We start from the raw sequence: 69,986 nt of genomic DNA on the forward strand, positions 1-69,986 counted from the left end.
TCTAGACTGTTTTAAAATGTAGGTTTTATTATTATTCAGGGATGGCAGGGCCAATAGATCAGGAGACGACCCCTCACAGTTCCCAAGAGGTGGGGACATGACATACAGGCCACTGGGGGAAGCACCAAGGTCAGTCAGGAGGGGAAACGCGGGCAAGAGCCTTTCCCGTACTTTCTGGGGAGTAAACAGCTGAGGCAGGGCAAACAGGCTTCAGATCGGCTCGTTTGAATAACCTCGGCCGGCTCTGAGGCCTACGACTGTGCCGAGGTGTCTGGTACCTGCTCTGGGGTGATTAAGGCAGCTGGATGGTGGCCCAGAACCCTGAGGGACATGGTGGCTGGTTTGCTGTGAAAGGTGCAGAGTTGTTCGTATCTCTGGGAATGGGCTGGCCCTGGAGGGTTAGTCCCTTCAGGGTCAGCAAGGCCCTCCATGTCTTTTCATGGCTTGATAGCCCGTTTCTTTTTAGCACTGAATAGTATTCATTTTCATTCTTGTAAACTTCTCCCAGGCTGGAAACGCGCCCCCCCCCCCCCATCTTTTGGCCTTTGGGAGCCTTTGGCAGGTCCCCCATGAGGACCTCCAGTCACTGTTGAGGCTTGGCCATCCCCAACCCTTGCCCACCTTGACGTCCCACCAGGACCTGAGCCCAGGCGTTTCTGTGGGGAAGGTGCCTAGTGAAGTCTGGCTGGAGGAGGGAGGGGTGAGGGATGGAGGAAACAGAGGTTGGGCGGAGGTAGAGAGGGAAGCAGTTGCCAGATCTGGGGGGGTTGGGGGCTCAGGGGTGGCCTTGGGCATTTTGCAGGTGTTGGTCCTGCCCAGCTGTCCTTTGCCCTGATGATGTATGGGGAGCTGAGGGACCAGGCCAGAGTCCCTCACTCCCCAGTGGAGAGCTGGGTGTTTGGCAGTCACAGGGCAGGGAGGAGGGGTCAGAGAGGAACATTGGCCCCCTGGCCTGGGGGTGCAGGGCTGAGCGCAGCCAAAGGGCAAATGCAACGCCTTTGGGCCTGGTGAAGTGTAACCAAGTGAGGAAAGGTTTGCAGGGGCCCGGCCCCAGCTGTGCCTCGCAGGTCCCTGGGCTGTCAATTACCTGAAGGCAGGGCCCACAGGCCAGGCCTACCCCCAGGGGGATTCGACCTCTTGGTGCTGCAGGAGTTGCAGCCGGAGACGGCGTCCTCCTTGGATGGCTCTGTGCTGGCATCTGCTGCAGTGGGCCTGTGGCAACAGGGGAGCCCAAGGTCCGCCCCCCACCCCCGAGGTTGCTAGGCCACCCAATTTGTCCAGGCCAATGGCTTCTGTTCCGGTTCCACACATGCTTTCTTACTGAGTCACTGAGCCCTTCGGGGCATGCTCCAGTGAACCAGCTCCAGGGGAGACTCCTTCTCCTTGGTTGCAAGCCTCCCTGACCCCAGTGTGTGTTGGGGGCTTGCAGTGACTCTTCACCCCCTTCCCCTCACCACCCCCACCATTCCCAGGACCTGGTAGCTTTGGGTCCTTCTTCCCTGTGAGGGTCCTCGGCAGGCCTGAGCCCCTCACCGCTCTGCCCTCGTTCAGGGTCGGGGCATGGGGAGGGGGACAGGCGGGGAGAGGATGGAGATGGGACAGAGGAGGGGGGCGGGTCCCAGAAGCTGCAGGGTCTCCAGCTCCTCCCGTCAGGAGGTGGACGCCGCTTCCTCTTGTGAGCATGGGCCAGCCCTGCGGTTAGCGGTGGCCAACAGTCAGAGGTGACCTGTGAAACTTCCCAGCTGGGTGTTGACATGGACGCGGCTTCCTCTTGCACTCCTGAAACGTTCCCTCGTCGGGCCAGCTCCACACCATGAGATGCCAGGCTGCCCAGAGAGGTCCCGTGAAGGAAGACGGGGCCCCAGCGGAGTGCCCACTGACCACAAGCATCCACGGTGGACCATTCCACCCAGGCGAGCTTTGGGGCAACAGCGGACACATAGACACAGGTGCAGTAAAAGCACTACCCAGCTGATCCCAGCAGCCCACGTGATGTAAGTGGTGGCTGATCTAAGATACTTAAGTTTTGGGTATACAGGTGGTACCATTTTTTATCTGTTCAGCATCCCATCCTTTGGGGGAGCCAACCTGGCCCCCTCCAGGTGGTCCCCAGCCCCCCTCCTTCCCACCCTTTCCCCTCTGTTGCCGTCACAGGTTGGCCCTGCCCGTCTTCCAGAATCTCCCTCTGGGGCTGGAGGTGTTTGGAGCTTAATCATCTCCTGGGCTTGCCCTTAAAAACCCAGGTTTTCGCTTTCTAGCTGCTCGGCTGGCTTCTAGGTCACATGCCAACACTGGCCCCTCTCCCCCCTCCCTCCATACCATCTCAAGTTAGTTTCTCGTGTTTCCACTAAGGAACCACGAATGACACAAACGTTGGCAGGAGGGAGGAGATGGGAGGCCACTGTGCCCTGGGCCAGGGGCTTGGGGACAAGTTCTCACCTGAGAAGGGAGAGGTTCCCGAGGTCCCAGGGTCCGTGGCCCTGTCGCCGAGAGCTGAACTGCTGATCGTGTCCAGTGGGGGGTCTGCACGGCTGCCCCTGACAGCGGTGGGCCGTGGAGAGGGGCTCGCCGACCCCGCAGTTCTCACCCGGCTGCGGGATGATGCGCAGGGCTGGTTGGCCGGCTGCTCTGCTCAGAGACTCCGTGCCGGCGCCCCTGGGCTGAAATCCTGGAAAACTGAACTGGGGGCAGAGCCTGCAGGCGCTGCACGTGGCACTGGCTGAACTTGCAGCCACTGCAACAAGAGTGGGGCGTTCGCTGGAAAAGGCTGGAAGCGGTTGTTTGAAAGTCAACACCTGGGAGGCCTGGGAAGCCCCCAACCCAGAGGGAGCAGTTCCCGCGCTGGTGGACGGTCGGGAATTCCCACAGCCCTGCCTTGCTCCCAGAAGGCTCCGGGCAGCGATCCCGGGGGTAGCCTGGGGACAGAGAGCTTCCGCAGAGGGAAATGGAAGAAGTCGTGGGTTTCTGTCACCATTTGTGAGACAAGGACCTGCCCTCCGGACGATGAGTGTGCCCTGCAGGCTGGTCCACTGAATGCCCTCCGTCTGGGGGGGCAGAGAGCAGTTGGCCCCTCGTTAGAACTGGCCCTGGGCGCCCCCTCCACCTCACCCGCCCACTGGAACCTGGCTCTGCCACCCGGGAGTGCCAGTCTGCCTCTCTTCATCTGGGCCTGGGAGTCCTCAGGGCCCCCCAGGCCTGCCCACACCTGTTCCTCCTGGGCCTTTGCTGCTGAACCCCTGGGAGGGGTCAGCCTGGTGACTCTGGGGGTCCAGGGCTCTGTCCTGTCTGGGGCCAGTGGGCCAGGCAGCACGTGGGCCGGGGGGCAGGGCCGGTCCCTTGGGTGGCACGGCCCCTCCTCCCAGCCTTTACTCATTAGCCAGACTGTGTGGTGCCCCGGCCGGCTGGGCGAGGCTGGCTGCGCGGGTGCTCTGGCCTGCGGCGTGGCTGCTGCCCGGGCTCGGAATGGACGGCCCCCGGGACATGGTCCCCCCGGGCCGAGGGAGCCGCTGCCCTGCCCTCCGCAGGCTGGTCCCTGTCGGCTTCGGGGCCGAGGCGAGGACGCTCGTTGTCCTTTCTGGACCCCTGGTAAGGAGGCGGCGGTGGGTGGAGGGCCGCCACCCAGGCATGACGCGAGGGCCGGGCGGGGGCTGCTCACGACCTTGCCCAGAAACTGCCCATGATGACCGTGTCCAGGTGGCCCCAGGGGCTGCTGCCCAGAGCCTGGCAGGGCCTGACCCCCTCAGCAGCAGGCAGCCCCCCTCCTCCCCCCGCCCCCCCGTCAGAAGGGGCAGGCGTGTCCTTCTTCGGGAACCCACGGGAAGGCTGGGCTGAAAGCCAAGAGGGCGAGTGAGGTTCCCTGCTGCAGGAGAAAGGCAGCCTCTGCCTGTTTTATTTCCAAAGGGAAAATGGCTTAGATGCATTTTTTCCTGACCGTAAAGACAAATATGTGCTCGCTGTAAGAGTTTCAGTCAACACGAAAAGTTAGAAAACACTTGTTTCTAATCCCAGCCCCTGGACAGAGCCGTTCCTAAGGTTTTGGTGTCTTGAACCCCGCTCCTCTGTGCGTGGCCTGACGAGCTGGTGACGATAGCGTCGCCAGCGGTACCCTCTCCAGCCCCTGTGCTGGGTGCGGCTTGGCGGGGAGACCGGGGCTCAGGGGTTAACGCGGTTGCGCAGCGGGGGATGGGGTGGGACCCGGGCCTCCCATCACCCAGCCTGGCTGCTGCAGCAGCCTCGCATGCTCGCTCCCCCGCTCTGGGTGACTTGCCCTGTGGCCTCGAGGGGCTTTTGCGGGTCTTTGCTCCGCCTCGCAGGGCCTGGAGAGCCCCTCTGGTGGGGCCGGGCTGTGAGGGGTCGGCAGGACTGAGGGGCCCTTGACCGTGGCCGCCGTCCTCCAGTTCCTCTTCCAGATGCTGAACTTCATGACCTACGTCGTGAGCTCGGTGTTCTGCGGACACCTGGGCAAGGTGGAGCTGGCGGCAGTGACCCTCTCGGTGGCCGTGAGTACGGCCCGGGCCGCAGGGACCTTCCCCCCTGGGCTCCGGGGAGAAGAGACAGCCTAAGGGCACAGCCGGACCTCAGGGCCTCGCCCAAGGCACACCCCACGGCGCGGGCAGGGCCCGGCCAGGACGGGTCACGGGCTGCTGGGCACCCCCCCAGGCGCAGGGTCCCCCTCGGGCTCCGCCTGACAGACTGCGCTCTCCCGTGTGTGCCTCCAGTTCGTCAATGTCTGCGGAGTTTCCATTGGATTTGGCTTGTCCTCGGCCTGTGACACCTTAATGTCCCAGGTAGGTGGGCCTCCGAGAGCCTGGCGGGGCAGAGCCAGTCCTTCAGCTGCTGCAGAAACGGTGGGGCTGGGGGCCCACCTGAGGCCCCGTAATGTCCCCTGGATCTGGGAGCTCGTCAGGCCCTGGGCCGGGGCAGCTGTCCCTGGCACACCCACCCCCAAGGGCCTCGTGCTGCAGGGACCAGACCCTCCCCTTGAAAAGAGCTCGGGCAGCCGGGCGAGAGAGCCCTGGAGGGAAAGACAGTCCCCTGACCTCGAGTGCGAGGGCCCACGGACGGGGCCTCCAGCTCTCGGGGGCCCACAGCCCAGCGGGGCTCGGTTCCGGGGGTCCCGGGCTCACGGTGGGCCTGGCTGCCGCTCACCCCCAGGGAGACTTGGCAGGTGCTCTCGTGCCGGGGGGCGGGGGGCGGGGGGCGGGGGGCGATGCCTCCCCCATCGGGAGCTGTTGGCGAGCCAGGCACGACGGGCGGACGGAGGCTGGGGCTCAGCAAACAGCTGCTGCTGTCCCTCTGTGAGCAGGCCGAGCCCCCGCAGTGGCCGCCCCGGGTGCGATGGAGGGCTGCCCCACCCCGTCCTGCTGGGAGCCTGCGGTGCCCGCCCGCCCCCCAGCCCTGGCAGGGCCCCCGGGGCAGCGGGCAGGTGCGCGGGGCGTGGGCGCTGACCCGCTGTGTTTCAGAGCTTCGGCAGCCCCAACAGGAAGCACGTGGGAGTCATCCTGCAGCGCGGCGCGCTGATTCTGCTGCTCTGTTGCTTTCCCTGCTGGGCGCTCTTCCTCAACACCCAGCACATCCTGCTGCTCTGCAGGCAGGACCCGGCCGTGTCCAGGTACCCCGGGCGGGGGGACCCCTGGCGAAGCCCACCCCCGGGCCCCGCGCTTCTCTGGGCCCCGAGCCGTCGCGAGCGCGGCCCCTCTGGGACGTTGCGGGGTTGCCTTGGAGTTGCTCCCGCGCAGCCTGCTGCTCCAGCCGTGGCCAGCAGGAGGCAGACCAACGGCCAGTTTTAACTGAGGAGGAAAAGACAGGATTTGCGTGGTGTGTGTCCCAGCGTGTGGTTGGAGCCTCAGAGATGCTTTTTGAAGAAGTGAAGGGTGCACCACCCCAAATTCCAAACAGTGGAAACAGGACTGAGCCCGACTTCTGATGAATCACGTGCTTTGTTATTAATTTTAGATTTGGCCCCTCCTGGGAACAACACCTTGCTCATTTAATATTATGCGCATGGAATTTGGTTATTTCTTGATGTGATAGAACCTTTTTTCTCCCTTACAAACCACACGTTACCCTGAATTCAAGTTCCGCAGCCCTGAGACCCCGTGGTTGGGTCCTTGGGCCCCTCCTCCTGCGCCTTCTTAGCACGTGGTGGCAGCCCCCCCCCAACCACTGAGGTTCCACTTGACTTGGGGGTCTTGTCTCAGGGGTGAAGCTTGCTGAAGCCTCTCGTCACACCCGGGGGCGCAGGCTGCTCCGCTCAGAGCCCTGGTTCTCCCGCAGGCTGGCCCAGGAGTACGTGCATGTTTACATCCCAGCGCTCCCGGTAAGTCTTCTGCTGAACTTGGGGAGGTTGGGCCCACAGTCCCCGAGATTCTGGCTTTTTGCCTGTCTCCCCATCAGCTGGGGAGGCCATCGGCCCTCATGCTGGCGGCCGAAGGGGCCAGAGAAAAGTTCTCATTTTGGTTGGTGCAGATCGAACTTTTAAAAAGTAGCATGGGGACTTCCCTGGCAGTCCAGGGGTTAAGACCCCGCACTTCCATGGCAGGGGGCACAGGTTCAATCCCTTGTCGGGGACTGCAATACCACATGCCGCGCAGCAAGGTCAAAAAAAAAAAGAAAAGAAAAAAGTTATTACAATATTATTTTTTTAAAAATGTAGCACGACATGTTTTTCTGATTAGAAAACCATTGATGGGAGAAATTCTGGAAAGCCTGGGGAAGAAAAAATTCAAATCTGTAATCCTACCACTCAGAGAGAACACAGGTTAATCCTTCTCTCCAGGATTATTTCTCTTCGTGGGTATGTGTGTTCAAACATACAGACTCATGTGTAGTGTGAAACGGGGCCAATGTGTGTATGTTGTATTATAACCTGTTTTTTCCCTTTCAAATAAATATGTCATTAGTCTCTTGATAGCCTTCCACAATATCCATTTCAAAGGCGATGTGGTATTCCCTGGTGCCATAATTTATTAACCAATCCCTACATGTTAGGTATTTAGGTTGTTTGCAGTAGTCACTATTATAAACTAGATTGTGATAAACATTCTTATAGAAAAAATCTTTGTGAACATATGGAATGATTTCCTTAAGATGCGTTATTGGAATTAGAGTTGCTCTGTCAATGGCTTTTTTTTTTCCTTTTAATTAATTAATTTATTTTTTAAATTTTTGGCTGTGTTGGGTCTTCGTTTCTGTGCGAGGGCTTTCTCTAGTTGTGGCAAGCGGGGGCCACTCTTCATCGCGGTGCGCGGGCCTCTCACTGTCGTGGCCTCTGTTATTGCGGAGCACAGGCTCCAGATGTGCAGGCTCGGTAGTTGTGGCTCACGGGCCTAGTTGCGCCCCGGCATGTGGGATCTTCCCAGACCAGGGCTCGAACCCGTGTCCCCTGCATCGGCAGGTGGACTCTCAACCACTGCGCCACCAGGGAAGCCCGATACTTTTGACTTAGAGTTTTTAATGCATAGTAACAGTCCCATAAATCCCATCCTTTATGACGCCTGTCTTTGGGCTTAAAAACAATGAACCCATTGTAAATTGTAGAAGCATTTGCCTATATTTCCTCTGAACCCTTTCAATGGTTTCTGTCGTTAACATTTAAGACCGTAATCTAACAAACTTTTTCTAAGACTCATTGAATATTCTCTCTTTTCTCTGTTAATTTATTAAATACTAAATAAGCAGTCCATCCACTCCGATCAGTTTCTGAGATTCGAGACCTGCCCAGTGGTCTGTGTGTCCACCCCCAGCCCATTGCTACACTGTTTGATTTGCTGTGGTTCAGTTACCAGGTGGCAGTGCTGTTTCAGGGGAGTCCATCTTCTCATCTCCGGCACCCCCTATCCTCCTCTGCACACCAGCACTGGGGATAGAGCTCTTAAGGAGGGGGCTGGGAAGGGGGCGGGTCGGGGTGAATGCGTGTGGGGTGCCCACAGGGGATGCCAGGCCTGGCAGGGAGCCCCAGCCTCACCCTCCTCTTGTCTGGAAGGCCAGTGCCATGACCTCTTTGGGGCCTGGCCAGCTCCACATTTCTTCTGTATCATGGAAACCACCTGAAAAGTCTGGTTTTTCTCCTCCAAGCCTTTGGCTATTCAGACCAAGTGAAGGTATCTTGTCAAACAGGGCCACTGGGACTGTGTCAGGGGGAAACATCACGTTATCACTGTGGCAGCAACTTTTTTATCAAATAAACAAAGTCCCTCCTGTACAATGGTGCTGCAGAGTTTAACTACCAATAAAATAAGAATCATAATGACTCTTAACGTTTACATGATGCTTACCTTATTCTTGGAGCACTTAAATGTGCCAAATACTGTTTTGTAACCACTTTGCAATGTTAACTTTGTATATGAATGTATGTATAAATATTAGGGATTCACACGCATGTTATTGTGTGTGAGGAAACTGAGGCACAGAGAGGTTAAATAACTTGCCCAAGGCCACACAGCTCACAAGAGGCAGAGCCAGCGTCTGAGCCCAGCTCCTTGCTCTTGCTGACTGAGCGGTGCTGAAGAGAGGCGGAGGGCTGAGGGGAGGGTGCACAGGGGGTGCAGGCCCTGGGCCAGGCCTTGACAGAGGGCGGAAAGGACAGGGCGGTGCCCCCGACACACACACTGACGCACAGCCCCTCTCTGTCCTCGGCAGACGGGGAAAGGCCCACCACCCCCGTGGGGTCTCCCACCTGCTCTGCCGAGGCTGCTGCTGCCACACCCCTGGGTGCCCCCCCGCTCCCTCAGTCCAAGGCCTGCCCCCTCCAGGTCCTTGTCTCTGGCGGCTCGAGCCAGGCCCAGGGTGTCCCGACCTGTGGGTTTGGGCTCAGGAGCCCTGCGGCTCTCAGGCCACCTCCCTGCTGGTCCCAGGCCGGGGGCTGGAGCGCGGGTCAGCACACAGCCCATCTCTGGGGCCCCAGGGGTACCGTGGTGAGGCAGTTGCCCCACCTCATCTAAGAAGTGTCCGTTAGTGTCCGTCTGGTGGTGTTTTGGTAGTTGTTGCTTACTTCGCGTGTGTGTTTATTTTATACAGGCAAATTTTCTTTACAGCCTGCTGGCCAAATATCTGCAAAATCAGGTAGGGGCTCCTGGCCGGAGCTGCCCCCAGCCCCCACCCTGTTCCAGTGGGCGGGGTGCCCGGGGTCCCCTCTGCACTTTGCCCCATCCTGATCGCCACACGGGGGCCCTCGAGGAGCTGCGTGTCCCCAGCCTCCGCCCACCCCCCTCAGTCTCACCCTCACCTACTTCAGGGCATCATGTGGCCCCAGGTCCTCAGCGGCGTCGTGGGCAACTGCGTCAACGGGCTGGCCAACTACATCCTGGTTTCCGTGCTGGGCCTGGGGGTCAGGTGAGCACCGGGGCTGGGGGCCCAGCATCTGGGGGTCGTGGGGAACTGGGGGCTGCTGTTCCCTGGGGTTCTGGGGACCCGCTGCTAAGGAGACGGGGTGAGGAGCCGCTGCCCACCCCTGCCCGGCCTGCCCGAAGGGGCCTAGAGTGGGTCTCCCCTGGATGGGGCCCATCCCGGGATGGGGTGCCGGCAAAGCCAGGCCTGTGGCCCTCCCCGCCCGGGCCCGGACTCAGCCGTGGCCCCAGCCCTGCCATCTCTGCCATCCCTGCCATCCCTGCCATCCCTGCCATCTCTGCCATCCCTGCTCTGCCAGGGGCTCGGCCTGTGCCAACACGGTCTCCCAGTTCACGCAGGCCGTCTTCCTGCTGCTCTGCGTCGTGAAGAAAAAGCTGCACCTGGACACGTGGGCAGGTGCGAGGGCCGCCCTTCCTGGGGGCGGAGCGGGCAGGTGGCAGGCGGGGTCCCAGCTGCAGCCCGTTGCAGGAGGCCTGGCCCGGGCCTGCCCGCACGTCCCTCAGGGCCCCCTCCCCGGCCCCCCCACCCCCGCCCCGAGGCCCGGGCTTCCCCATCCAGTGTGCCAGGGGGCAGGGCCCTGCAGCGGACAGGCCCAGGGAGCGCTCTGCCGGCTCCCTGGTCTCGGGATGGAGGAGCAGCACGGGTGGTCGGCAGCGGCGGTACCCACGTTGTTCACGACAGCTCGTTAGACCCGGTTATTCACGTGGAGGAAGCTGGTGCAGAGAGGGTTTGTCATTGGCCCCAAAGGCCAGAGGTGGTACGTGGTGGAGCCTGGACCGAACCCGTTCCCAGGCCTCAGGTTTTGAGCTCTTAGCCCCTGAGACAGCGCCAGGGATACTGGCCAGGCATCCTCCTCCCCCCACGAGCCCCCTCCAGCCCCCACCAGCGCTGGGGCCGCTGGCTAGGCCCCCACAAGACGCCCAGGTGCCCGGGCCGAAGGCAGGGGGCGGAGTAGGGGGCGGGGCCGCAGGGTGGGCCGCGGCTCAGCTGGCGGGCCTCTGCTCCTAGGCTGGTCCAGCCAGTGCCTGCAGGGCTGGGGCCCCTTCTTCCGCCTGGCCGTGCCCAGCATGCTCATGACTTGCATTGAGTGGTGGGCCTACGAGATCGGGAGCTTCCTCATGGGTACGTGGACAGCAGGGTGCGGGGAGCCGCGTGGGCCGCCCGCCAGCTCAGGACCCCCTCTCCCGGATGGGCGGTCTCCCAGCCCGGCCCGTCTCCCCACCGGGCCGTGAGCTCCCGGCGCTGCCCGGCGTAGGCCTGGCACAGAGTGGACGCCCGGGCGTGGTCAGTCAGCGAGGGAGTGAGGTCCCGCTGATGCGTGAGCAGCTGTGGGCGTCGCCTGGCACATTGTGTGCTCATCAGCGGACTCGGTCCAAACAGCCAGGGCTGGGGTGGCCCTTAGAGACCTTCCAGTCCACCCCTGACCCAATCAGAGATGAGAACGTGGACCCCAAGAGTTAGGTGGTCCGGAGTCACCCGGCAGGGCTGAGAACTGAACTCTGCTTTCCTGCCCCTGGTCCAGTTCTTCCCTTCTTCATCACACCTCGTACACAGAGGAGAGACCCTGACCCTGTAACACCTGGGCAGGGGTCTCTTGGAGGGCTGGAGCCCAAGCGGGAGCGTCCTTTGCTGCATCTGCCCTTGGAAACAACTGGCCCCTTGGCCCCCGAGCGAGTGGCTTGCTGTCAGCCCAGGGCTGTGGGCTGGCCGGCCGGGCACTCACCATGTCCCCCGCCACCCCCAGGCCGGCTCAGCGTGCTCGACCTCTCTGCGCAGGCCATCATCTACGAGGTGGCCACTGTCGTCTACATGGTGAGGCTCAATGGGGACGCCTTCGCCATGCCCTGCCCCCAGCCCGGCCCCCTGACGGCCTGGGGGTGTCAGAGGAGGGGGAGGGGCTGTCCCTTCAAAGGCTGTCTCTGTCTCCCGAGGGACCCTCTGGACCTCCTGCACCCACCAGGCCCAGGCCCTGCCAGACACACGTGGCCCACGGCTGCTCTGCTGAATTCACGATGTTGCAATTGTTTTGAATTAATTGGCACCATTTAAAATAGGGAGATTTCACATCACAATCTAAATATTGGCATTGTTTTGAAAAATGGGACATGCCATTTAGCAGTGAGCCCACGTTCCTGCACACCCCAGCTGGTGGGCGCTGGGGAACAGTGGCCCTCGTGAGGGCATTTCCTCGCGTCCACCGTGGACCCTGCAGCTCCTTCTTCTCCCCCGGACACGTGGGTTGTCCCGTGTCACTCGTGTAGCATTTGCTGGCCTCTTGGGCCATGCAGTCTGTGACCCTAGCTTTAATCAAAAACCATCACACGCTAAACTAATTTATAAGGTGATTCTTGTTACGGATGGCTTCCGCTGAATCCTTTCTTCTCACAGGGAGCTTTTCTAACATAGTTAAGACCACATCCACCTCTTTTTTTTTTAAACGCGGGCCTTTCACTGTTGTGGCCTCTCCCGTTGCGGAGCACAGGCTCCGGATGCGCAGGCTCAGCGGCCATGGCTCACGGGCCCAGCCGCTCCGCGGCATGTGGGATCTTCCTGGACCGGGGCACGAACCCGTGTCCCCTGCATCAGCAGGGGGACTCTCAACCACTGCGCCACCAAGGAAGTCCCCACATCCACCTCTTTAACGTGCATTTACTCCTGAGTTTCCGGCAGCGCGTTGATTTCGGTTGCCTGTGATGTCTGACGACCCGGCCCGGTGGGTTTGGCCCTGGGTAGCCCAGCCCACCTCCCAGGTCTCGGCCTGTCGCCAGCAGCCTCGCGGGCCCCGCCCCCCGGGACACCTCCTGCCTCCCTCTCGGCCCCCGGGGCAGGAGGGGGGCTCTAACCACCACACCTTCTTTTCTCTGATCCCAGATTCCCATGGGGCTCAGCATTGCGGTCTGTTTCCGAGTGGGGACGGCCCTGGGAGCCGCAGACACCGTGCAAGCCAAGCGATCTGCCGTCTCAGGCACCCTCTGCACAGGTGGGTGGGGTCGGGACCTAGCGGGGGGAGGGCTTGGGAGCCAACAGTTCACCTTCCAAACCTGTCATACCTGCCACGTGGCCTAGAGCAGCCCCTCTGACCAGCAGCAAGCCTGCTGTGCCCCTTCCGCTCCTTCCCTGCCGCTGGGGTTCTGGGCTGTCAGTTTCCATCACTTAGTGCGACTCTGGGAAAACCGGTCCCTCTTCGAGCCTGCCCTGCCGGCATTTCCACGAGCTTGGGACCTGCCCATCCCAGCCCTCAGAGTGGCCCCATCTGTGTCCATCCTGCCTCTGCTTTCTGCAGCTGCCAGGCTCAGATCAGCTCCTCGTGCAGAGCAGTGGCTCTCAGGCTTCAGCCCTGGGGGTGGGGTAGGGGTGTGTGTGTGAAAACACAGAACCCCACCTGCCGGAGTTTCTGACTCCGTAGGTCGGAGGTGATGGTCTGAGAATGTGCCTCCTCTAACCAGCTACCAAAGACGCTGCTGCAGCCGGTGCAGGGACCCCACTTTGCGAACCACAGGAGGAAAGGCGTTTCACATGTGGTGCCCTCCTTGCCAGACCACAAACGAGGGTCTTAGTCCAAGTGAACGTGGGGTGGGGCTGGACGGGTGGAAGCTGGGCCGTGCCTTTGGTCTCTTACAGTTGGCACCTCGCTGGTCGTGGGCACCCTGTTGAGCCTCCTGAGGAGTAAACTGGGCCACATCTTTACCAATGACGAGTAGGTAATCCGTTCTCTCACTTCTGGGGATGCCAGGTGCTCCCCAGCTGGTCCCCAGAGACGCCCCCTCTACCGCTCACCTGTCGGTAGACAGGGCACCAACCAGGGGGCAAGCTGAAATTCGGGGGCTTCTCGGGGGGTTAAGACGTGTGTCCCCCAGACACAGGGAAACTCAGAGACAGGAGCATCAGTTACGTTGGCGTGGGGCAGGGGCAGAATAGAAGGGACGCGAAGGGCACTCCAAGGATGCGCTCGTGTCTTACCGCTCCCGTTCTCCTGCAGGGAAGTGGTCGCCTTGGTCAGCAAGGTCCTGCCGCTTTACGTCGTCTTCCACCTGTTTGAGGCAGTCTGTGTGAGTCCTGCTCTGACCCGCCCCCCCCCACGTTCACGCACCCTCCCGGTGCGAGGCCGGTCAGGGCTGTGAGCGTTAGCTCACCGATTCGCAGAGAGGGCTGACCGGAGAAGAAGTGCCCGAAGTGTCCGCTCGTGTTGTTTCTGTCACTCAAAACAATGAGCCCCCTTCTGCTGTGCAAGTCCAACACGCCAGAGACGCACGCAGATGAGTAGAATCCTGGACACTGGCCCCAGTGTAAACTCACGAATCCGTTCCTTCCTCGTTCCCCGGAGCGGGGGCCAGGAGCAGTCGCGCCAGTTGCCAGAGCAAAGGGACACTTCGGAGGAGTGGGTCGGCCCAGAGTACAGCGGGCCTGGCTTCCTGCTCCTGGGATCGCTAAAGGGCAGGTCCCGTTTAGTGCAGGTTTGAACTGTGTGAACTTTTAAAAGCGTGGCAGAAAGAAAGAAAGCACTGAAGTCTCATTTGATAAGCAGAATTTTGAAATTCTGGGTCTTCTACTTCACGTCTCGGGTCCCGTGAATCTTTCAGGAAGGCATCCCGAGCGTAAAACCCACATCTCTTCGTGGAGTGAGTGCTTAGCTAGCAGCACAGAACACTGGGGCGGACACCTGCGCGAGAATTATTATCAACTCTTATGGAAAATAAATAACCTTGGGGGAAACTATTTGTGGAGGATTTCTCCAAAAGCCCCAGTGCTCTCTGCCCAGTTCCCTGTTTGTCCCAGGACTGGCCTTTGAACTTAGCCGGGCAGATACCTGGCGCACGTTTCTGACCTCAGCAGGACCGCTTGCTCTGGGCTGGTCAAATCCATAGCTTTTACTGCAGAACGTTAAGAGAAACTGGCTTATGGGTTCTGTTATTGCTTTTGTCGTGGGCTGGTGTTAAGGACACTATTGTTACTTTTTCTCTAGCTCCAAGGTGAGGCCACGGCTGAGAGATTCCTCCTGCAATGTAAGGTCAGGGGGTGCTCTGGCTTCTAAATGTTCTGAAGGCAGCACCTCTCCGTTCAGTTTGCCCACCAGGGAACCTGAGGCAGACGTGCAGTTAGCAATTGCAAGGGACCTTAGAGCTTGTGTATCTGCATCTATCATCTTTCCCCCCCGGCTAGATCTATATCATTCTTTTTTTTCTTTTTAATTAATTTATTTATTTAATTAATTTTGGCTGCATTGGGTCTTCGTTGCTGTGCGGGGGCTTTCTCTAGTTGCGGCGAGCGGGGGCTGCTCTTTGTTAAAGTGCGTGGGCTTCTCATGGCAGTGGCTTCTCTTGTTGTGGAGCATGGGCTCTAGGTGCACGGGCTTCAGTAGTTGTGGTATGTAGGCTCAGTAGTTGTGGCACGTGGGCTCAGTAGTTGTGGCATGCAGGCTCTAGAGCGCAGGCTCAGTAGTTGTGGTGCACAGGCTTAGTTGCTCCATGGCATGTGGGATCTTCCCGGACCAGGGCTTGAACCCGTGTACCCTGTACTGGCAGGCGGATTCCTAACCACTGTGCCACCAGGGAAGACCCGATCTCTACCATTCTTAATTTATGTGTTCCATGGACCTAATCTTTATCTTATATTTTTTATAACTTTCTTGAGTTTTAATTTACATACTATAAATTCATGCATTTTAAGTACATAAGTCAGTCCTTTAAAATAAATTTATACTTGTGCAGCCAGCACTGCCATCCAGTTTTAGAATATTTTTATCACCCCCCCAAAATTCCTGGGGCCTGTTTTTTTTTCTTTTAATTAATTTATTTATTTTTGCTGTGTTGGGTCTTCGTTTCTGTGCGAGGGCTTTCTCTAGTTGCGGCAAGCGGGGGCCACTCTTCATCGCCTGCGCGGGCCTCTCACTATCGTGGCCTCTCTTGTTGCGGAGCACAGGCTCCAGATGCGCAGGCTCAGTAGTTGTGGCTCACGGGCCTAGTTGCTCCGTGGCATGTGGAATCCTCCCAGGCCAGGGCTCGAACCTGTGTCCCCTGCATTAGCAGGCAGGCTCTCAACCACTGTGCCACCAGGGAAGCCCCATGGGGCCTGTTTTGAAGTCACTCCCTGCTCCCATGGCCAGCCCTAGGCAATCCACTGACTTGCTTTCTGTCTGTGTGAACTTGCCTTTTCTGAATATTTCATAGACATGGAATCATATAGTATAATCATACAGTCTTTCGTGTCTGGTTTCGTTCACTTAGTGAAATGCTTTTGAGGTTTGTCCATGTTGTAGCATTTTTCAGGACTTCATTTCTTTTTTGTGGCCGAATGGTGGTCCATTGTGTGGCTGTAACATGCTTGGTCTACCCATTCATCAGGTGATGAACGTTTAGGTTGTTTTCAGCGTTGGCTGTTGTGACTAAGGCTGCTGGGAACACTCACGTACAAGTCATCATGTGAACGTATGTTTTTGCTCCTCTTGGTAGAGTCCTAGGATTTGAGTTGTTAGGTTGAAGCATAAGTTTATTTTTAACTTTCTAAGAAACCATTAATCTGTTTTCCAAAGCAGCTGTACCATTTTACATTCCCACCAGCAATATATGGGGATTCCAGTTCCTCCCCCTCCCTTGCCAGTTCTTGGTATTGTTTGTCTTAAAACTTTAAAAACAGATTTTAAGACCGGTTTTGGGTTTACAGAAAGATTGAGAAAATACAGCGAGTTCCCATAAACCCCTTCTCTCCTCCTTTCCCCTTTTATTTACATCCGGTATTAGTGCAGGACATTTATTTAGTTGAAAGAACATTGATACATTATAATTAATTAAGTCCATAGTTCTCCATAGGGTTCATTGCTGGCCTTGTACATTCTATGGATTTTGACAAAGGTATAATGACATGGACCCACCATTATAGAATCATACGAGATACAAACTACTATATATAAAATAGATAAACAACCAGGTCCTACTGTGTAGCACAGGGAACTGCATTCAACATCCTGTAATAAACCATAGTGGAAAAGAATATATATATCTATATATATATCTATATCTGAATCACTTTGCTGTACAGCAGAAACTAACACAACATTGTAAATCAACTATACCTCAATTAAAAAAAAAGAATCATGGGAGGTCCCTGGTGGCCTAGTGGTTAGGATTCGGCACTTTCGTTGCCGTGGCCCGGGTTCAATCCCTGGTCAGGTAGGGCCAAAAAAAAAAAGGAATCATATGCATAATTTCACTGCCATAAAAATCCTCTCTGCTCCCCCTGTTCATTCCTCCCCTTCTCCCGCTGTCCCCCTCCCTCACCCGCTGGCCGTCTCTGATCTTTTTATTGTCTCTGTAGTTTTGCCTTCTCCAGTGTCTTATAGTTGGAGTTAAACAGCACGCAGCCTCTTCAGGTTGGCTTCTTTCATTTAGTCATGTGCACGTAAGGGGCCTCCACCGGGTCTTTTCATGGCCTGACAGCTTGTTTCTTTTTAGCACTGATGCTTCACTGTCTGGACGGACCACATTAAAGGACATTGTGGTTGCTTCCAAGTTTGGCGAATTCTGAATAAAGCTGTGAACATTATTGTGCAGGTTTTTGTGTGGACATAGTTTTCAACTCTTTCTGCAAATCCCTGGCTGCATGATGGTTGGATAGCATGGTACTATTATGTTTAGCTCTGTAAGAAATTGCCCTACTGCCTTCCAAAGTGGCTGCACCATTTTGCACTCCCATCAGCGATCCGTGAGAATTCCTGTTGCTCTGCATCCTCGCCGGAATTTGGTGTTGTCAGTGTTTTGATCCTAGTCGTTCTAACGGGTGTGTAGCGGTGTCTCATTGCTGTTTTAACTTGTAACTTGCGACTGACGCGTAATGTGGAGCATCTTCTCATACGCTTATTTGCCATCAGTGTGTCTTCTTTGGTGAGGTGTCTGTTCAGAGCCCATTTTAAGATTGGCTTGTTTTCTCATTGTTGTGTTTTAAGAGCTTTTGTTTAGTTTGTTTTTAATTTCTATTTTTATTGGAGTATAGTCGATTTACAATGTTGTGTTAGTTTCAGGTGTACAGCAAAGTGATTCGGTTATACATGTATACATTGTAAAATGTATTCTTTTCCATTATGGTTTATCTCAGGATATTGAACATAGGTCCCTGTGCTATACAGTAGGACCTTGTTGTTTATCCATCCTATATATAATAGTTTGCATCTACCAACCTCAAACTCCCAGTCCATCCCTCCCACACATCCCTCCCCCAATAATTCTTAATATGTTCTACACATAAGTCCTTTATCAGGTATATGATTTGCAAGCCCAGTCTGTGGCTTGACTTTAATTTTCTTATTTATTTATTTATTTATTTTAAAAAAAAACCTATTTTTATTTTTGGCTGCATTGGGTCTTCGTTGCTGTGTGCGGGCTTTCTCTAGTTGCGGCGAGCGGGGGCTACTCTTCATTGTGGTGTGCGGGCTTCTCATTGCAGTGGCTTCTCTTGTTGTGGAGCACGGGATCTAGGTGCACAGGCTTCAGTAGTTATGGCGTGTGGGCTCAGTAGTTGTGGCACACGGGCTTAGTGGCTCCGTGGCATGTGGGGTCTTCCCGGACCAGGGCTTGAACCCGCGTCCCCTGCATTGGCAGGCGGATTCTTTTTTTTTTTTCTCTTTTCTGTACGCGGGCCTCTCACTGTTGTGGCCTCTCCCGTTGCGGAGCACAGGCTCCGGATGCGCAGGCTCAGCGGCCATGGCTCACAGGCCCAACTGCTCCGCGGCATGTGGGATCTTCCCGGACCGGGGCACGAACCCGTGTCCCCGGCATCGGCAGGCGGACTCTCAACCACTGCGCCACCAGGGAAGCCCGGCAGGCAGATTCTTAACCACTGCGCCACCAGGGAAGCCCCCTCATTTTCTTATCTTTTGAGCTGCAAAAGTTTGCACTTTTAATATAGTCCAGTTTCTCATTTTCTTTTCTTTTATGGCTCACGCTTTTGCTGTCATATATAAGAAATCTTTGCCTAACCCAAGGTCACAAAGATTTTCTCCTATGAATTCTTCTAGACATTTTATAGTTTTAGGTCCTACACTTATGTTTATGATTCATTTTGAGCCCATTTTTGTGTTTGGTACGAGGTAAGGGTCTAAGTTTATTTGTGTGTGTGTGGGTATTCAAGAGTCCCAACACCATTCTTGGTGTGTGAAAGGCTATTCCCTCCCCAGTGAATTATCTTGGCACTTTGGTCAAAAATCAATTGGTTGTAAATGTAGTGATTTATTTAGATTCATAATTCTGTTTCATTAATTTATATGCCCATCCTGTGCCAATACTACACTGTCTTAATTACTGTAGCTTTATAGTGAGCTTTGAAATAAGTTAGTATAAATCTTCCAACCTTGTTCTGTCTTTTTAATTGCTTTTGTTCTTCTAGATCCTTTGCATTTCCATATGTATGTTAGAACCAGCGTGTTAATTTCTACTAAAAAGCCTGCTGGGATTTTGAAAGGAATTGTATTGACTCTGCAGAGCAACTTTGGGAGAATTGTCATCTTAACAGTATTGTTAAAATGGACATGGAATGTCTCTCCGACTAGTTAGATTTTCTTTAATTTACCTCAGCAATGTGCTGTAGTCTTCAGTGGTCAAAACCTTGCACTACTTTTGTTAAATTTATCCCCAAATATTTTGTTCTTTTTGATGGTATTATGAATGGAACTCTTAATTTCATTTTTAGGTTGTTCATGGCTAGTTTATAGAAAGATAATTGATCTTTGTTTATTGATCTTTTATCCTGTGACCTTGTTAAACTCATTCTAGTGGTTTTTGGTGTGTGGAGTCCTTAAGGTTTTCTCCGTATAGGATCATGTCATCTGTGAATAAGGAGTTTTACTTCTCCCTTTCCGTCTGGCTAAACCTCCAGTACGATGTTGAGTGGAAGTGGCAAGAGCATACACCTGTGCCTTGTTCTCGATGTTAAAGGGAAAGTATTCAGCCTTTCAGCATTAAATATGTTATCTGTAAAATTTTTATACATGCCCCTTATTGAGGCTGAAGAAGAGCCCTTCTCCTAGTTTGAAACATTTTCTCATGAATGCGTGCTGGATTTTGTAGAATGCTTTTCCTGTATCTACTGAGATAATCACATGGTTTTGTCCTTTATTACTATGGTGTAATTACATTAATTGATTTTCAGATGTTTTACCTTGCATTCCTGGGATAAAACCCTCCTGACCATGGCGTGTGTCTTTTCTAATATATATCACTGAATTTGGTTTCCTAGTATTTTGTTAAAGATTTTGCGTCTACATTCATGAGAGATATTGGTCTGTGCTTTTTATCTTTTCCTTTGTGATATCTTGATCTGGCTTTGGTATCAGCATACCATTGGCCTCCTGGAATGATTTTGAAAGTGTTCTCTCCGCATACCTATACATTTTGAGTTTGTGAAGGATTGGCATTATTTCTTCTTTAAACATGTGATAGAATTCACCAGTGAAGCCATCTGGGCTTTTGTCTGGCTTTTGTCAGAAGATTTTTAACTAATTTCATTTATTTACTTGTTATAGATCTATTCACTTTCTATTTCTTTTTTAAAAAATTTATTTATTTTATTAATTTATTTTTGGCTGCGTTGGGTCTTTGTTGCTGTGTGCAAGCTTTCTCTAGTTGTGGCGAGCGGGGGCTACTCTTCGTTGCGGTGCGCAGGCTTCTCATGGCAGTGGCTTCCCTTGTTGCAGAGCACGGGCTCTAGGCGCGCGGGCTTCAGTAGTTGTGGCACGTGGGCTCAGTAGTTGTGGCTGGCGGGCTCTAGAGCGCAGGCTCAGTAGTTGTGGCGCACGGGCTTAGTCGCTCCGCGGCATGTGGGATCTTCCCGGACCAGGGCTCGAACCCGTGTCCCCTGCATCGGCAGGCGGATTCTCAACCACTGCGCCACCAGCGAAGTCCCTCAGTTTCTGTCTCTTGTTGCGTTTGTTTTAATAATGTGTGTCTTTCCAGGAATTTATTCACTTCAAGCAAATTGTCTGAATCTTTAGCATGAAGTTGCTCGTAATATTCCCTTACAGTCCTTTTCTTTAGGGAAAGTAGTAATGTCTCTCCTTTCATTCCTAATTTTGGTCATTTGTGTCTTCACTTTCCTGTTTTCTTGGTCTTATTTTCCCAAGGTCACATCCTTAGTAAGTGTTCGTCAGTTTTGTGGATCCTATCAAAGAACTAGAATTTTGGTTTCATTGATTTTTCTCTGCTGTTTTCTGTTGACTGTTCCAGTGAATTCCACTTTAATTCTTATGATGTTCATCCTTCTGCTTTATTCAGGCATAGTTTGCTTTTCTTTACTGGTTTCCTAGGGTGGAATATTAGGCTACTGATTTGAGACCTTTCTTTTCTAATATGGGCATTTTAAAGCTGTACATTTCCCTCTAAGTATTGCTTTAACTGCATCTCATAAATTTTGATATATTGTATTTTTTTCATTCAAAATATTCTAAAATTTCTCTTGTGATTTATTTTTTGACCCGTGGGTTGAGAAGTGTGTTGTTTAATTTCCAAATATTTGGGGGTATTTCCAAAATTCTTTCCGGTAGACATCTCTAATTTAATTCTGTTGTGGTCAAAGAACATCTTTTGTATCAATCCAGTCTTTCTAAACATATTGCGAGTGCCAAGTCATAACCACTAGACCTCCAGGGATCTAGATGTACTGAGGCCTGCTTGGTGATGTACCATAGGTCCATCCCAGAGAGCAGCCTTTCCCCAAGGCCTGCTGTTTTGTTTAGTCTTGCCTGTGATCCTGTCTCTTCCACAAACTGCAGCTGCTGTCTCTGCTCAGTTTTGGATTTTGTTTTTCTTGTTTTTAAGCTTAGCTTCCTAGGGGTCACCCCTATGTCTGCATAGCTCAGTGTTCAGCCAGTTACTGTTTGGAGGGGACGCTCAGGCACCTCTGACCGCTGGTAGGGCTTCCGTTCTCTGCTGAAGGAGCCGAGTATGGGCCGGGGCCCACGCACAGTTCAGGCTGTTTCCGAGTCTGCCCCAGCTTTTACTTTCTTCTGGGTCCTCCTGTGTCTCTTCTGTGCCTGTGCACGGGCTCCACTGTCCAGGATGTGTGGGAGGCTTGGGCCTGCTACAGCCTCTGCTACACGCATGCTCAGCCTCTGGTCCACTTGAGACGGAGAACTTACCAAGCATCCCCTGCCCCAGCTGTTTCGTCTCATTGGAGCTCTCTGTAAAATCACTTGTCCACCGGTCCACCGCTTCTCCCTGACAGGCCCACAGCCTCAGGCTAGTGGGCCCACTGAAACCATCTCTGTAATTCGCAATGCTCTAAAGGGCTTCTCAGCCTTGGCACTACTGACATTCTGGGACAGATAATTCTTTGTTGTAGGGGGGCTGTCCTGGGCACCGTAGGATGTTTAGCAGCAACCCTGTCCTCAGCCCGCTAGATGCCAGTGCACCCCCCACCCCGAGTTGTGACAACCAAAACCAGCTCCAGACATTGCCACATGTCCCCTGGAGGGCAGAACCACCCCCCAGATGGAGAAATACTGGTCCAGAGCACATCAGTCGTAATTTGGCAGAAGTCTTTTTTTAACCAGAAAGGATCATCTTTTATGTCATGATATATATTAACGAGAAACATGTGTGACATATTTTAAAGTTGAAGAGGCACACATCTCCTACGCCCAGCGCATTTACCTCCGCTCACATGTGGGAAAGCAAACCACACAATACTCCCCATCCCTCAGCTTAACAAAAGTAACCGAACATCTGTTGATCAATAGTGCTGACGGAGCATGCGCGGAGCCTGTAGTTCTTTAGCTCATTAGGTCTGGGATCGAGCTGGGAGGATGAGACAAGTGAAGAGGTGGTGCTTTCTGTAGACACGTCTCACGGGAGCGTCATCATGGGGGCAGCAGCGGGAAAGGCTGCCTCTTCGTACAGAACAAGACACCTTCCCCTGCCGGCAGGAAGGCAGGATAATGCCCCAAAGACACCCACATTGTGACCCCCCGGACCTGTGGGCGTCACGTGGCGAAAGGGGTCTTTGCAGATGTGATTAAGCGGAGGGTCTTGAGGTGGGGAGACTGTCCTGGATTATCCAGGTGGCCCAGTGTTTTCAGAGGTCCTTAGAAGTGAGAGAGGGGGAAGCAGAGGTCAGAGCGACGCCTGCTCCGGACGCGCAGGCTCAGCGGCCACGGCTCACGGGCGCAGCCGCTCTGGAGCATGTGGGATCCTCCCGGGCCGGGGCACGAACCCGTGTCCCCTGCATCGGCAGGTGGACTCTCAACCACTGCGCCACCAGGGAAGCCCGCGTGTTTTGTTTTAAGCCACCGTTTGTGGTAACTTGGTGCAGCAGGAGACCTCCACACAGTCCGTATGAAGCGAGTTCAGTTTCCCAAGCCGGTGGGTAGTCCGTCACCAACTTCACCTTCCCTCTCCAGGGAGGCAGTCTAGGTGTCGACCGGGGCTCTGGAGTTGTGTCCGAAATGCAGCGGCTTCTGTGTGACCCCGCGCAGGTCCCCGCTGGGAAGGAAGGGGAACAAGGGCCCATCCTGGTCCCGTGCTGTGGACTTAAACGAGGCCACGCCCCGTAGATTCCTGCGGAAGCCCCCGCTGCTGAGACCCCCGTCAGCCTCAGCGTCACCAACCCCGGCCCCCTCTGCCTCCCCGCAGTGTCTCTACGGTGGGGTCCTGAGAGGGACCGGCAGGCAGGCCTTCGGGGCCGTCGTGAACGCCGTCACGTACTACGTCATCGGCCTCCCGCTGGGCGTCGTGCTGACCTTCGTGGTTGGGCTGGGGATCACGGGTACGTGGAGTGGGGGGAGGCGGGGCGCCCTGGGCGTCATCAGACGCTCCCACCGTCCCGTGTCCTGCAGGCCTCTGGCTGGGCATGCTGGCCTGTGTCTGCCTGGCCGCCGCGGCCTTCGTCACCTACACCGCCTGCATGGACTGGAAGCGGGCTGCGGAGGAGGTGAGTGCCGCCCCCCAAAACGCCAGCGGCGCGCCTCAACGTCTCCCGTCATGGAGACGGTGCGGTGTCAGCGGCGCCCCTTCCGGGTACCACCCCAGACCCACAAAGGAAACCTCAGCAGCCCGACTGCCAAAGGCCAGACTAAAGCCAACGGCTCAAACTCGTCTGAACATGGGTGAGCCCCGAGGGTGCTGGGACCTTGGAAGAGGCGATGGCAGCACCCTGTCACCGTCCTCTCGGAAGAACTGAAAGCTCAGAGGCATTAAAGCCACAGCTTAGGCTGCAGGCTGAGCGTGGAGGGGGTGCTCTCGGACCGAACCCCCGCAGAGTGGGGGTTTGCCTTCGTGGGTGGATCCAGGCCTCCTGACGTCTGAGAGAACGGATTAACACAGCCCTGAAACACCACCCCTGTGAAGTCCCCCAGAAGGGTGAACACGGGCAGACCTCGCTGCACTGCGCTTTGTAGGTGCTGTGGTTTCTGCAAGTTGAAGGTCTGGAGCGAGCCCGCATTGAGCCCGTCTATCGGCGCCATTTTCCCAGCAGCGTTTCTCACTTCATGTGTCTCACGTTTTGCTAATTCTCATCATCTGTCAGACCTTCTCATTATTATCTCCTTTATGGGGAGGTGTGATCGCTGAGCTCTGATGTCATTATTGCAAAAAGCTGATGACCTGCTGAAGGCTCAGGTGATGCTTAGCATTTTTTAGCAAAGAGGCACTTTTTTTTTTTTTTTTTTTGGTGGTACACGGGCCTCTTACTGTTGTGGCCTCTCCCGTTGCGGAGCACAGGCTCCGGACGCGCAGGCTCAGCAGCCATGGCTCACGGGCCCAGCCGCTCCTCAGCATGTGGGATCTTCCCGGACCGGGGCACGAACCCGTGTCCCCTGCATCGGCAGGTGGACTCTCAACCACTGTGCCACCAGGGAAGCCCCAAAGAGGCACTTTTTAACTGCGGCAGGGACGAGGCTTTTTTAGACATGATGGGATTGTGTGCTTAACAGACTCCAGTATCGTGCAAACATCACTTCTATATGCACCGGGAAACCAGAAAACCCCTGTGAGTGGCTCTGTTGTGACATTCCCTTTATTGCAGTGGTCTGGAGCCTCCGAGGTGTGCCTGTGTGTGACCACGTCCTGCTCGGCCTACAGGGCACAGCTGAGGCCGGGGTGGACCGCAGGCCGACCGGACAACTCCGTCTCCTTCAGGTGCAGAAACGTGTGGGGCTGCCGCCCCAGGCCGCTGAGAGCACAGCCCCCAGCCTCAGACCCGGGCCTGAGAGAGTGGTCGTATCTTCAGGTAACGCTGCCCCACGTGTGCGGGTGACTGGGAACCGCGCGAGCCCCAGCTGCCTTTCTCCCTCAGCGTGACAGTGACCTCCGTCCTAACGCCAGGAGGGTGACACTAACGTCCGCTATCTAAGAGGCCCCGGGAAGCAGGCCCCGTCCCTCCCCAGCCTGGGGGGCAGTGAGCCTCGGTTCCGTTCAGATGAGGGAGTGGGTTGAGCGCTTAGGTCTCTTCCCCGTCATCCTGCAAATGCAAAGGCAGGGGATGAGGTCAGAGCACGGGCCGTTGGACCCTAGAGCATGTTGTCAGCACTCACCTCCAGCCCAGGTGGGAGGCCTGCAGGCGTGGGTTGGGCAGGTCAGCCTGGCTCGACTCAGCAGCGTGCGGGCGCTTCCTGCCGACCCCCCGAACCCCACCAGGCGGCCGCTCTGCTGCCCTGGGGCGGGTGCTGGTTATCACGGCCCAAAGCCCTGGTTATCCCAGTGCCTGTGCGTCGTCTTGCGGTGGGGAACCAGCTGCAGACTATGGGTTTCACTTGTCACGAGGGAACGTGCAAGGGCAGCTCGACTAAGCGTTTCATACGTGCCCTGAGGTCACTGGTGAAGGTTAGGCATCACACAGGCTCAGACAGGCACGCGCGTCTGATCTCATCTCACCTTGGCGACAGCCTTTCCTGCACATCCCACGTAGTTCTCTTCTCTGGTCGTGCCGTAGAGAAAAGGCGGGCGTCTCCTGCTGTGAGGGACAGGCGTTGATCGTGCACCTCCAAGCCACCCCCCACCCCACCCCCATGCTAAGCTGGCCCCCGTTTGCCTCTGCAGTGGCTGCGGGCAGCTACCCTGGCGTGACCCTGACAATGTACTCAAGGCCCGAGGCCCATCTGGACCTCTTCGGGACTCCAGAAGCAGCCCAACCCCTGCCAGCTCCCCCTGGCAGACTGTCGGCCAAACAGCTGGCCATCCGCCGAGGGGCTGCACTGGGGGCAGCGACGGGCACGCTGGTGGTGGGGCTTGTCATCAGGGTCCTGACTGCCAGGCCCTAGCAAGGAAGGAAGCAGAGTGGCTGCCCACCCCACATCCTCAAAAACAGACCTTTAGCCAGTGCCTCGTGTGATGTAACAGGTCTGAACTGCGGTTAACTGCACTTTAGAAGACCTCAGCTGACCGGAAGACGAGGCTCCTGGGGTTGCTACCATTATTCAGTAACGTAAATGGCTTCAAATTGGAGATTTCAAGTCAAAACAAAATGGCAGATGGCGCCATTACGTTAAGAAGCGCATATTTCTAGGCCGAGTCTGCTGCCCAAGTCTGTACACAAACTTTGTGAAGCTCTGGAAAGGGGGCCAGCGGGCCCCGCGCGGAGACCCCCATCTGCGTCCTGCCCACCCACCCTCCGCAGATCCAGGCGCCGTGAGGCCCCGACCAGGGCCGGGCTGGTCACCTTTCCTTCCGTCCTCTCGTGGCATCAGCATTTTCACGTATCACAGACCTTGAGAGACACCTTTCATACAGTAGCAATAAGATACAAACAAGGGCAGTGAAGCCCAGATCGTTGGGCCACGTGGCCTCAGGCTGGAATCTGATGCTGGTCCAAGTTCTAGGATGCTTTTGAGGCCTGGGACTCGTGGCCATTTCTGGGCTCCAGGCCGCACACCGCCACCCAGTGCGGGCAGCCTGGCCTCTGTCATCATCAGTCCCTTCAGCATCAGTAGCTATAAACACACCCACAGACAGACGGATTTATTGATCAAGGTCAATAGGAAACAAGGATGCAGAGTGCAAACCCTGGTTCTGAAGAGTCAACACGCCATGGATCCTGCTGCAGGCCCTCCGCCCACAGGAAAGCAGAGGCCTGCATCCTCACGTGACATGAAGACAGCTTCTGCACCCAAACACAACGACCAGGTACGGAGCACAGCAGAGTCACGTCACGTGTCCTAAGGTTGAGAGGTATTGAGGAAGAAGGACTCCATGCTCAAGTAAGTTTGGGAAACAACACACATCGGCACTTCAAAGGTTCTGTAGGCCTGGGATCTTTAAGATGCTGGTGTGCTTTACAAACCCCTTCTAGGCAGGGTCGGCAGTGGGGCCAGTTTTTGTGTAAAACCTTGTGGGATTGGTGTCTCGTGAACGTGCTTACAGAAATACTTGTTTGGGGTCAGCAGATGGGGAAGGAGGATATAGTTGGGGGAAAAAAAAACCTATCTACTCTATAGATTATTTTTAAAAACAACCCACAAATGACAAAGTAAAACTTGAGAAAAATCTTCTTGGCTGAGAATTTAAAATGAGAAAAAAAATCAGTTAAAGAAAGGTGACCAACACCACCTTTCGATAGATAAAGGCAAAAAAATGGACTTATAGTTGGAGAAAACTTGTGGTCAAAGAATTGTCTCCAACAGGGGATATCTGAAAACGAAGAACGTTATTACAATTCATGCCAATTTTACCAAATACAATGTATTTATTCTGAAGCAGAATATACTAGTAGACAAGTCAATCATTTTGCTTAATTAGAATGTTTAATATTTGCAAACAAATCAACGGACAAAGGATTAATCTCCAAAATATATAAACAGCTCATGCAACTCAATCTTAAAAAAAACAACCTAATCAAAAAATGGGCAGAGGACCTAAAAAGACATTTCTCCAAAGAAGACATACAGATGGACAAGAGGCTCAACATCACTAATTATTAGAAAAATGCAAATCAAAACTACAGTGAGGTATCACCTCACACCCGTCAGAATGGCCATCATCAAAAAAATCTACAATCAGTGCTGGAGAGAGTGTGGAGAAAAGGGAACCCTCTTGCACTGTTGGTGGGAATGTAAATTGATACAGCCACTATGGAGAACAGTATGGAGGTTCCTTAAAAAACTAAAAATAGAACTACCATATGACCCAGCAATCCCACTCCTGGGCATATACCTGGAGAAAACCATAATTCAAAAAGAGACACGTACTACAATGTTCACTGCAGCACTATTTACTATAGCCAGGTCATGAAAGCAACCTAAATGCCCATCGAGAGATCAATGGATAAAGAAGACATGGTACATATATATACGATGGAATATTACTCAGCCATAAAAAGGAACAAGACTGGGTCATTTGTAGAGACGTGGATGGACTTAGAGACTGTCATTCAGAGTGAAGTAAGTCAGAAAGAGAAAAATGTCGTATATTAATGCATATATGTGGAATCTAGAAAAATGGTACAGATGAACCAGTTTGCAAGGCAGAAATAGAGATACAGATGTAGGGAACAAATGTATGGACACCAAGGGGGGAAAGTGGTGGTGGGGGGTGGTGGTGGTGGGATGAACTGGGAGATTGGGATTGACATGTGTACACTGATGTGTATAAAATGGATGACTAATAACCTGCTGTATATAAAAAAAGTGTAACGTACAATATACCAAATGAAAATTCCATATTGAAATTCTGTCTGAGCTCTTTTATGATTGATTATCCTGATAGTGGTTTAAGCAGCTGTTTCCTAAACTAGCCTAGTGATTGATTCTCACCACCTTGTCCTGTGATGCAGATGTAACATACTGCAGACAGCCTAACGGAGCAGTTCACTCAGTGGTAGACCACATGTTCCTAGAGTGAGTTACACTCTCTCACTGAGCGGCCCGGTCTTCTCAAGCGTGGAGGCGGGGAGGGTGCGGCCCCTGCAGCCCGGACCACCACCGGCCCCCTGCCCCGAGGGCTCTCCTTCAGACTTTCCATCTGGCTGAAGTGCCCCAGGCCGGGGTCCAGGGGGGTGGGGGTGGGGGGTGGTGTCGTCTCCCTGCGTCTTCCGTCCCCTTTGGCGGGGCAGCTGCTGTGGCTCAGGGTCCTCCTACAGACGCCCACTCACCAGCCCCCGAGGCTCTCAGGGCTGCAGAGCCGTCCAGGACAGGAAATGGTCCCCACGTTCAGTTCTGTGGACCCAATCTATTCAGAAAGGCATCTCTCTCAAGTCTAAAAAAGGGAAATTTACTTGCCTTGTGCTACAGAAATAAGAAGCTTAGATTTGTCCTTGAAGAGCCATTAACTTGCAACTTGAAGGTCCTATTATGCGAGGATAAGTATTGTTATGAGTACTTTCAGGACAGCAGTAAAAAATGCCAGGTGGGTTTTGTAAGACGCAGAACTCTACAACTCCTGCACCCTAGGAATGATAGCTGATACTTGTATGAAATTGGCAACTGTCTTCCAGGAAGCCCTAGGATTTACAAGATGCTCTGAGTGAGTGACATGAGTCACAAAACCACGTGTGGACGGCCGCACGGACCATCACAGACCAAGCACGAGACAGGACAGAGAGTGGATGAGAGAGGAGGGCCGACTCCCGGAGGTCAGGCTTTCAAGTCCCGACAGACGAGGGACAGGGAGTCCCCCCACCTCAGTTCTAGTGCCTCGAACCCCAAGGGGGCTGCGAGACCTCGCCTCACCTCTCTGGACTGAGACCTGGAAGCCTGGGTGGGGCTGGGCTCTGGAAGGCCACAGGGTGATGCCCGCGGTAAGGGTAGGGTGTCCCATGTCCCCTGAGCAGCAGAGTCGCTGAGCAGGTTCTGCGAACTCAGGTTCTCCCAGCGTGCTCTCCCCTCCCCCAGCCCAGAGCTCTAGGGATGGGGGTTCTCCGAGCGTCTCACTACTGGGCGGGCGAGTGCTGGGCTTTGGCTGAAACGGTGAGTTTTATTAACGGTGAGTGGCAATGACTTTTAGGTTTGGCGATGGTGCATTTGCATACTGTCTTACAATTTTTGGCAGGATTTAAAAATTACTGGTTCATTAATTATTTGGTAGAAGAATAATTCAGTAGAGAGGATGACGCGGCGGCACGGATCACTCTTCAGTAGCATCCAGCCTGGGGGAGGAGAAAGGAATCTGGGTTACCCACTGGTTTACAATGTCCCCACCAGCCCTGGAACATGGGCCCAGGATCGGGACCCTGACACGTACCGCCTGTCCTAAGGACCATGTCAACAAGGCCCACAGATCCCTAAGGAGTCTTAAGTGTGGCCGGGCTGAGGATGACAGGTCATGCCCTCCCCCAGTGGTGAATTTCACCAGTACCCACGGAGGCTTAAAGAAGCACGGCCATAACCGCAGAGTTCAAACGTTGTATTTCATTTTCAAAGGCCCGATGACATCGTTCAATTTGAACCTTTTATTTTCCTCAACTTTTACAAACCCCCAAATGCTTTCCACAGCTTACGTGAAGCTTTATTTGAACTTTGTGTAAAATGCACAGAGAAAATTCCCCCACGCTGAGGTTCTGACACGTTCCCTTTGGACTGACAGTTTTGCAGCTCTCAGTTTCCCATTTTAAAATGTTCCAAATCCATTCTAATTCTAGTAAAGTGAATTACTAAAATCATATCCAAGCACATAACAAAATAACTACTAAGTGCAAAAAGCAATTTCAGAAAAATGTCTGCAGTTACCGCCAGTAGATTCCTCAAGTAAATGGACAGTTTGGGCTCAGAGTCATTTGTTTAAAAGGTGATTTGATAAGAAGCGGGTAAAAGTGCAGAGAGAAGAGCAGAGAAGCGGCAAAGAGGAGAGAAACCCCCAGATCTTTACGCCGTCTCACACTGAATCCAAAACAATCGGGGAGACGAACACATGGGCTCCCAGGGAGGAGCGCAGAGAGGTGCGGCTGGAAGCGGCCTGGACCTCCGGGTGCCCGTGCCCTCGCTCTCTGGGCTCAGAAGAGGCCTCGGCCGAAGCCATAATTCAGTCGATCCCAGAGCCCGGGATCAAAGCCGTATTTTCTTGTTCCCAGCCGAATAAACGTTTTTATACACTGCTGCTTCTCTAGACCCTACCAGAGAAAGGCTTGTCTGCCAAACCCTTTCGGGAACTCTGGGCGGGCCACCTGGCCTGCCCTAGCCTGTGGGGCACGGGGCATTGCACCTGGGGGAGCCCTCCTGGGAATACGGGGCACAGTCAGCCCGCACCTCCGAATTTTCCATGAGGCTAAGAAACTCCACCCAGACCAAGAAGATGCCTGTCAGGCTGGGGACCCACGTCTTAGGGAAGAAAGATAGGCTAACAGTGACCAGAGACCCAAGCGCACCTCCGACCTCAGGAAGAAGCAGCAGAAAAAAACCCAGAAAGTTCTACACCCCACAAGATGTTCTGATTCACTAAGTCTGCTACATGAATTCTAAAGTCGAAGTTTAAAAAAAAAAAAAACGAAACAACTCAAAACCAAAATAAATAGCGACTTGGAGCTTTTTATAAGATTATTCTCAAATTCTGAAACAAAGGAAGGTGACTATGGGTGGGTCAGCGGGCATGTCCTCTGGGACAGCTGAGTGCATGAGACCATCCTTTTCTGGAAGTAATGAATGCTTCACCCAGACCCAGCTAAGCCACGACCTCTAATCTTGGGAGTCCAGCAAGCCGACCTCACCCTCGGAAACCTGTGGCCAAGTTAAGTTTTCACACTCTGACGCTCCAGGCCATGGTCCAGAACGTCTGGAGACATTCTTTTTCTGATAACGCCTAAGCCTCCAAGTGTAGGAAAACAAACGACTGGAAGAGAGCACACCCCAAGCTGGCCCACTTGACAGAAAGGAAAGAAACAGCCCAACCTCCTCTCAACACACAGGGCTGGGTTCTGGCGTTCCTGGCTCCCAGGACGGCACAATCTGTGAACTGCCAGAAAGATCAACAGGGCCTTTCTCCTCAGCACAGCCTGGTATTTCCGAGGAAACCCAAACGATCTCGGACGTGACCGGTAGGCCCAGTTCCACCAAAGCTGTGACGCTGTAAGGTGAGCCGACCCCCTTTCAACATTTAAACGAAATACAGATATGAACACAGCTGTTCCCATTAAATGCTAGAATCTGGCCCCGCCCCGAGGATACGGACCATCCTTGGACGCTGGCCGTCATGAGGGTCTCTTAGCAAGTCCACGCCCGGAACGGCCAGTCACCAGAGAGAAACGCCACAGGCCAGCTTCCCCCAGCACAGCTGCTTCCCCACCAGCCCCGTCCCCGGCACGCTGTCCTCCACCTCCACGCACACCGGGTTCCTGCACACCCAGGAACCAAACTGACGCTCAGGCAACAGCAAGAGGATCAGAGGGTGAGGCGGCTCGGACTTCGGCAGCACGCTCGACGGGGCTCTGAACTCTCAGACCAGAGGCTGCCACACGCCCCCTGTAAGGACTGAGGCCTGTGGGCTGCACGGTCCCTGCCGCCGGAGCACAGAGGCAGCCGGGGATGCCCGGAAAAGCAGGGCGGCCCAGCAGCCTGCAGCTCCCTGACCTGTCTTAGGCTCTGGAAGTTAATAGGAGAGAGCTGCTTGAAAGACCGGAGGTGCTCCCGAGACGCAAAAGGTGCACCTGGAGGCGCCAGGCGCCCGAGTCCCGGGGACTCACCTTCATGAGCGCCGCCACCACGACGCCCAGGAGGGCAAGCAGCAGAAGCCCGAGTTTCCCTCTGTTGAGCCGTTTCAGGAAGAACAGTTTGGCCCAGTCCACCTTCGACTGGCTATTGGGAGGATACCGGAGTTTGTTTGCGCCTTCTCGCTTCAGGCTTTTTAATAAACAGGGACGCTGATGCGAAAAAGTATCGAAACTGTGTTTTCCGTGATACGCTCCCATCCCACTGGACCCTGAAATAAAGGAACAGACGAGATGGGCTCCGCTGTGGGTGACGGCGCTCCTTCCGTGCACACGGCGCCCCGGCTGCACCCCTCCACCGGCGCACGTGGCTCGTTCCAGGACGTCCTCCTAGCGCCCCCCGCACGGCGGGCCCCTGGCACAGGACGCTCTCCGAGACCAGGGCAGGGACCGGCAGCTCCCGGGGTGCTGGCTGTCACTGATGCCAGGGACCAAGCTCACTCTCACCAGAGCCCCACCTCCTGAGAGGGAGAGGGGGCTGGGCAGGGCCCGAGCGGGACTCCAAGCGGTCCACTCCAAGAGCCGCATGTGCCTGTTCCCGCCGTGGCACGTGCCTGAGCCACTGCTCCCCCAGGCTCCTGGAAGGTGCCCAAGGCCAGGACAGCGGGGTCAAGCGGCTGTGTGGCAACAGGCCTCTCGGACCTGTGCTCCAGGACCGAGCTCACGTCTCTGCTCGGTCACGTGAGCCGGGCGGACGAGCACGTGGCACAAGGCACCCGGCGCGCAGTTTACTGGGGCCGGGCCGCTGGGGCATCACCTAGGTGACAGCTGAAGCTGCAGGGAGACTCTGTGACGTGTGTCAAGAGACGTGCATTTTAAGGAAGAAAATCTAAACGACAAGCGAAAATGTTAACAGTGCTTATGCCTCGGAGGCTACTACATTTTCCCTTGTAACTTTCTAGAGTGTTTTGTTTCGTTTTGCCCCTTTAGCCCCAAAAAGCAAAGGGACGTTCAAGCCCTTGGCTGCTGTCTGCTCCTGGCGCTGTGAGCCCGTCACGTGCTACCTCATTCGATAAAGGACAGAGGGCATTTATCAGTTCAACTGAGACCTGATTTTTGGCCTAAGAAATGCCCTGAATCTGGGAGAAGATCCATAAACCAGTGAAGCAATGCAAGAAAGAACAGTCATTATAGACTGGGAATGGAGAGCAGGGGGCGGGACAGAGGTGGACCCCAGGCAGCGGCTTGCAGGGGCATTGACCGGGAGGGGGCCTCACCCACGCCTCCGAAGGGCAGGGAGCTGAGCATGAAGTGCATGATGACGTCGTTGCCCGTGACGCCCCCGCTGGACGTCCTGTCGATCATTTGCTTGATGAGCTGAGGACGAGAAGGAACAGAGCCTCCGGGTCAGTCGCCCCTGGCCTGGGACCCACATCCTCCTCGAGGCTGGGGGCACTGAGTGAGACCCGGACGACCTGAAGAGTTGGGCCCATGCACCCAGGCACACCCCAGTGCTGGACCCCCGGGACCACAGCCAGGGCCTTTCTTACCAGGGATGGTTCAGGCTATATTCCAGGTTTTAAAAATTGTTAATATTTCTCTATCTCTGCTTTAAAGGATGGCATGTGATTAACAGGTATCATTTCGTTTCTAGGAAATGTAAAAAAGATTCAAGATTTCAGAGGTAGCATCCTATTTTTGAAGGAAATCGCTGGTTGGCCCGGGACGTGAATGGGCACGATGACACTGGACTGGTAAATGTCACCTCCCCTGGCTGCTGACCCACCAAGTCCTCTGTAGCAAAGGTCACTGCTGACCCTGGGACCGAGCCTGACCTGCCGCCCCGTGCCTGGGCCGCAGACCGCAGCTTCCACTCTGTCCACCACTGACTGTGGTCATTTCAACCGTCAGACCGCTGTGTGCCACTAACCCATTCCTAGCTGAGCCCCGCACATCCGGTCTTCCTGGACGGTCTGTAGAGATCGGTACCACGCCAGCACCGCCAGCATCACCAGCTCTAAAAGCTGCCCCGAGACTCCCTGCGTGGCCCCGGCAGAGGCTCTGCAGAAAACACCTGCCATGGGAACTCCTCGACCTCACCTGGCTGCACCCTCCCTTCCGAGTTTTCCCCTTTCTTCAGAGGCTCCTGGCCCACTGGCCCACCTTGAGGCCACTGTCCCTTAGCAGCAGCCGGTCACCTCGAGGTGCATATGGATGGGCCGCGTGGAGGGTGGCGGCAGGGCTGCTGGGCCTGGGGTGGTGTGTGGTCTGCCGGCCCGGCTGGGACGGCAACACCACTCCGACCACAAAGCCCCGTCGCTGGAGAAAGCCAAGTCCGAGGCTTCCCAAGCACCTCCCTCAGCAGCGCCAGAGACACTGCCCTGCGAGCCGCGGACGCCGCGTGGGTAAGAGCCGGGGCTCTACCACAGGACCCCCTACAGATCCACAGCAGAAGCGCTTCTGATGCAGGCGCTCAGACGTCTCCCAGTGACATGGCAGGTGTCTGTGAGTCACCAGGCTTGTGACGCTCGCCCCGAAGACTCAGCTCTGACCCCAGGGAGTAAGGGAAGGGTCACAGCCCTAACCCCAGGGCCTCATTACCCAGGACTGGGGGACTCTGGCACCAGACGAAATAATCAGCATTTGCTGTACAGCAGAGAAGGAGCATGGCTTCTGAGAGCGAGCTGCATGCTGGGAAGTTTACCTTCGTGTTATGAGAAAACACGTAGAAAGCCAGGGGCTTTTCGCGTTCATTTATGAACTGTATGGCTTCTTCTGCATTCTTCACAGGCACTATTGGAAGAATTGGTCCAAAAATTTCCTCTTGCATCACCTTGGTTTTAGGATCCACATCAGTGAGTATCGTTGGGGCTGAAAAATGAAAACGCTCAAGCAGGAGACAGAAATGCCAAACTCTCACCTCACGTCTGGCTCACTGGGCCACCCACCCATCCCTTCCCCACTCCCGCCCAGGTGTCGTCTGCTGAGACAAGTCCCAAGTACGTGGGTGAACCGTGCAAATATTACGTCTCCACGCGTGTGCATCGGGGATCCTTGTGCAAACCCGGGGGAGATACAGGCTTGAGTAAAACCTGTGCGTTTAACCCTGTTCAGCACCACATTCCTACGTCCTTCTGTGGATAGGCCTTCCTGGGAGCACAGAGGGCCCCTCGGGGGATCAAACCAGTACAGCTTCTTAATAGAAGTGCGTTCCTGCCTGTGATCTCTTTGATCTTGATTACAACTGCGTCAGGTTCAGAAAACGTAATGAAATGGTGGGATTCCCTAAGCCTTATCTCAGCGTTCCGTCCACTCTGGGGAAAGACACAGACCGGAGGACGACATGGATCCTGAAGAGCTTTGTGGGGTGTCCAGTGTCCACACCAAGAAGTCCCCAAGCCGCAGTGCTCGGGGAGACCCTGCGGACGGGCTGGAGGGTCGACTACAGGAGAAGACACCTGACGGAACAAGCGTGCTGTCTCCTCCACCCACGGTTACGACCAGGTTGTCCTGGAGGCATGGCACGGGACGGCTCTCTCCAGCACGCCCGGGGGTACAGAAGCCGCTGCCTCAGATCTGCCGCCCGCGGCTTCCCTGGGCCAGAGAGGTGTCCATCCCCCTCTGCAGAGCCACGCGCTTAGGTGAGGTGACCCTGGACCAGGTTGGGGGAAGCTCCTAACTAGTCTGAGCTAATCACGGCCGACCTTCCCTCTCAGCACTCATGGGTGTAGAGGCAGGCAGTCAACATGCTGGGCTGGCAGGACCCAAAGACGAACCCCCATGGCTCTGGGGGTGTTACGGAGCCGCTGAACTAACAGGCCGAGAGCATACTTTTCTCTGTACTAAGTCCCTTAAGTTCTGTTTTTGAAAAGTTGGGGTTTTTGGTGATGATGAGAGGAAGCAGGTAAACAGATTTGCGGAGCAGCTTTTTCGCCAACTTCAGGTGTGCTCTTTTTTTTTTTTAAAAATAAGTTTGTTTGTTTATTTATTTTTGGCTGCGTTGGGTCTTTGTTGCTGCGCGCGGGCTTTCTCTAGTTGCGGCATGTGGGGGCTACTCTTCCTTGCGGTGCACGGGCTTCTCACTGCGGTGGCTTCTCTTGTTGGGAGCACAGGCTCTAGATGTGCGGGCTCTAGGTGTGTGGGCTTCAGTAGTTGTGGCAGGTGGTCTCAGTAGCTGTGGCACACGGGCTTCAGTAGTTGTGGCTTGCGGGCTCTAGAGCACAGGCTCAGTAGTTGTGGCGCATGGCCTTAGTTGCTCCGTGGCATGTGGGATCTTCCCGGAACAGGGCTCGAACCCGTGTCCCCTGCATTGGCAGGAGGATTTTTTTTTTTTTTTTTTTTTTTGCAGTACACAGGCCTCTCACTCTTGTGGCCTCTCCCATTGCGGAGCACAGGCTCTGGACGCACAGGCTCAGCAGCCATGGCTCATACGCCCAGCCGCTCCGCGGCATGTGGGATCCTCCCAGACCGGGGCACGAACTCGTGTCCCCTGCATCGGCAGGCGGACTCCCAGCCACTGCGCCACCAGGGAAGCCCTGGCAGGAGGATTCTTAACCACTGCGCCACCAGGGAAGTCCCCATGAGTGATTCTTCCCTCATCTTAGGTGTTATTTTAGATAAGTGTGTTTAAAATTCAAAAGTGATACATACTCGTGGCAAAAAACCAAAGAACACAACAAGAAAGTCAACAGCGAGGTCAAGCATGATGGGTGAAAACGTTCTTTCTGGAACAGGACTGCTGTCAGCTAGCTGTGCGATTGTGGTTGAGCTATTTCCTTCTCTGGGCTGTTTTCCCAGCCGTAAGCTGGAAATAACTACAGAGTCTGGTTCTGCTTCTCAAGGTTGCCAGGAAGAAAAAGTTAGATAAAATACGTGTGTAAATACAAACAACTAAATAGAGTTACTCAACGTATACATATATAAAATCATCTTTAACTTGCTTGTAACAAAGCAGTATACCAGAAAGCAGTATTTAATAGCTTATTAATCACTCTATACGTAATAGTTTATTCAGTGTCGGTAAAGAGTGTCAATAAAAACTGTTAAGCGCCCCCCCCCCACAGGACGAGATGAGTCTCCGTTACCTATGTAGCGTGTGGCCTCATCGGTCTCCCCGCCAAAAGCTATCTTTTGTCCTTCAAGCAAACTTCGTATCCTCTTAAAATGACGAAGATTGATGATCCTTTCATAGTCGGGGGATTCTTTCACATTTTCTCCATAAAATTCCTGTTGAAAACAGTAGTATCTAGTTGTCACCAAAGACCCGTATTTTAATTTCTTTAATAATTATAAAATTCACCATGGCCCCAAATCTGGTTTTGTATCCTCACAGAATCCAACCCCCCAGCCCCCAAATCCTTTAACAGTAGTAAGACTAAGCTCTTTGGCAGGTCAAGGACAGGAGTTAAAGCACACACACACGTCTCCCATTTTCCACGGTTTTGGGGGTTGGCATGGGTCCCTCCTGGGGCTGGACACAGAGCAAGTAGGGGGGGTCTTGCCCCGTGTCAGGGCCACATGCGCGCTTGCCTATCAGCTCTGGCTGCTGTCCTGCGAGGAGCTGGGTGGTGGTGGCAGAGGCCCTGTGACCTGCAAAGCCTAAAACACTGACCGCCTGTGTGTTTACCCTTTTGCAGAAAGGGTTTGCTGAGCTTTGCGCTATTTCCTCGTGTTAGGTCTTCTCTGGACTGGAACTTCCACCAGTCACAGATAACCGTGAAACCACTCAAAAGATCAAAACACAGTCTTGGTAAATCACCCAGAGTAAGAGAGCCTCAGAAGCCAAGCAGTCAGCCCCGCGGGAGCTCTCAATCTACTCTCCAGCGGCACTGAGCACGGTCCACCCCCCGCACCCGCCTCGAACCCGGGAGGAAGGAAGCTCCCGGGCAGCATGTTGCAATGCGTGTTCTTGGGCCCCAACGCCGGAGCCACAGGAGTGGTTTTCAGCGCTGGCTGCACCTCAGCATCACCTGGAGACCCCAGCCCTGCAGGACCACCGTCTTCGGAGGGGGGGACTGGGGGCTTTTCTAAAACGGCTCCCAGTGACCCCCAGTGGAGAGCCACGGCGACGAGAGAACACACGCCTCCTGGAAACCCAGTTCCTCACCACACTCACCCGAGCACGTCCCCAGCAGCCCCAGTGTCTTCCCAGAGTCGGGCCAAGCTCCCCTTTCACGCTCTCCTTGTCCGGCCCCATCGCGGTCCCGCCACTAACGTCCAACTTCCACGTCACCTTGCTGCTCACCTACGTCACTCCTGGGTGTTCCAGAGCCTTCCTTTCAGGGCTCGGTCAGTACCCGGCGAGTGAACAACGGGTGTTCCAATAATTTCTCCACCCAGGGGGCTCCCACCGCTGAGCTGTCACAGCTTCATCCCTTCCTTGCTTCCAGTCCCAGTCCTACGTTCCTTCTGGCTCAGCTCAGGACACCACCGTGTAGCCTTCCTTGGTCCCCTCGCTAGAGATGGCCATTTGAAACGCCCTCAAAGACTGATGGCCGCGTCAGGAGTGCACGTTCCTCGAAACTGCTGGCTTCTCTAAACCGCCGGCACAGCCGAGCACCGATAACCTCGATCGCCGCAGCCACGGCGAGGGCCTTGGCCACACCGCAGAGGCCTCGCGATGTTCTCCCCAGACCACACAATAGCTACTGAGGTTTTTTTTTTAAGGTCCGTTCTACACCTAACGAGTTGTGCTGTCCACAAATCAACTGGACAGTGTCAGCGTGTGCAGCGCCAACCTCACCCTGCTACCACGTTCTACGAGAGCACTTTGCATGAGCCAGGAAATTAGTTCAGTCACCTGCTCCTGGAATGTTCCTGGGAGGGGGTGGGGCGATGCCCCCTGCAAACATCTGATTTCACTCTGTATCCCAGTGAGACCAGTGGACCCAGAGGTGGGAAACACGAACCTTCACGGCCTCCTTCACCTTCCGCACGATCAGGTCCTGGAGGGACGGCTCGCAGAGCACGTAGTCGGGGGCGATGCAGGTCTGGCCGCAGTTCATGTACTTGCCCCAGGCGATGCGTCTGGGAAAAGCACGAGCAGGCAGAGTTCAGTCCCCACGCCCCTGTGACGCGTTTCAGCGCCGTCTGAACGTTTTTCAGCTAGCTGTCAAGATTACTAGTACGTATATGTATTTGGTAATCTTGATAAAAAAAAAATGTTTTGAAAACTCATCTCTATATCAGTTGGTTGGAACTGAGGACGCATTTTCAATTGGCGTAGGCTGTTCTACAAAGCAGGGAAAGCCTCCTGCCAGTTCATGAGAAACGTTACTTTATACGCAGGGAAGCCACTGCCTGTGGCAGGAAAAGAGAGAAACAGCCTCCTGACACCCTCCTTCTCCCACCCCGGCCGAGAGGACATCTGGGAGGACAGGGGTTCCACAGGCAGCACGGCTCCTGCTGTGGCTTGGGCCTGCTGCAAGATGCCAGGTACAGGCAGGACCAGAAGCCCTCCCCGATCTGGGACGCTGGGCCCGGGCTTGGACGGAAACCCACGAACTGGGGTCCCCTGTTCCAGCAAGTAGACGTCTACTTACAGAGCCAACCTGGAGCCCGGTCGATGCCCCCCGCTCCCCTTGTCTGAAGGGAGGGAGAGCCATGCCATGCCAGCACAGTCAGCTGTGGGTTTGGGCGCTTCCTGTTAGCTGAACTGATTTAGCGGAGACAACCCGAAACCTTGCATCTTCTGGTTCTCAGATGCAAGATGCTATTATTCTCATCTCAGTTAAAAGATGAGAATTATTGGTTTTATCAATAAAGGAACTCAGTTAAGAGATCAGCATAATGCCGTTTCTTTGGAAATTTAAAGATTTTATTAGGCACACAGGATCCCTGGCATTATCTACTTCCTGCATCAGCTATCAGAACAGTAAAACTTCTTGCCAGGTCTATTATCTAGAGAACAGAAACAGCTTTTCCTCATCCTGAGGGCAACTGTGTGATGTCACAACCTCGTGTTCAGCTCCTCCGGCTGTGGCACCAAGGCGTGGTTTGTGAAAGAGTTCTGGTCCCTGTGAGGACATCAACGGCAGTGCCCAGCGAGGAGGTACAGGGCATGCCAGCCTGCTGGGGGAGTCCAGATAACCGGTCTCACCTGCAGGCAACGTCCAAGTCACAGTCTTTGTCAACGTAACACGGACTCTTCCCTCCCAGTTCAAGGGTCACCGGGGTCAGATGCTTGGCGGCGGCTTCCATGACAATTTTTCCAACAGTGGTGTTTCCCGTGTAGAGAATGTGGTCAAATCGCTGCTTCAGAAGCTCCGTGGTTTCCTCGACGCCACCATTAACAACCGCGTACAGGTCCTTAAAGAAAGACAAACACTCGCATCACCGAAGGAATCCTATCGTCTGACGTAAACACGTAACATTCAGTGAAACCAGGAAAAGGTGGAGACTGGCCCCGGGAAACCACAAGATGGGGGCTGGGAGAGGGGAGGGTTGTGGGAACGTGGCCGCTGTCGGTGACCACAGGACAGGCCCCAGGCGCGTCCACCCGGACGTCCTCTCTGCACGCGGCTCAGCGTGGGGCTCAGGGCACGGGGGAACCGAGTAACTGCGCCCGAATGTGTGCAAAGGCCGGCAGGGGAGCGCTTCCAGGGACAGGTCCGGGCTGCACCTGCGCCCCGTCATCCTCTGGCTCACGTGCCTGCTGGCGGCCACCCGGCGCCTCTGAGCCTCAGCCTCCTCTTGTGATGGGGGGAGGTCACAGCGCTTTGCACTGAACCCTCATGTGCACCGTGCGACCGTCTGCAGCTATCGCACGAGAGAGGATAGTCACAGTGTGAAGAGCGGCGGCGAGACACCGAGCACAAGCCGGCTGGTGGGCCCCGTGTTTCCCCTCCATCTCTACTCACAGCTCAGCGGCCCGACAGGCGTTTCAGGCTTTAGCTCGCCTCCGCCTGAATCCACAGAGCCTGTGTGTTCGGTCCCCAACAAGCCGAGGGAGGCAGGGCCGCAGTGACGACCCCCATCCAGGCAGAGTGAGACAGTGAAGCATCTGCCCTGCCTCACTGCCTTCACCGCCCTTCTGCACTGGGTACCCCAGGCCCTGGGACAACACTGCTCCGTGGCCGCCGTGGCGGGGATGAGCCAACACGGGGAGCACGGCTCCTCCGAGAACCGGAGTTGGCTTGTAGACCGCTGTCAGAAAACGTGGCTGCCTACAGGTGCGATGCTGCACAGCTGCGTCTCCCTGGCATGCACTGAGGAGGACTCCACGCAGAGCTAACGGCCCCAGTTCACGTGGCGTCACAGTCTCCTCCACGGGGGGCACCAGACCTCTGCTTCAGAGATCGTCTTTTCTCCACCGCCTCCGATACTCTTTTTTTTAAAGGTATTTTTTTTTTGATGTGGGCCATTTACAAAGTCTGTATTGAATTTGTTATAATACTGCTTCTGTTTTTTGTTTTGGTTTTTTGACCGCAAGGCACGCGGGATCCCAGCTCCCCGACCAGGGATCGGACCCGCACCCCCTGCGTTGGAAGGCGAAGTCTTAACCACTGGACCGCCAGGGAAGTCCCAGCTTCCGATACTCTTCAAGGCCAGCACTGTAACTCTGAGTGAGGGTCCACACTCTGGGTCAGGAGGCCTTTTTCTTTCTGTAGTTTTCGGGCCACAAACATGCCCGTTTAAATGTAGACGTGTGCTCACGTAACTGTACCTCATGAAGAGCGCCCAGCACGGTACCAGTCCCTCAATAAATAACTCACTAAAAGGATACACCTAAAATCACGTCAGATCAAAGGTTAATTCGAAATGCCGAATGGCAGCGGACGCTTTGTTAACAGAGGGGTGCCGATAAGGCCACGGGCCTGACCAAACTGTGTAACTACAATAGCTGAACTATTCCACAGTTTTTTTGGAACTTAACTTCTCTTGTTAAGCCAGCCGTGGGAGGCTGAGGGAAAATGAGTGTGGAGGCCTGACCACCAATGACGCAAGCCAGCATGAAGAGCAGAGTGTGTGCCAGACGGACAGACAGACGTGCCAGAGAGGGGGCAAGGTCCTCTTACCTGGTCTAAGTACTGAGGGAGGAGCGTAGCCAAGGCCTTGGCTGTATTTTCACTTACTTCAGAAGGCTTGATAATCACAGCATTTCCTAAACAAAACAAAAAGCAGGACGTTGTCTAGTACTTGAGCGATTCTAACATCCACGAGACGGAGCTCCTGTGGGGAGCACAGGCTAAGGGTTAATTCCTCTGGTTATTTCTGGCTCTGCGTTCTGTCTTCCTCACCACAGGCGTGAGCGCTCGCCCCTCTGCCTCTTTCCCAAAGGCTAACTCCTCAGTGCTCACCACGTAGGTCCTTGACGGGAGGCCCCAGCCAGGCTCCCCCAGGCCTCTGGCCTTCTCTCACTGTTCTCACTCCCACCCTTGGATTTTCCTTTTGCCCTGGGATTATCGCACAGACAAGCTTTGCCAACATAAAGCTGTTGGTCTGGATCCTGGTTAACTGAGAAATGAATCCCTTGGCATTTGCTGTGGACCCAAGCAAGCATTACTCCCAGAGCCCTTATTTGAATGAAGAAAGGGGTCAGACAGCATCAACTGGTTCATCCAAAGCCAGAGGTGGCCACTGAAACCACATGACTATGGACGTGTGACTCCAAACCTGGGCCCGTGGACTCGCGCGTGCCTCTACGCCCTCGCAGGTCCATTCTCCAGGGCCCCAAAAAGCAGTCACCCCACAAATCTCTGGAGCCCACTGAACAAGTAATAATAACGTTTATGAATTCTCAATACACTGCTGGTATAAACCAAGGCGAGCCGCCACAGCAAATGCATTTAACTAACCACTATCCTTAACGTACAACCAGTACATTAAGGACGTAAGGACGGAAGCTGACGCCAGACCTGCAGCGATGGCTCCTATCAGAGGCTGGATGGTGAGGACAAAGGGGTAGTTCCAAGCTCCGATGATCAGCACGACTCCCAGGGGCTCTGGCTGGACGTAGGCCTCGTCCAGCATGGTGACCAGGTTCTTCTGAGCTGGTTTAGCAGCGGCCCATTCAGGAAGCTTCTCCAGCACGAGCTCAATTTCCCCAAGCACGGTGATGACTTCTTGACTGTATGCGTTGAATTCGCTCTGTTACAAGAAGGTCACAGTTAACCTTTGTGGGTATGACACACTTGGCCCTGAATGTCAGAAGCATCGGGCCAGGGAATTCCCTGACGGTCCAGTAGTTAGGGTTCTGCGCTTCCACTGCAGGGGACACAGGTTTGATCCCTGGTCGGGGAACTAAGCCTTACGGCAATGCAAAAAAAAAAAAAAAAAGCATCAGGACAGGCAAACCTGTCAGACTAGCTGGTTCGCCATGCAGATTCCTGTGTGTCCTCCAAGCCCACAGTAAGGACTTGCTAATTCCCTTCTTAATATATTCAATCCCTTTAAATCCTTCTTTACTGATCCAAGCCATTTAAAGTCAGGCTTAAACGTTAACTCTTTCACGAAAACTTCCCTAATTAATAACGGTGTGCCTCGATTACACTTTATAAACCATAGTCATTATGCTTTCCCCTATATCTTAACATTTCAGCCTTAATACACTGGCTTAAGACTATAGCCCCACTTTCTCTGTGCCTGTGCTGTTTCCCAACCAAACTTAAAGCCCTCGAGGGCAAGGAGTTTATTGTACTTCTTTCGTAATCCTATATATACACCCTCAGAAATGCTTGTAGAGTGAATGAGTCAGACTTTTTTGGGTATCTTCCTTAAATCCACCTCGACTATTTGACATCACAGTTCCTCTCCACCAAAAGTGCTATACAGGAAGTTTTAGAGTTCCTGTCGTTACTACTGATGTTACTACCCCTCCAAATAATCTTCCAGGGGGAGGGGCCGAAGGAGCCTAGCAAAGCCAGAGCAAGGCCTTGTTACCCCTAAAATGAAGAGAAAAATTAAAAACAAAATGGTAACAACAGTGTTATAAAACATAGGGGACCATTTTTAAACCCGAAACACTCCCCCAAGACCTTGCTACTCAAAGCGTGGTTCCATTGGTACATCACCTGGGAGCTTCTTACAAAAACTCGGGCTCTCAGACCCCTCCCCCCAGACCCAGTGAAGCATCGTCTGCATCGTAACAAGGTCTCCGGGTGACTCGTGCGTGCACAGATGTGACACCTAACATCATCGAGGGAAATCCGAGCGCAACGACGACAAGCAAAACCCTGTGTCTGCATAAGAAACCGCAAAGTTAAAAGATAAGAACCCGACTCGGAGGAAGAGGCCTGCAATACACAAAGCGGACGAATGACCCAAATCCAGGGGAAGGAGAAGGGAAAGGGCCACAGCTGCCCGCGGAAAAGGGGCAGGCCGTGGAGCGCAGGTCCCGGGGGCGCACCTTGCTCAGGTCGGCGGCGATGGCCGCCAGGATGTCCCTCTCGCGCTCCTGCACCATCGCGCGCAGGGCCTCGAGCTGCCGCCGCCGGAACGTCAGGGGGCGCGAGCGGCCGGACCCGAACGCCGCGCGAACCCGCTGCACCTCGCGCTCCATGGCCAGTCCTGCGGGGACAGGGGAGATCGGGCGCCGTGCGGGGTGAGCGGGCCGGACGCGGGGCCGCCGGGCGGTGCCTCTCCATCCCCGCCCCCCGTCCCCGGGCCCAGCGACCCCGGCCGCACCTCCGTCCCGCCGGCGCGCTAGCTCCGCCGCAGCTAACCGCTCGCCGCAGCTAACTGCTCCGCCACCGCCCTGCGAGCCCGGGTCGACCCCGAGCCGCGCGCCGATTGGCCGGCGTGGCCCACGTGACCTGCGCAGGCCGGACGCCGCGTGGGCCCCGCCCCCAAAAGTCGGCAGGCGAGGGGGTGAGGACGGCTGGGCGGACGGCTGGGCCGGACCGGGCTGGGGCCGGGCCTCGCGGTCACGACCTCGCCGACCGGGCCCCGTGCCCAGCGGCTCAGGAGGCGTCGCCCTTACGCCGCGGCGCCCCTCGGCCCGCCCGGCCCGCTCCCTTCCAGCTCGGAGCCGCGGGGACTCGGCGCCCAGGTGAGTGCCCCTCAGCAGCCCCGCCCCCACGCCCTCCTTTACCCTTTACCAGCCGCTCTCCGGGCCGCCCCCCCCAGGTCCCTGCCCCCTCCCTCCCTAGAGGGGCAGCTAGCTCGGACCCCCCGCTCCTGCACCCACGTGACAATGCCCGCGGCAGCTGGGTTCTCCCCTCGCTCTCCTCTGCACCTGCGGAGATTGCCGGAAGTCCTTCTGGCTTGTACCTGATTTGACTTGGGCTTTATCAGCTTGTCACGTGGTTGTTTGTCTCGTGCATCTGCTTTCACCACTCGGGGAAAGAATGCGTTATCCAGACGTGAAGGACTCCGCTTTGAAGGTGGGGATGTCTGTCCCTTTCCTGGGACACCGATGCTGGCGCTCCCTCGAGGGTGAGCTTCCCTCCCAGACGCCGGGGTCGTGCTGGCTCGCTGTCTCTTGTGAAACCTTGAAGGCATGTATCCTGTCCTGTTTGATGTGTGTTCTTTGTCCTGACAAGATATAAAAAACTGTGTTGAAAACCATGCTTCGCCAGAGCGCTTTCCTCCTTGGTGGAGACAGCACTCCTGCGCTATAGTCCTGTTTGGCCGGAAAAAAACCCCTCTTTTAGTCTTGTGATAAGTTGTTTATTGATTACTTGGCCTCCACACCCAGCAGTCATTGCCATCTTCTGGAGACAGTGTGTTTGCTTGTTCGCCATCACCCTGTATTCTTCCGGTTTTCCTTTTCCCTCCCTGACCAAGTCCTCTGGGTTTTTCCTTGCTGGACCTTTCTCCCCTTCCAGGCCTCCTGACGTGTTCAGGTGCCTGAGGGGCTCAGTCCTTGGACCTCTTCTCTTTCCACAGTCACAGCCTCATCTAATCCCGTGCATGGTGGTCAGAGAAGATTTTAAATCCCATCTGGTCCCACCCTTTCCTCTGAACTCCAACCAGTATGTTCAGCTCTATCCCACTCATACTGGGCTTCATAATAGGCATCTTAAGGGTAGCTGTACATAGAACTGTTGGTTTCTCTTCATCCACGAGACAAATACAGTGCACGCCTCCACCAGTGTTCTCAGTCTCAGTAAGTGGTTTCATCCCATTTACTCAGGCCTTAGATCATCCTGACTCTTCTCTTTGGCCCTAGTTTCAAAACGTAATAAAAATACCAGTGGTTTTCCAGTTGAAGGACGACTGTCATGGATGTATTTGTCAATTAAAAGAAATAATAGTATATCATTTTAACAGGATGGTTACAAACTCTCAGAAAGTTTTGGAGACTATTTTTACAACACTGGCCATAGAAAGAGAAATATATCTTAGTTGCTGAGATTGTTTGAGTTTTCTCTATTATATTTGTTACGTACGTGGAAAAAAATCTATGAAAATTATCGTATCAGAGTAACTCACATTGGAACATAGTTTATTTCTTTATAGAATAAAATGCATATTATTAATAAAAAAAATACCAGTGGTTGAAGAGAAAAAATACCATAAAAAAATACCAGTGGTTGAATTCAACCACTTTTGCCCTAGTTCAAGCCATAATCATTTTCACCGGCACTTTATGTAGCATCCTACTGGGTTTCCTGCTTCTACTGTGGACTCGGTGAAGGTTATTTATCTGTCATTTCTCAGTCCTCCACCTGCCCTTTTATAATCTGTCCCACAGACACCCAGAGTGTGTGAACTCTTTTCCCGGTTCTCCTGCCAGCTGGCTTCCAGTGAGTTGTGGCAGTTGCTGGGTGTTTCTGTAGTGGAAGAGGAGCTGGGATGATTCCTTCCTTGGTCAAGGTGGCCGCTCTCTAGGAGATACAGGATGACAGTGACAGCATCTCCAGGTGGCACCGGTGCTGGTGCAGCTCCCCTGGGTTCCTTCCAGCCAGGGGAATTTTCAGCAGCTTCTCATCAGTGGTATCACTCCATGCGTCCCTCTGACCCCTCTTACTCTTCAGATCCCCTCCACCTGTAGTAACTGGAGTGGGTTCTCTTTTCACAGCTGGATCCTGACTGATACTCTTTGCTGCAGCCATTCTCTGCCCAGCTGTCAGTGATCCTTTCACAAGACCCTCGACCCTCTTACTTCCCTGCTCAAAGCTTTCCAGTGACTTCCTGTGACATATAGAACAAAATCCAAAATACTCAACTAGCCGTACGTGTCCTGGCCTGCAGCCTCCTCTCCAGGCTCCGTTTGTATGATTCTCCCACTTAGTGGAGTGCTTCTCTTGCTGTTCACAGAACGAGAAGCACACCTCCACTTTGGGGCTTTTGCACTCTGCTGTTTCCTGCTTAAATGTAACCTCCCTAAAGAAGCCTTCACTGACCGCCATGTCTGAAATACCAGGCTCTGCCACTCTGTCCCTTACCCATTTGTTTGTGTCTGTCTTTCGTGTTCAACGTAGTGTCAGTACCAAGCAAAGAATCTGGCCGGTTGTAGGTACTCTGTAAATATTTATTGAACAAAGGAATGGTACAGTCTCAAGGACTCCAGCCTCCGTGTCTTGCGCTGTCCACGTTTGTGACTTTCTCAATAGCCACAGTAATTTGAGAGTTATTTAAAGATTCTTGGTGAAGGAAGGAAGGTGGCATGACCATCAAACTCGCCTTCGCCTTCTTCCTTGCCTTCTTTTGGCCAAAAACATGAAGTCCACATGGAGATGCCACGGTGATCTTGCTGGTAAAGGGGAGGTTGCTGGTGAGCAGGCCTTTTACTTTACCGGGAAAAGCCGTAGCTTCCAGCACATACCGCTGTCTAAGCCAACTTCATACCCAAGCGTTGCCTGTGCACAGTAGGCCCACGGTCTAAGGTCAGTGCCGGATTCTCCCGCTGTCCCAGAGGAGAGCATTCCCAGGAACCCGTCCCTAAGCCAAAATGGAGTAAAGCCAAGTAGCAATTACAAACGCTGTGTGCTGTTTTCACTCTTCACCTGCTTCTCTCCTGAAAGTGAACATCCTCTTTGGATTTCTTTCCATTAGCAAACACAGGTACTAAAGCAGGTCTTCAGTAAAAGCACAGTGGTGTAAAGCAGACTTTCAAAAAACGGGGGAAACCTGTCTCTGGAACCATGTCGTGATGTTTAAATGGGCTCAGAGTTCATTGAGTAACCATTTTAAACCCTGAGCTAAGGAATGTTATGTAAGGGACTAGGTAAACTGACATAGGACTCATGCCACAGTTTTTTAACATGTAAATAATGAACAGAATTCCAACGTGAAAATAGGCAATCTAAGGCATGATATCAAAATATCATCTAAGGCAAGTTAATCTCTGAGCAGCAAAGGGCTGCTTCTTCTGCTGAGGATTAGACAGGAGGATCTTAAGAAGAATCTGTCGCAGTTCTAATGGCAACATCACCAGGAGTTTGACTCTGCCAACTCTTGAGCATTTTTTTTATTAACTGGAGAAATCAATTGATGGCTTTTTTTTGGCGTATTTTAAAACCGCATCCAAATTCTTTTTCTGTGTGTGTAATTTTTTAAATTGAAGTAGAGTTGATTTACAGTGTTGTGTTAATTTTTGTTGTACATCAAAGTGATTAAGTTATACATATATATATATATATATATATATATATATATATATATATATATACACACACACATACACTTTTTTTTTCCCCACACGGCTTGTGGGATCTTAGTTCCCCAACCAGGGATTGAACCTGGGCCCTCAGCAGTGAAAGCACAGAGTCCTAACCGCTGGACCGCCAGGGAATTCTCTGTATACATTCTTTTTTTTTTTTAATTCTTTTCCATTAATTGGTTTATCATAGAATACTGAATATAGTTCCCTGTGCTATACAGTAAGACCTTGTTGTTCATCCATCCTATAGATAATAGTTTGCATCTGCTAATCCCAACATCCCACTCCATCCCTCCCCCAGCCCCCTCCCCTTTGGCAACCACCATTGTATTCTCTATGTCTGTGAGTCTGTTTCTGTTTCATAGATAAGTTCATTCGTGTCATATTTTAGATTCCACATATAAGTGGTATCATATAATATTGTCTTTCTTTCTGACTTACTTAATATGATAACCTCTAGTTGCATCCATGTTGCTGCAAATGGCATTATTTCATTCTTATGGATGAGTAGTATTCCACTGTGTATATACATAGCACAGCTTCTTTATCCATTCCTCTGCTGATGGACATTTACACTGTTTCTGTGTCTTAGCTATTGCGAATAGTGCTGCTGTGAACATAGCCATGCATGTATCTTTCTGAATTAGAGTTTTGTCTGGGTATATGCCCAGGAGTGGGATTGCTGGATCATATGGTAGTATATTTTCTGAGGAACCTCCATACCGTTTCCGTAGTAGCTGCACCAATTTACATTCCCACCAGCAGTGTAGGAGGGTTCCCTTTTCTCCACACCCTTTCCAGCATTTGTTATTTGTAGACTTTTTAAAGATGGCCATTGTGACCAGTGTGAGGTGATACCTCATTGTAGATTTGATTTGCATTTCTCTTTTTAAAAAATTTTTATTTTATTTATTTATTTGCACCAGGTCTTAGTTGCAGCATGCTCGTGGGATCTAGTTCCCTGACCAGGGATCGAACCCAGGTCCCCTGCATTGGGAGCTCAGAGTCTTAAGCCCTGTGCCACCAGGGAAGTCCCGCATTTCTCTGTTAATCATCGATGTTGAGCATCTTTTCATGTACCTATTGGCCATTTGTATTTCTTCTTTGGAGAAATGTCTGTTTAGGTCTTCTGCCCATTTTTCGATTGGGTTGTTTGTTTGTTGTTGAGTATTATGAGCTGTTTGTATATTTTGGAAATTAAGCCCTGTCAGTCATTCTGTAGGTAGTCTTTTTGTTTTCTTTTATGGTTTCCTTTGCTGTGCAAAAGCTTGTAAGTTTAATTCGGTCTCATGTGTTTATTTTTGTTTTTATTTTTATTGCCTTGGGAGACGGACCTAAGAAAACCCATGTCCAAATTCTTCAGCAGAACAAGGTGGTATGTTTATGAAACCGAAGAGTGGACTGGGGATTCTTTCACCCCCAAGTTGAAACGCTCCCCTTCCAGCTTTTGATTATGATGTGCCCATGGATTTAAGTATCTCTGGGTGAGTGAGATTACCACTTGCAGGTACAGGATTGTGGGGTGAGTGCCTACAAGCTATTTTTTTGGGAAATATAGTACACCTGGCCACCATACTTTCCTAGTCCATTACCCCTTTTTTGTCCTTAAAGTTTCTTCATTGTGGGTGGTCCACTCTGTGACCCCTCTCCAGTGCGGGTAACCCAAGCCTGACCATTCAGCCCTCCCAGAACTTTGTTTAGACCTATCATGACAGAGACACGCTTTCCCCATGGGCTCACCAGCTATGCAGATGGTAGAATCCTAGAGCCACTTGTAGCTAATTTGTTGGCACCCCAGGGGAAATGACTCGCTGAGAATAAAGCTGAGACAGAGGAAGGCAGAGCTCAGAGACAAGTCCTGATAAGATCGTTTGTGTTCAGTTAAGGCTCGAAGCTAAAAGCACCTCTGTGAAGGACATCGTCATAGTTCCTCTCATAAACCAGTCAATTTCCAAATGTCAGGGACCCAGTGTTTGAATTGAATTTTTTTTGCCACTTGCTACCCAGAGACCTGAACATGATAGAGAGACGTGCCACATTGCACTTAATTCTGTTATCCAGGTCCTCAGACTAATCCACGATGGGGTAAAAGGAGGTACAAAACGTTAACATTTTAAAAACTATGTATGCAGTCAGTATATTCCTTGCAGTGTGGTATAAGTTATGAGCAAATCAGCCAGTTTTCTAGGAGACCAGATTAGGGCCAGAAGGAAGGAAGGAGTCCTGGGCTGCACTCACACCCTTCGTCCCCTGAGACTCAGAGAATTAAGGTGTTTATTTCCCACTTGCCTTTAGGAAAGCTCTCCCTGCTGACTGCTGAAGAGATCACACATTTGAACCTTGCATGTAGTCTAGCATATTTTTGGGGGGTAATAAAACACTACATTTTTATTGGATATGATATAAATACAAACCAGTGCATGAATTATAAATGTGTGCAATGAATTATGGCAAAGGTAACCCACCTGTATATCTACCACCCAGAAGGTTACCAGCATCCCCCTTATACCGCTATATCTAGTCACGGCTAGAGAATTTCCATGTGGAAGCAGATACATGCCTAACTTCAGTAGTCAAATAACTTTCCGTCGTGCTTGTACCAATTCACAGTCCCCGTGTGTGTGTGGTGGTGCGTGTGTAGAGTGTTGTGTGTATGTGTGTGTGTGGCTGCGTTTGTAGAGTGTGTGTGTGTGTGTGTGTGTGTGTATGTGAGAGTCTACTAGCTCCACAGCCTCTCCAGCACTTGATGATGTCAGATTAAAAAAATTAACCATTCTGGTAGCTGTGTAGTGGTTTCTCAGTGTGACTTTAACTTGCATTTCCCTGCTGACTAATGATGCTGGGCACCTTTTCATATGTTTATGACTATTTGCATGTATTTCCATGGCAAGAAAAAACAGATTTTACAAAAGATGTTAAGGCAGTAAACCTGAATTGGAGCCTCAGGCTGCCTTGGATACCTGCCCTAACCTACCATGCTCTTCCTCAGCAAATACTTGCCCGCTAGAGCTGTTTGTGTCCCCGGATCAGTATTAGTCAGAAAAGAACAAACCCAGTGCCCACGCATAGACACTACACACATGTGTACACACATACACCTCTAAGGAAGAGGAGATAAAACCTTGTATGAAATAATGGACATCCAGATGGATAATTCTCACAATTTCTTGAGAGACCGAAGCATAATCTTTGAAGGAAAAGAAAAAGCCCAAAGAAATGCGTTAAAAGATTAAAGAATAGATGAGAAAACAATAAGGAGAGGACAAACAAGTAATTAAAACTTAGGAAAGAAATGCAAAAGAAAAAGAACACTTGAACAGAAATGAAGACCACTTTAGAAACAGCCAAAGGTAGAATAAAGCAGAGATACAAAAGGGGAAGTTTGACAAAAATCACGTAAAACGAACTGGAGACAAATATCACGTGATTCCACTTATGCCGGGTACCCAGCCACATGCACAGAGACAGAAACAGAATGGTGGTTACTAACGTCTGGAGGGTAGTGGGCTCATGGGTGCACAGTTTCCATTTGGAATGATGATAAATTTCTGTCCATGGATAGTGGTGAATGTGTGTAATGCCACTGAATTACACATTTTAAAACGCTTAAAAGGGTAAGTTTATGTTATGTACATTTTACCACATTAAAAAAAATGAAATGGGAGAGAAAAATATGTAAAAGTGATTCACAAAAGATGAAAGATTGTCCAGCATGATGAAGGCCATACGTGAAGAACTCATGGCTAACAGAACACTCGGTGCTGAGACAGAAAGTTTCCCCCGGACCAAGAATAAGACAAGGATGTCTGCGTTTGCTCTTTCTATCCAATATGGTATTGGAAGCTGGAGACAGAGTAGTTAGGCAAGAAAAAGAATTAGAAAGGGTCCAAATCGGAAAGGAAGAAATAAAATTTTCTTTATTATTATCTCGGTCCAAGACCTGGAGGCCATCTGTGTTTTCATAAAATAGGTGCTTTCCTGGCGGTCTCAGCTTCTGTGTTCAAATATCTTATGAACATTTGAGAAATGCTAGCGTCTGCTCAGGCATGCTTTTGTCATTTTCCTTGTAAAGGGTATCCCTCAGCACTGTGTGCTTTTGTTGCTGTTGGATGCCTTCTCTTTCATTGCGTCGTCTAAAAGTTGGTTGTATGTAGAGAGCTGTTAATGATTGTGAATTTTCTGTCTTGTTACAATTCTGAATGCCTCTTGCTGTTCGCAGTAGTTTTCAGATGATTCTCGTGGATTTTCCAAGGATACAATCATATCGTCTACAAATAATGTGATAATTTTATAGTCTCCATTCCAGATGTTATTGCACTGATGTCTTTTTCCTGCCTAAACACCTGTAGTAGAACAATAAATTGTCATGGTATTCGTGGAAATGCTTGTCTTGTTTAGGACCTCAGAGACAGTGCTTCTGTTGTTTCTCTACCAAATAGCATGTTGGATTTGGGGCTGACATACACACTGTTGACGCCAATAATCAATAATCTGTATTAAGGAACAGAAGAGGGTTTTATTTGCGGCAAGATGAGGACTATAGACTGGGAGACACAGATTCAAGAAGCTGTTCTTGTTTTCTGCCAGACTGCAGAACGGGGCAGGCTTAACAAGGCAAAAACCACAAAGCTGCCTAAGCTGTTTGTCAAGAGTTAGTATTGGAGCTGGCGAGAAGTAAGGGTGCTTGTTAAGCAAGGATTGGCTGGGGTTGAAATGGTTACATAGTTACAAGGGGAGACCTTGATATCATAAGGTTGCAGCTGCTGGCAGAGATTCTTTTGAGAAAGGCTGTTGGTGTCCTTGAGTCTGATCCGGTGCAGAAAATTCAAGTTCTCGATGATGCAAGAACGTGTCTGAAACCACATCCACAAAGGCCAACCCAGCTCCATGCCTGAACCACAGTTACTCCGTCTCGATTTTTAAATGGTCTTAAATATGTCATCAGAGCATACACAAAGACACACATAAATAAGTTTATGTGTGCATCCTTTTTAAAACAATGTTCAGGAGGTATCCATGGAGTCTGCTTCATTGAATGTTTCCAACAAGGACGGTTGAGGATTTTGTCAAATGGCCTTTTAGTGCTTACAGAGATGATTCTATCATTGTTCTCCTTAGATCGATTATGATGATAAGTGATACCACTTGGTTTCCTCATATGGAACAGTCCTGATTGCTGTGTGCTACTCTTCCAGCGAGCTGCTGGACTCTGCTAATATTTTATTCAAGAATTTTGCAATGATAGTTATGAGGAAGATTGGTCTGTAGCTTTATCTTTTACGTAATCTTTCTAAGGGTTGATATTAGTAGCATTAATGTTACATTCATAACATAAAGAGAATTGAAATTATTTCCCGTTTGGATGCCCTGAATGATCTGTATTATGGAGGTTTGGCTAAATTCTATGAAACTTTCATGCTGGGTGTTTTGGAGGACTTTGTTACAGCGTTTACAACTCCTTCTCTGAAATCAGTTTGTTTAGACTTTATATCTTTTGCGGGGGGGGTCAGCTTTGGCAAATTATACATATTTTCAGAAATCTATCCATTTTACCAAGATTCTAAATGTATAGAATTGTGCAAAACAATCTGTCATGTGCTTTTGGGGTAAGTTGTTGTATGTGTTCTGCATCTATATCCACATCTGCAATTGCTATGGATTTCCTTAGTAACGATGAGCTGTGTTTTCTGCAGAAAATAGTCTGATTCGAGGACTGACCCAATGCTGTAGTATGTATTCAAGTAGATCCTTTTGTTCTGTGTCAACCAGTACATTTTTACCGTGTAAACAATTTTGAATCTGTCCCCATTGCTCTGTGAAATTTTAATCCTGCAGCTGTCGTGAGAGCCTTCTGTGTCCACACAGAGGTGCTTAGTTTCTTATCCTGACTTTTTGGAAGTGTTGTCATGTGATGGCTTAATGAGTAACTGTCCTCAATGTCATGTCTCTTTTGATGACCAGTTCAGGCTGGGAGCCTGTGGGGTATTTGATCAGTGTCAAGCAGGATTTCGCCCTTCTCTGTTTGGGACACAGAACTGCCAAGTATTTATTACGGTCTCATCCCTACCAAGCACCGTGTTGACACCAGGGAAATACCGCTTAACCAAAGAGCCAGAGCCTCTGCCTTCTGAGCTGCTGGGGTTTCACAATTCAGCTTTGCTTTAAAAAAGCAAACAACCTAAAAACCTCTCCTCTACTAGACACTGAGCTCTTTAGAATAAGAACACGTCAGATCTCGCTTTTTGTCCATAAAAGTGCTTCTCGCTATTGGACTTATTTAGCAGGTGCTCAGATTTGTTAAATAACACTTTTAAACTATTAATTCTACATTAACAACATGGAAATCTTGTGAAAATACATAAAAAATACAATGATGAAAATTAAAATTACCTCTAGTTCACTCCTCAAATATTTCCCTGAGGTATTTCAATGTATTTTATTCCAGCCTTTTAAAATTATTTTTCTTCCAGTATTTTTTCTGTTATTCACAGAAGTGGGGTTATACTGAATATGTAATTTCCCCCGGTCCCATGTAAAAGACATGGCTTTTAGTAATTCTCTAGTATTTCCTTGTATCGTTTATTTAATGCTTCCCTAATAGTGGACATTTAAATTGCTCCCCTTTTATCTTTTAATTGAAGTATTGCTGATTTACAGTGTTGTGTTAATTTCTGCTGTAGAGCAAAGTGACTCAGTTATATGCATATATATACATTCTTTTTTATGTTCTTTTCCATTATGGTTTATTCTAGGATATTGAATATAGTTCCCTGTGCTGTACAGTAGGACCTTGCTGTTTATCCATTCTGTGTGTAATACTTTGCATCTACTAATCCCAAACTCCCAATCCATCCCTCCCCCACCCGCCCCCCCACCTTGGCAACCACAAGTCTGTTCTCTGTGTCTATGAGTCTGTTTCTGTTTCATAGATGAGTTCATTTGTGTTATATTTTAGATTCCACATATAAGTGATATAGTATTTGTCTTTCTCTTTCTGACTGACTTCACTTAGTATGATAATCTCTAGGTCCATCCATGTGGCTGCAAATGGCATTATTTCATTCTTTCTTATGGCTGAGTAGTATTCCATTGTGTATATGTACCACATCTTTATCCGTTCCTCTGTTGATGGACATTTAGGCTGTTTCCATGTCTTGGCTGTTGTGAATAGTGCTGCTATGAACATTGGGGTGCATGTATCTTTCTGAATTATAGTTTTGTCTGGGTATATGCCCAGGAGTGGGATTGCTGGATCGTGTAGCAACTCTATTTTTAGTTTTTTGAGGAATCTCCTTACTGTTTTCCATAGTAGCTGCACCAACTTACATTCCCACAAACAGCGTAGGAGGGTTCCCTTTTCTCCACACCCTCGCCAGCATTTATTTGTAGACGTTTTAATGATGGCCGTTCTGACCAGTGTGAGGTGGTACCTCATTGTAGTTTTGATTAGCAATTCTCTAATAAGTAGCGATGCTGTAAGTTGCTCCTCTTTTAAATAACATTGTGACGAGCATCCCGGGTATATGAATTATTAACGACATTCCTGAGTCTCTCCTTAGGATGGGTTCCTAGGAATGGAATCAGTCCATCAAAGGGTATAAACTGTCCATCCATCTGCTTCTCAACTCGAGAGGTCATTCCAGTGAAATGGCCGGGAGTCCACGGGAGGCCCAGCCTCAGTGACCTCTTGCCAACGTGGGGCCCCAGACATGTGAACAGGTTAGCAGACTAATTCCCAGTTTATACTGGGTTCCAACTCAAGCCTAGACAGCTGGCTTTGTAGTGCAGTTACTCATATGTGAATGGGTATTTTATATCCACTTTGTTGCGCAGTGATGTTTAAGTGATTTAAATAGTTTCTCCTCATAAGGAGATAGGCACTGTTTATAATGTTTCTCAGTCATCTCTTGTACACGGCAATTGGAGAGATGGTTCTCAAAGTGGGCTTCTAGAAACATCAGTCTCACAGGTACATGCACACACCCATCTAAAGCCTTCCAGCGGGTTCCCACTAGAGTTGGAATCAAACCTGGTCAGTGGTAAGCTTGAGTCTGATCCTGGTCCATAATTATCTAAGATTTTAGCGTAAGCTGCAGGTTACGCTATGGATACAGTAGTTATGGGAGAATGTTAATGATGCCAGGAGGGGGACTGCAGAAAATCTGAACGGGATACTTGTTTCCCACCCACAGGTCTCTGGTCCGGATTGACGGCCTGTGTCTTCTTTCAAACCCTCTTCTACTTGGTGTACATCTGGAGGATAAACTGGAACAGAGCGGCAGAGCAGGTAACAGAGGGCGGGTCCTCTTAGAGATGGGGCCCTGTTGATCCCAGGGCAGGTAAGGAACCTTTCATGGTGAAAATGGTAAGAAATCCATTGGCAGCATGACGCACTTTGTTTAGTGAAATGCATCCAACGTGAGAGTTGGGGGCCAAAGGAAATCCTGTGTCAGCACGTTTTCCTCTTAATGTGGAGTTAATTTAGTATCTACCAAGCAGGGCTCAGCCAGAAAGAAAGAGAATTAGCTTAGAAACTATTTTGCTGTTTTGGCGTGGTAGTCTTAGAAAAGCAGTAGTGTTTCCTGATCTGTTGTCTAGTTTTAGGCGTCTTCAAAAGGATCTTTTGGTCCATGGTTTCCTAAGAAATGCAAATTGCTAAGTGCCTGTGATCAGGGAAGTTCTTGGGGCAGAACCTGTCCTGCGGGTTGAGGAGCGGATCCTGACCCTCTGGGCGTCTCTGTGTTGAAGTGTGAGCCCCGCTGACTGTGTCCGGGTGTGAGAGGAGATGGGTGGGAGGTCGGCGAGGGGAGGTGTCCTGGACAAAGCCTCGAGGAGGGGCTGAGGCGTGCCGACCGCCACAGTCTGCGTCTTGGCCACCCTGGAGGATTCGCAGCCCTTCTGCCTTTCCTTACGGTGACGTATCGTGTCCTTCCTCCCTTCAGTGTGATCGCTGGAGGGAATGAAGTGTACAGGTCGGTAAGTTGGACCGTAAACTACCCCTTAGGTGACTGTACCGTTTATCTTTAGACTTTGTTCCTTTTATCGGGATTTAGGAACAGTAAAGGGCACAGTGCGCAAACACGTTAAGTTTGCAACTGTGGCAGCAAGTGGCTTTCCATTATGGAATAGCATTAGCTGTTGCTCTACTTCTAACCTAAATTTTAAGAAGAGTTTTCAAATACCATAACTAAAACAGAAGAATTGTCACCAGGCTACAAACTGGAAATGATAATTTTATACCGTTAATGAAGCGTGTTAACTAACCTTGTCATGGTTTTCTGTCAGTTGTGTGTGGATAGATGTTAGTGATGTTTTCTAAGTTATTTGGAAGATCTGCAGTATCTTATTGGAGATCAAAAAAGGAGCTACACTTTTATGTAAACATTTCTCCCGGATGTTAACTCCGTCATGGGTTTTCAGTGTATGAATCTGATTATCCCTTTTGTCGGTTTCTTACTCTTTCTCATATTTCTTCTTCCGTGGAAGCAGGTCACTTTGCTATAAAATATTAATTGCTGATGTAGTTTTGTTTGTATTTCCCTCTCAATAGATTTTTTTTTTTAAGAAGATGTTGGGGTAGGAGTTTATTAATTAATTCATTCATTTTTGCTGTGTTGGGTCTTCGTTTCTGTGCGAGGGCTTTCTTTAGTTGTGGCAAGCGGGGGCCACTCTTCATCGCGGTGCGCGGGCCTCTCACTGTCGCGGCCTCTCTTGTTGCGGAGCACAGGCTCCAGACGCGTAGGCTCAGTAGTTGTGGCTCACGGGCCTAGTTGTTCCGCGGCATGTGGGATCTTCCCAGACCAGGGCTCGAACCCGTGTCTCCCTGCATTAGCCGGCAGATTCTCAACCACTGCGCCACCAGGGAAGCCCCCTCTCAATGGATTTAATCCTGTCGATGAGTTTATAGTAAGGGCCTTTTCAAGCTCTACCACTGGTAATGTCGTGTCAGCTTTTTCTTTTTCTCAATTTTTATTGTGGTAAAATCCAACATAAAATGGACTGTCTTGACCATTTTTAGTGTACAGTTCAGTGTACTAAATATGTTCATAATGTTGGACCATCATCCCACCATCCATCCCCGTAATGTTTTCATCTTATAAATCTGAAACTCTGTGCCCACCAAACGATAGCTGTCCATTTCCCCTCCTCCCAAGCCCTGGAGATCACAATTCCACTTTCTCTCCCTTTGAGTTTTACTGCTCCAAGTACCTCATATAAGTGGAGTCATGTAGTATTTGTGTTTTGGGGACATTATTTTACTTAGCATAATATCCTCAAGGTTCATCCATGTTGTAGCATATGCCAGAACTTCTTTCGTTTTTAAGGCTGAATAATATTCCACCATATGTATGTACCACATCTTGCTTATCTGTTCATCTGTTGATAGAAACTTGGGTTGCTTTCACATTTTAGCTGTTGTGAATAATGCTGCTGTGAACATGAGTGTACTACAGAGATCTGAGTCTGTGCTTCCAGTTCTTTTCACCATACGCCCAGAAGTGGAATTGGTGGGTCATCTGGTAATCTATTTTTAAATTTTTGAGGAACCGCTGTACTGTTTCCCATAGTGGGTGCACCATTTTACATTCCAACCAACATTGCACAGGAGACCAATTTTCCACATCCTCGTCAGCACTTGTTATTTTCTGGGTTTTGTCCTGTTTTGTTTAATAATAGCCATGCTAATTAATGGGCGTGAGGTAGTATCTCAGTGTAGTTTTGATCTGCATTTCCTTAATGATCTGTTATGTTTAGCATATTTTCATGTACTTCTTGGCCATTTAAATGTATTCCTTGGAGACATATCAAGTTTTTTTTTTAATTAATTAATTTATTTGTTTTTATTTTTGGCTGTGTTGGGTCTTCATTGCTGTGCGCGGGCTTTCTCTAGTTGTGGTGCACGGGGGCTACTCTGTTGCAGTGCACGGACTTCTCATTGTCGTGGCTTCTCTTGTTGCAGAGCACAGGCTCTAAGCGCATGGGCTTCAGTAGTTGTGGCATGCGGGCTCAGTAGCTGTGGCTCGCGGGCTCTAGAGCGCAGACTCAGTAGTTGTGGTGCATGGGCTCTGCGGCATGTGGGATCTTCCCAGGCCAGGGCTCGAACCATGTCCCCTGCATTGGCAGGAGGATTCTTAACCACTGTGCCACCAGGGAAGCCCTCTATTCAAGTTTTTTTGCACATTTTTTAATCAGGTTGGTTTTGTTGTTGTTGTTGAGTTTTTGGAGTTCTTTATATATTCTGGACATTAGTACCTTATCAGATAAATGATTTATAAATATTTTCTCCCATTCTGTGGGTTGCCTTTTTACTCTTTGATATTGTCTTTTAATTGTTTTTATATATATATATTTATTTATTTTTGGCTGCGTTGGGTCTTCGTTGCTGCACACAGGCTTTCTCTAGTTGTGGCGAGCGAGCCGGGGCTACTCTTCATTGCAGCGTGCAGGCTTCTCACTGTGATGGCTTCTCTTGTTGTGGAGCACAGGCTCTAGGCGCGTGGGCTTCAGTGGTTGTGGCACACGGGCTCAGTAGTTGTGGCGCACAGGCTTAGTTGCTCGGCGGCATGTGGGATCTTCCCTGACCAGGATCTAAACCTGTGTCCCCTGCACTGGCAGGCGGATTCTTAACCACTGTGCCACCAGGGAAGCCCTGATATTGTCTTTTGATTAACAAGTTTTTAATTTTCATGGTCTAATTTGTCAGTTCTTCTTTTATTGCGTGTACCCTTGGTGTCATATCCAAGCAATCATTCCCAAATCCAGTGCTGTGGCGATTTTGCCTTATGTTTTCTTCTGAGAGTTTTATAGTTTTAGGTCTTACATTTAAGCTTAATCCACTTGAGTTAGTTTTATTGTTCTTGTTTTTGTTTTTAACATTTATTTATTTATTTGGTTGCACCAGGTCTTAGTTGCGGCAGGCGGGCTCCTTAGTTGCAGCTCACAGGCTCCTTAGTTGCAGCAGGTGGGCTTCTTAGTTGCAGCTCCAGGGCTCCTTAGTTGTGGCATGCAAACTCTTAGTTGCAGCATGCATGTGGGATCTAGTTTCCTGACCAGGGATCGAACCCAGTCCCCCAGCATTGGGAGTGCAGAGTCTTAGCCACTGTGCCACCAGGGTAGTCCCTGAGTTAATTTTTATATGTGGTGTTAGGTAAGGATCCGACTTCATTCTTTTGCATGTGGATATCCAGTTTTCCCAGAAACATTTGTTAAAAAGACTGTCCTGGGCTTCCCTGGTGGCGCAGTGGTTGAGAGTCCGCCTGCCGATGTGGGGGACGCGGGTTCGTGCCCCGGTCCAGGAGGATCCTGCGTGCCGCGGAGCGGCTGGGCCCGTGGGCCATGGCCGCTGAGCCTGCGTGTCTGGAGCCTGTGCTCCGCAACGGGAGAGGCCACAGCAGTGAGAGGCCTGCGTACCGCAAAAAAAAAAAAAAAAGACTGTCCTTTCCCCACTGAATGATCTTAGCATCCTTATCAAAAATCATTTGAGATTCCATGTGAATTGTAAGACGGATTTTTCTATTTCTGTAAATAATGTCATTAAGATTTTTATAGGGATTGGCATTGAATCTGTGGACTGTTTTAGGTAGTATTGCCATCTTAACAATGAAAAGGCATCCAATCCTTGAACATGAGGTGTAATTCCATTTATTTATGTCTTCTTCAATTTCTTTCTGCAGTATTTTGAAATTTCCATTGTATAGTTTTTTACCTCCTTGGTTAAGTTAAGTTTTAAGTTATTTTATTCCTTTTGATGCTATTGTAATGGGATTGTTTCATTGTTTCCTTTTCAGATTGTTCATTGTTAGTGTATAGAACAGAAATACAACTGTGTCTTGTCTGTGTTGACATTGTATTCTGTGACAGTACTGAATTCATTTATTAGCTCTAACAGTTTCTTTGTGGAATTGTTAGGGTTTTCTATACATAAGATCATATTATCTTTTTTTTTTTTTTTGCAGTATGCGGGTCTCTCACTGCTGTGGCCTCTCCCATTGCGGAGCACAGGCTCCGGACACGCAGGCTCAGCGGCCATGGCCCACGGGCCCAGCCGCTCCGCGGCATGTGGAATCCTCCCAGACCGGGGCACAAACCCGCGTCCCCTGCATCGGCAGGCGGACTCCCAACCACTGCGCCACCTGGGAAGCCCCGTATTATCTTTGAACAGAGATAATTCTTCCTTTCCAATTTGTATGCCTTTCATTCCTTTTTCTTCCCTAATTGCTCTGGCTAGAATTTCCAGTACTTATGTTGAATAGAAGTGGCAAAAGTGGGCATCCTTGCCTTGTTCCTGAACTTAGAGGAAAAGCTTTCAGTCTTTCACCATTGAGTATTATGTTTGCTGTGGGTTTTTCATATATGGCTTTCATTACATTGAGGTACTTTCCTTCTATTCCTATTTTTGTTAAGTGTTTTTATCATGAAAGGGTGTTGCGTTTTTGTCAAATGCTTTTTTTGCATCAACTGAGATGATCATGAGGTTTTCTCCCTTCATTTTGTAATGTGTTTTATATTAATCCATTTTCCTATGTTGAATCATCCAGCAATAAATCCCACTTGGTCGTGGTGTATAAGCCTTTTATATGCTGCTGAGTTTGATTTGCTAGTATATTGTTGGAGATTTTGTCATCAGTGTTCACAGGGGATATTGGTCTGTAGTTTTCTTCTCTATAGTGTGTTTGTCTGGCTTTGGTATCAGGGTAATGCTGGTTTCACAGAATGAATTAGGAAGTCTTCCTCACTTTTTGGGAAAAGTCTGTAAATATTGGTTCCTCTTTAAATGTTTGGTAGAATTCACCAGTGAAGCCATTAAGTGCAGGACTGTCCTTTGTCAGGAGATTTTTTATTACAGATTCCGTCTTCTTACTAGTTATAGATCTATTCAGAATTTCTGTTTCTTCGTGATTTAGTCTTGATAGGTGTTGTGTTTCTAGGAATTTGTCCATTTCTAATAGGTTATAGACTTTATTACCATACAGTTGTTCATAGTATTCTCTTATAATCTGTTTTATTTCTGTAAAATTGGTAGTAATGCCCCCATTTTCATTTCTGCTTGCAGTTATGCGAGTCTCTTTTTTCTTAGTCCATCTGACTAAAAATTTGTCAACTTTGTGGCTCTTGGCAAAGAACCAATCTTGATTTTGTTAATTTTCTCTATTTTATTTGATTATATTTTTACTTATTTAATTCTTTTGGTTTATTTAATTCATTATTTTACTATATTATAGCCATTCTAGTGGGTGTGAAATGTGGTTTTAATCTGTACCTTTACTTCATGCAAATTAATCTTGAGCATATTTTCATAAGTTTGTTGGCTACCTGTGTACCTTTTTTTGTCTGTTCAAGTCCTTTATCCATTTTGTAATTGAGTCATTTCTCTTTTTGCTGTTGAGTTGTGAAAGTTTTAATATATTCTGGACTCTTATTAGATGTATGGTTTGCAAATATTTTCTTCCATCCTGTAGATTGTCTTTTCACTTTTTGATAGTACCCTCTGTTGCACAGACCTCTAAAAAAATTTGGATAAAACTGACATATAAAATTATATTAGTTTCAGGTGTACAACATGATGATTCGATGTTTGTATATGTTGTGAAATGATCACCGCAATGTCTAGTAACATACATCACCATACATAGTTACAAGAATTTTTTTCTTGTGATAAAAACTTTTAAGATTTTCTCTCTTAGCACGTTTCCAATAGACGGCACAGTGTTATTAACTCTAGTTTCCATGCTGTGCATGACATCCCCGTGACTTGTTTATTTCTTTGCTATTGAGTTGTTGCACAAAAGTTTTTAATTTTGATTACAAACTTTATCTATTTTTGTTGTTGTTGTGCTTTTGGTCCATTTCCAAACTGTCAAAAAAATTAAGTGGTGTTGGAACATAGAAATATTATGGAAGAAATAAAAAACTAAGTAACAGACTTTGAGTTTTCAGTCTGACATGTAAGTAGCCCAGAAGTCATCATACATGTAGGGGAGGCAAACCTTTACCTTTCCCCTCTTAGGGTTTTTCAGCTGGACCTGAGAATTAAACTGCCATTAAGACAGATTCCCGGGAGAAAAGCATATGCATTTATGTAAGCTTTATGTGACACAGGAGCCCTCGTAAAGAAGTGAAGATGCAAAAATTGGCAGAATCTACATGCTTTTATACTGGCCTGTAGCATGTAAAGAGTGGCAGCTGTAGGAGAGTAACTGAGCCATGGGCAGAGGCTAAAGGAGGGTAAGAATTATTTTAACAAGGTCTGTTTGTGTCGAATTCTCTCGGCTCTGACTCCCCAGCAAAGAAAGTTTCTCTTCTCCCGGTACAGGGGCGATGGCACCTTTCACATGGGAGTTTTAATGTCCTCTTTCCAAAAAGAGAAGCAGAGATTAAAATGCTCTTCTAACCGCCTTTCTAACAACAGCAACAAAACTCTGCCGTTGTTTTTCAAGTGCCTTTAGTTCAAAATAATTCTTATGCTAAAGTGGCATGTTCTGCCACCCTTCATTCCTCTCCACTCCCACTTTGAAACTTCCACAAGAAGTCTCACGGCCCAGAAGCTAAGGTACCTTGTTTCATAGCTCAGCGAACTAGTGTCTTAGTCTTGAGAATAAGTCAGTGCAGTTAAACTCTTCTGTGTGTTTCGAGAGGCAGTGGTGCAGGAGGGTGTCCGTGTCCATCTAAGTTAGGTCTCTATGTGGTGTGAGCAGTCAGGCATTTATGAGAGGAGTTTCTGAGGAAACAAAAGAAAAACAAAGATTCATAGTTGGAAACCTAGTTTCTGAGTCCAGAGGGCATCCAGTCAAGTAGATTTCTGGATTTGAGCTCAGAGTATCTTCAGACGGTGGAAGGAGGATGGCGGTTGTAATTCGGTGAATTTCCTGGTTTGCCATTTGAATGTCTCTGGTTTTGGAATTGAGTGTTCCCGTGAATTTTCTTAGCGGCCTGCAGAACGGCAGGCATGAAGGTTGTCCATACGTGATCTGTTGTGGTGGTTTCTCTGAAGTTTATATCGTGTCATCCAGCTTTAGCTTATAGTGTTTCAGGAAGAGGATAGTTTTAATTCTTAGTGACTCCAAGTTAGAATGGTGGGACAAAACTTGCTATTGTTAGTTTGAGCAGTTGTAACTAGATATTGGAGGAAACTAGAATAATTCAGGATCCAGTCCAGTTTACAGGCAGATAACAAAACCTCAAAGAAAACGAATAGGGGCATATCTAATAACCACAGGGGTGTGTGATAGTTTTCCATTGAAACATAATTTCCTCTCTATAGTTACCCTATTTTTCTCAAATGCCATTATAGTAAGACTAATTTGTTTGTAAAATAAGTTTAGTCTTATCCTGGCCTGATTATTCATATAAACACAGCAAGAATAGTGGTTTATCATATAGGTCCTTTTCAAGTCACCTTTGTTGGAACTCTTAATAAGGAATTCTAGAGTGGACCTTTAAAAGTCTTTCAAGTCTAGGAAGCCAAGCCATGAATTTGCCATCAGACTTCCCCTTCAGTACCTATAGATTTGGGTGAATTCCTCTTCTTGAGGTCCCCAATGTATCTTAAGGTTCCTGGGCCAGCTGGAAAATGACCATCCTTACTCAAGTGTAAGTAAGGTACCAGGCCAGTGTTTCAAGGGACTTCATAAGCATTGGCTCCATAAAGTCAACATCAGTTCCTTAAATCTGTCTGGTCACATCTGATTCTATGTACATGTAGGTCAAGTAGCATGCTCCAGACAAAGCCTCAGTAATAAACCAGTGTTTCCAATTTTGTGCTGTTACAGGGAGAACAGGTTCTTATCGAACCTGTGCAAATAAGTATTTTGCCGTGAAAACAAGAAACTAAGTATCTGAGTTCTGCAAGGATCAGGTAGAGAGAAAAGACCATGTTTAAATTTTTATTTTAAAAAGTATAATCTGTTAAATGGTGGTAAGTTATAGATAGCTTAAGAGAAAGAGAAAAGATTTCCTTAAATCTGGAAAACAAAACATTAAAGAACCAAGAATGCTTCAAACAAAAAGTGCAGAAATTATAATCATCTACATCAGTTCATTTCAGTCACGTGTTCAATAAGTCTTGTTTTGCTATATCTTGCGTTAGCAGTTTATGAATCAATTTCTTCATTAGAGTTCTAAACATTCTTACCCAGTTCAGTAGTATGATCTTAAAGTTGTCAAAAACCTGCATTCTGGAGTACTTGTCAGGGTCCTTTCCATCAATCTCCTTGAAGATTAAGCAGTTTTTTCCCTGTAATTGATTGTAAATGCTTTCAGAGAAGAATCAAAGGTAAAATAATAACTGTCTGTGCAAGACAGAAGACGTAAAAATAGCCATGGTGAGAGATTTGACGATTAAAAAAAAAGATGCAGTTGACAAGGAAATTTGATTACTGTGACATAGAGAACTTTAAAATAATAATTGGCATTATGACTGATTATATAGACAGTAAGGACATTTTCAAATTGATAGTTGAACTTCATTAAAGTTTTAAATTTCTGCTTTGCAAAAAACACTGTTAATAGAATGAAAGATAAGATAGGGACTAGGAAAAAATCTCTAAAAAACGTATCTGAAAAAGGACTGGTATCCAAACTGTACAATAGAACGAACACTTTATTTTTTTTTTCCTGTATTAAATCTTCTTTTTTCTAAAATAGATCTTCATTGGAGTATAATTACTTCACAGTACTGTGTTAGTTTCTGTTGCACAACAAAGCGAATCAGCCATATGCATACACACGTCCCCATATCCCCTCCCTCTTGAGCCTCCCTCCCATCTTCCTTATCCCACCCGTCTAGGTCACCGCAAAGCACTGAGCTGATCTCCCTGTGCTATGCTGCTGCTTCCCACCAGCCAACTATTTTACATTCGGTAGTGTATGTATATCGATGCTACTCTCACTTTGCCTCAGCTTCACCCTCCCACCCCATGACCTCAAGTCTATTTTCTATGTCTGTCTCTTCATTCCTGCCCTGCTACTAGGTCCATCAGTACCTTTTTTTTTTTTTTTAAGATTCCATATATATGTGTTAGCATTTGTTTTTCTCTTTCTGACTTAATTCACTCTGTATGACATACTCTAGGTCCATCCACCTCACTACAAATAACTCAATTTCGTTCCTTTTCATTCTTTCATTCCTTTTCATTCGTTCCTAATTTCATTCTCTTACATGTAGCTGTCCAGTTTTCCCAGCACCACTTATTGAAGAGGCTGTCTTTTCTCCATTGTATGTTCTTGCCTCCTTTGTCGTAAATTAGGTGCCCATATGTGTGTGGGTTTATCTCTGGGCATTGTATCTTGTACCATTGATCTATATTTCTGTTTTTGTGCCAGTACCATACGGCTTGATTACTGTAGCTTTGTGGTATAGTTTGAAGTCGGGGCGCCTGATTCCTCCAACTCCATTTTTCTTTCTCAAGATTGCCTTGGCTATTTGGGATGTTTTGTGTTTCCATACGAATTGTAAAATTTTTTGTTCTAAATCTGTGAAGAATGCCATTGGTAGTTTGATAGGGATTGCATTGAATCTGTAGATTGCTTTGGGTAGTATAGTCATTTTCACAATATTGATTCTTCCAATCCAAGAACATGGTATATTTCTCCATCTGTTTATGTCATCTTTTATTTCTGTCATCAGTGTTTTATAGTTTTCTGAGTGCAAGTCTTTCATCTCCTTAGGCAGGTTTATTCCTAGGTATTTTATTCTTTTTGTTGCAGTGGTAAATGGGAGTGTTTCCTTACTTTCTCCTTCTGAGTTTTCATTGTTGGTGTACAGGAATGCCAGAGATTTCTCTGCATTAATTTTGTATCCTGCAACCTTAACAAATTCATTGATTAGTTCTAGTAGTTTTCTGGTGGCATCTTTAGGATTTTCTATATATAGTATTGTGTCATCAGCAAACAGTGACAGTTTTACTTCTTCTTTTCCAATTTGTATTCCTTTTTCTTCTCTGATTGCCGTGGCTAGGACTTCCAAAACTATGTTGAATAAGAGTGGCGAGAGTGGACATCCTTGTCTTGTTCCTGATCTTAGTGGAAATGCTTTCAGTTTTTCACCATTGAGTGTGATCCTTGCTGTGGGTTTGTCATATATGGCCTTTATTATGTTGAGGTAGGTTCCCTCCATGCCCATTTTCTAGAGAGTTTTTATCATAAATGGGTGTTGAATTTTGTCAAAAGCTTTTTATGCATCTATTGAGATGATCATATGGTTTTAATTCCTTAATTTGTTAATATGGTGTATCACATTGATTGATTTGCATATATTGAAGAATCCTTGCATCCCTAGGATAAGTCCCACTTGATCATGGTGTATGGTCCTTTTAATGTGCTGTTGGATTCTGTTTGCTAGTATTTTGTTCAGAATTTTTGCATCTATGTTCATCAGTAATATTGGTCTATAATTTTCTTTTTTTGTGACATCTTTTTCTGGTTTTGGTATCAGAGTGGTGGTGGCTTCATAGAATGAGTTTGGGAGTGTTTCTCCCTCTGGAAGTTTTGGAAGAGTTTGAGAAGGATAGGTGTTAGCTCTTCTCTAAATGTTTGCTAGACTTCGCCTGTGAAGCCAGTGGTTCTGGACTTTCGTGTGTTGGAAGATTTTTAATTATGGTTTCAATTTCATTATTTGTGATAGGTCTGTTTATATTTTCTAGTTCTGACTGGTTCAGTCTTGGAAAATTGTACCTTTCCAAGAATGTGTCCATTTCTTCGTGGTTGTCCATTTTATTGGCATATAGTTATTTGTAGTAGTCTCTTATAATCCTTTGTATTTCTGTAGTGTCAGTTGTGATTTCTCCTTTTGCATTTCTAAGTTTATTGATTTGCATCCTCTTCCTTTTTTTCTTGATGAGTCTGGCTAAGGGTTTATCAATTTTGTTCATCTTCTCAAAGAACCAGCTTTTAGTTTTATTGATCTTTGCTATTGTTTTCTTAGTTTCTACTTCATTTATTTCTGTTCTGATCTTTATGATTTCTTTCCTTCTACTGACTTTGGGTTTTCTTTGTTCTTGTTTCTCTAGTTGTTTTAAGTGTAGGGTTAGATTGTTTATTTGAGATTTTTCTTGTTTCTTAACGTGAGATTGTATTGCTATAAACTTCCTGCTTAGAACTGTTTTTGCTGCGTCCCATAGGTTTTGGGTTGTCGTGTTTTCATTGTCATTTGTTTCTATGTATTTTTTAATTTCTTCCTTGATTTTTTCAGTGATCTCTTGGTTATTTAGTAGCACACTGTTTAGCCTCCATGTATTTGTGTTTTTTTACAGTTTTTTTTCCTGTAATTGATTTCCAATTTGATAGCGTCGTGCTCAGAAAAGATACATGATACAATTTCAATTTTCTTAAATTTTCTGAGGCTTGATTTGTGACCCAAGATGTGATCTATCCTGGAGAATGTTCCATGTGCACTTGAGAAGAAAGTGTATTCTTCCACTTTCGGGTGGATTGTTCTATAAATATCAATTAGGTCCATCTGGTCTGTTGTGTCATTTAAAGCTTGTGTTTCCTTATTTATTTTTTGTTTGGATGATCTGTCCGTTGATGTAAGTGGGGTGTTAAAAGTCCCCTACTTTTATTGTGTTACTGTCAATTTCTCCTTTCATGGCTGTTAGCACTTGCCTTATGTATTGGGGTGCTCCTATGTTGGGTGCATAAACATTTGTAATTGTTATATCTTCTTCTTGGATTGATCCTTTGATCATTATGTAGTGTTACAAAAGAATCTTTTGTAACAGTCTTTATTTTAATGTCTATTTTTTCTGATACGAGTTTTGCTACTTCAGCTTTCTTTTGATTTCCATTTGCATGGAATATCTTTTTCCATCCCTTCACTTTCATTCTGTATGTGTCCCTAGGTCTGAAGTGAGTCTCTTGTAGACAGCATATATATGGGTCTTGTTTTTGTATCATTCAGCCAGTCTGTGTCTCTTAGTTGGGGCATTTAATCCATTTACATTCAAAGTTATTAATGGTATGTATGTTCCTATTACCATTTTCTTAATTGTTTTGGGTTTGTTTTTGTGGGTTTTTTCCTTCTCTTGTGTTTCCCGCTTAGAGAAGTTCCTTCAGCATTTGTTGTAAAGCTGGTTTGGTGGTGCTGAATTCTCTGAGCCTTTGCTTGTCTGTAAAGCTTTTGACTTCTCCATCAAATCTGAATGAGATCCTTGCTGGGTACAGTAATTTTGGTTGTAGGTTTTTCGCTTTCATCACTTTAAGTATGTCCTGCCACTCCCTTCTGGCCTGCAGAGTTTCCGCTGAAAAATCAGCTGATAACCTTATGGGGATTCCTTTGTGTGTTATTTTTTGTTTTTCTCTTGCTGCTTTTAATATTTTTTCTTCGAATTTCATTTTTGTTAGTTTGATTAATAATATGTGTCTTGGTGTGTTTTTCCTAGGGTTTATCCGGTATGGGACTCTCTGTGCTTTCTGGACTTAAGTGACTATTTCCTTTCCCATGTTAGGGAAGTTTTCAACTATAATCTCTTCAAATATTTTCTCAGTCCCTTTCACTTTCTCTTCTTCTTCTGAGACCCCTATAATTCGAATGTCCGTGCGTTTAGTGTTG

At 49.8% G+C, this 69,986-nt stretch overlaps 2 protein-coding genes across 3 annotated transcripts; one reads left to right on the plus strand and one right to left on the minus strand.

Annotated features, from left to right (window-relative positions):
• Positions 1 to 3,480: 3,480 nt before the first annotated feature.
• Positions 3,481 to 25,585, plus strand: LOC309976160 (multidrug and toxin extrusion protein 2-like; the record flags this gene model as incomplete). The annotated part of the gene is made up of 18 exons (XM_082861637.1): positions 3,481 to 3,585; positions 4,398 to 4,499; positions 4,719 to 4,787; positions 5,463 to 5,611; positions 6,277 to 6,319; positions 6,678 to 6,758; positions 9,019 to 9,063; positions 9,236 to 9,333; positions 9,647 to 9,744; positions 10,357 to 10,470; positions 11,093 to 11,160; positions 12,220 to 12,328; positions 12,970 to 13,045; positions 13,328 to 13,397; positions 22,962 to 23,094; positions 23,165 to 23,259; positions 24,465 to 24,555; positions 25,365 to 25,585. The coding sequence occupies 18 exons, from the start codon at positions 3,481 to 3,483 to the stop codon at positions 25,583 to 25,585; spliced, it is 1,767 nt and encodes a 588-aa protein (XP_082717763.1).
• A 1,205-nt stretch (positions 25,586 to 26,790) lies between these two features.
• Positions 26,791 to 45,101, minus strand: ALDH3A2 (aldehyde dehydrogenase 3 family member A2). 2 transcript variants are annotated; one of them, XM_082861371.1, is made up of 11 exons: positions 45,020 to 45,101; positions 44,240 to 44,400; positions 42,750 to 42,981; positions 41,910 to 41,995; positions 39,992 to 40,200; positions 38,802 to 38,919; positions 36,978 to 37,119; positions 34,598 to 34,764; positions 33,171 to 33,270; positions 31,930 to 32,165; positions 26,791 to 29,403 (listed from the first exon to the last, which is right to left on the minus strand). In XM_082861371.1, the coding sequence occupies exons 2-11, from the start codon at positions 44,390 to 44,392 to the stop codon at positions 29,389 to 29,391; spliced, it is 1,458 nt and encodes a 485-aa protein (XP_082717497.1). In that variant the 5' UTR covers positions 44,393 to 44,400; positions 45,020 to 45,101; the 3' UTR covers positions 26,791 to 29,388. The 2 variants fall into 2 exon arrangements, with proteins under 2 accessions (XP_082717497.1, XP_082717496.1); XM_082861370.1 differs by lacking the exon at positions 45,020 to 45,101 and adding an exon at positions 44,518 to 44,599 and having other exon boundaries at positions 26,792 to 29,403.
• Positions 45,102 to 69,986: the final 24,885 nt, after the last annotated feature.

The sequence above is a fragment of the Leucopleurus acutus genome (genome assembly GCF_964270905.1).
Source record: "Leucopleurus acutus genome assembly, chromosome: 19".
Classification (NCBI taxonomy): Eukaryota; Metazoa; Chordata; class Mammalia; order Artiodactyla; family Delphinidae; genus Leucopleurus; species Leucopleurus acutus.

What these genes read in the sequence shown, in the direction of transcription:
- ALDH3A2 (XM_082861371.1), bottom strand. Translation starts at nt 44,392, where the DNA reads ATGGAGCGCGAGGTGCAGCGGGTTCGCGCGGCGTTCGGGTCCGGCCGC. An exon ending in TCGCCGCCGACCTGAGCAAG is followed by an intron (nt 42,982 to 44,239) that starts GTGCGCCCCCGG and finishes TTCTTGTAACAG; the next exon opens with AGCGAATTCAACGCATACAG. An exon ending in TCCCTCAGTACTTAGACCAG is followed by an intron (nt 40,201 to 41,909) that starts GTAAGAGGACCT and finishes TCTTTCTTTAAG; the next exon opens with GACCTGTACGCGGTTGTTAA.